Below are 71101 nucleotides of genomic sequence, written 5' to 3' on the forward strand. Positions count from 1 at the left end.
AGGTTTTGTGTCAGACGGGCCCTTTGAGACAAAAGCTTTAATCACAAGCAAAGCTGTTGAGCTCCGTTTCAAAGTGGAAAAAGTCACTCTCCCGCTTGTTCATCCGTCCCACAAGGAATTTTCGAGGAACGCTGTGTATCTGATATACAAAACAACAAAGATCTTCATTTATCCCTGGAGATGGATGAATATTGGATTATATTGATTTACATAAAAGTTCTCAATCTTGACTGGTGATGATTTAAACTACCTGTGGGATCAGGTGTGTGATGTGTGGAGTAGGATTGGGAGTTGAAAGAGATTCGCAGTAGTGTTCAAGAACTGTGTTATTGGAGGGAGACTATTGGAGATTTCTCACATTGTAGGGCTCATTAGGAGAAAACATGGTTGAACATGTGTACACACGCACACACACGTACCTGCATTGGACCAGTGCTTTTTAACAGCTTCTTCCTGTCTGTGTTTGTGTGTGTGTGTGCCGTTGTGCTCATTGTACACTGGATATGCAAATGTTAGTTTCCTGCTTGACATAAATCTGGAAGAAAATTGGTGCCAAAGCGGGCGTCTGCTCAGTGGGATACTACAAGGGAGCAGGGAGAGTTCAATCACACACACACACACACACACACACACACACACACACACACACACACACACAGCATAAATAGTTACACGTCACATTCCAACACTGAGGGCGCTTAAGAGAATTTTCACACACAGAAGAAGAGAAAGGAGACCCCGCAGCTCTCTTACACCTTTTTCATGTTTGACCCAAAGGACAATAGATGAGTTCATGGCGGAATGTCTTCTTTTATGTTTTTAAGGTTTGGTTTTCCTGTCAGTGTCAGAGTCCCCATGTGGCTGTCAGCCAGTCGGCAATACAATAATGTCCAGCGTGTGACCTTTTGACCTTACAAAAAAAAGGTGTGGACATTACTGCATTATTTCTGACCATGACGCATTGTATCCTTTCCCCGGTATGTTGGTTTTTGCAAAAGAACAAGAGGAAAATTTCCAAATCTCACAAGTGTTATTGTTATACCTTTATCTAGATTGTGTTGAAGGTTCTGCTGAATACAGAATTTTCTTTCTGGAAATTTCTTTTTTGATCATTACTGCTTATCGACATACTGTATCAATTAAATGACCAAGTAGTCAGGGGCGGCGCAGCATAGGGGGTAGAGCAATTGTCTTTGGAACCGATCATTCCTGGATCGATTCCCTGCTCCTTGCAGCGTGTCGAAGCGTTGTTGAGCAAAACATAGAACCGCTAACTCAGGGTTGGGCAAACTTTTGGGCCCAGGGGCCGCTTTGACTTTTAAAATTTGATAGACGGGCCTGGTCAGCACAAGATACGATACATAAAAGAAAAAAGAACGCTGAATTAAGATTGCTGAATTAAGATATATGCCTTTTTCAGCTCAACTCCAATGTCATCATGCAGCATCTGCATTTAAGCTAATGCCTGAACTGGTCGTCTCTTTGCCTCACTATCCATTTTTCTAAGTGTCGCCTATGCTGCCCACCCTGCTTCAGGATTGGAGCCAATCCCCGCTGATATTAGAGGCAAGACTCACCCTGGACCAGTTGATAGTCCATCACAGGGTGACATATTGGGACATACAACCATTTGCTGTCTCACTTACACTTGGCCATTTCGATTGAATTACTGCATGTTCTTCGTCCAGACAGTTGGATGAAGCCAGGGGACCTGGAGAAAATCCAAACAGGGACGGAGCAGATATGTAAACTCCACACAAAAAGGCCCTCATCGGAATCGCTCCAGCTGTGAAGCGGAAGTGCTCACAACAGTGCCACTGTTACCCCACCAGTCCGCTTTACCGTTATTCAATGACAAGACCTTTACCAGTGGTGATAACACTCCGACATCTAGGCAGCAGTCCACTAGTTTCCAGAAAAAAAATTCATGGCCTTGCACTGTACCCAGTATTATGGAAAGCAGGAGGGTAATTGCAGACAAAGTGCTGCCCAGCAGTAACGTGTTTGACCTAGTGACCTTAAGAATACAAACAGTTCTTAAAGAGTTTATTTATATATACATACATATGAATCTGATGGAGATTAATAATCATTTCAATGCCTCATACTTCAAAAGAACTAAAAATGATCCACAGCAATACTGCTTAGAATGGATATGCTTACTCCTCACAAATCTTGTAGACTCCCAAAGTCTGGTAAGTAAGTAAGGACCCACCAGTCCATAACTGCTGTCCCCAACCTTTATGAAACACTGGAGAGATGTGTAAGTTGTCACAACAATGGCTCGGGCTTGTAGCTTCTCCAGAGGTATTTTATCAACTTTTGACTACATCAGTGACCTGCATCACTGTTAATGGTAGAGCTTGTCTTTTTTTTCAGGTCCAGATTCTCGAGAAAGTGCATGAAGGGCTGATTTGCTGGTTCCCCAGAGTTTGTTGTGGCACCTGTCAATATCCCCAAAGTCCTACTCTGTGGTCTTGACAAGTTCCTTCCATATCCAGTTTTAAGTTTCTGTGACTATTGATGCTGCAGTTCTTCTACCCCTTCAGTCCAACAGCTATGATGAAGGAGAAACTCTGCTGATTGTGTCAAATAAAGACCATACCGACGGGGTACACAGTTTAAGTTTGCTGTGGCTGTTTGGCAGGACTCCCTTGCACCTGGTTTCCACTGGGCAGTGATCGGCAGACTGCTCCGGTCTTCGCTTCCCAAAGTACCCGAGACAAATCACTACAGACCCAATGATATGACTCTGAAGCCAATCATTGTCTCATGTTTTCTGGCATTACACACAGTTGGAACATCTTTATGAACATGTTAACATTTCAAAGCCCCCCCATTGCAAGGTTGTCCATGGACACGCTCTGGAGCGGCGAAGTAACCAAACAGAAAGATCAAGTCCTCCAGCTGTGTCCCAACCAGGACAGTACCCTGGCAGACCATAAAGGTTGTCACACAACCATGCAAACAGAGTCAGAATTATTTTCCCCTCTTCACCACGGCATTGACACAATGTGACCCCTTCCTTGGAGGGGAAAACCCGAACTCACCGGCACTTAGACATTGATTTGTGAACAGTACCATCCCCCGATCTGTCCCTTTTATCCTGGGTGACTCTGGAGAAGCAAACAATGCCAACACTCTCCTTGAATTTTTTTTGTCTCCGCAAACCAGCACTGCGTGCATGCATGCTCCCCTTCTGCATCCAGGTGACATTTTATGTCCACACTACTAATTTTGAGAGAAAGCAATTCGGCACACACATTGCTCAACGTCTGTTGCCATATAGTAGGAGCTTAATCCGCTTGATTCATTCATTCATTTTGTACACTGCAGACCCTGAACAAAAGGTCAGGGAAGGGGCAGATGCGAAGCTAAGTCATTGGGCGAGAGACAGGATGTACCCTGGAGAGGTCATCAGTCAATCACAAGGCCACATACAGACACACAACAATTCACACACATATCATAGTGGTGGGGTCCTCAATCAACCTGCTGCATGTTTCTGGACTTTTGTGGTTACTTTGAACCCGCAGACTTCTTACTGCAGGGCAGCAGTGGAAAGCTCTGGTAACCACTTTATCTGTGTAATGGTTTGATAAACTTAGTGTGTTCCTCACAAAAATGCTGGAAGATTTATGCAGGGTCTTGTTTGGAAAAAACCTGATGAGGATGTCAAAGGAAGCCACCGATCACTTTCAGCAACCTGGATCAGAAAAGGAGTATCTATTGTTTCTGATTTCTTCTATTTCATCTGTCCGTGACTTTGTTTAAAATCTTTTTTTTGGTCTGTTTTTGCACTTTTTTCATCACCTTTTAAAACACTTCATAAAGCAGGGGCTAGACCAAAGTGCTTTTTTTTTGTCGACAAATTACTAATCTTCTAATTCTAATTAGTGGATATACTGTACATGCATACACAATGCTGAGTTTTTCCAATCCATTTACTTACAGCCATACTGCCTGGTAAGATCATTACATGCACACACACACACACATGCACATGCACACACACACACACACACACACAATATATATATATATATATATATATTGTGTGTGTGTATATATATATATATATATGTGTGTGTGTATATATAAATATATGTATATGTATAAATATATATATACACACACACACACTTATATTTTGCAAGTTTTTTGTTGAGATCTGATCTGATGACCAGGTAATAGATTACAAACACGATGTGCACACACACATGCAACATCAAAAGTTAAGACACACACACACACACACACACACACACACACACACACACACACACACACACACACACACACACACACACACACACACATCCTGGGCGCAGATATTTTCCTTGTGACTCAATTTGAGAACAAAAAACACTTCTTATCCCCACTGACCCTGGAAGCTGGATAAATACAAACATTGCACATATACAAAGCAAAAGGCCTGTTTAAATTTTGAACTTAAATATAATCATCATAATTCATTCATTATCTATGCTGAGTACCCTGCACTCAGGGTTACTGGAGTCTAGCTTAGCTGTCATTAGTGAAGAGAGAGGGTTTAACCCGTACTGGTTGCTAGACTATCACAGGGCCAAATGTAGATTTTTACTCTCCACGCTGGCGACATTGAACTTTTGAACTAGCTATCTATTGTGTTTGCTAACTGATTTATTAAAGATATTTTAATGTTTCTGTCGTTTCTTGAGTCACGTTAAGATTTTTAGGTTAAAAATAAATCTTTGCAATGTCGCAAGTTTTGTGTGAATTCAGACTACTTATTAACTTATTAAGTATTTTTTTAGGGTCTAATGAAGGATAAATTTCCAAAGGCAGCAGTCACTCATCAGAACACTGACACAGGACTTTTTGAAGACTTTTACCAAATGAGAGCAGGAAAAAGTGCGTGATCAAATAGCCTATAACTAAAAACATATAAACAAGAACCCACCGGGAATTAGACTTGGAATGGGGAACAAACATGCAAAATAAATCAATAAGCTCACGTTCCGACAGACAGAGCGGCTCAAAAGAATTAAAACTCAAGCTGAACTAATGACACAACAATGTGGAGGTTAACCTCATGAGGGTGGATTGATTAGACAGGCACACCGGGGACGGAGGGGATGACAAGGACTGACAGGAGAACACGATGAGGAGCGGGGAAGAAAACAAAGGCTGGAACCCGACGAGGTGCAGCGGATCAAAATAACACAGGAAGTCATCACAGAGTTGAAAGACTTGAACGTTAGACAGGGAAACACTACAAAGCGAGGGAAATGAGAAACATGCAGCAAAACTAGTGCTCAAGCCCGAGTCCAAGAATTCAAGTCCAAAAACGTGTCGTTGATTGAGACATTTGGGATAGAGCTTTTTCATAATTAAATATGGCCTTGTGTCTAGATTTTACATCGAGTAAATTTCTTGACAAAAGGAATGTGCAAAAAAAATGGATAAACTAACAATTGTCCAAAACAAGGGAAGGAAGAGAAGGACAGGTTAGCTGGGGTTATTCTTGTTTGCTATGTTTTTTTTTTTTCCAAATAAAAAGGGCAATTTATTTGATGTAAATTATCTTGCATCCCCCTCCATCTGTTGTTCTTGATCGTTTCCAAAAAGAACAAAACAATGAACGATTCCCCCGCCGTCTCGATATTTTTGATGTTAGACGTAAAAGCTTTGTGCTGTGCTCACCATTCAATGGTGATGCTGTGGTTTGAATAGTATACCATCTGCCATGTTGTGTTTGTCACTTTATATACAGTTTAAATGATAAGGCTGATCTGAGATCAGTGGCGGGGCTCGTGGGAGCGGCTCGGCCCGCAGTCCCGACGTAATGCTTGGATTATCAGTACACTTGCTGTTCTGATGTATGTCAGTTTCCTTGCAGCTTTATGAGAAAGGCAAATCAAGCGCTACACAAACACTAACACAGTGAATGGGTGAAGATGCGCAGAGGTGTGATTGCAGAAAACAAAGTGCTTCAACGCTCTCTGAGTTGAAATTGTGGCAGAGATTGGGAAAAACACTGAGCTACAAAAAAAGAAAAAAAAATGCAACAGCACAGAGAAAATCTGATGATCTTGAAACTCACAATTCCTGCACAGTGTCCGTGTACTTAAGTTTCACTTGATAAGAGAAAGACTATATCTAAATTGCCCACTAATGTCTTGGTTTGTCTTATTCCATTATAATATTTGATCTGAGGAATAGATTGATGGAAATGCAATGTCTTCTTTAATCCCATTAAATTTAGATATGTGGCAAAATAAGTGGCAAAATTCACATTGTGTGGGATTTTGACTTCAGCAAATAGTTAATTTCCTCAGGCTGAAGTGTGGTTTCGTTTGAGTGTAAAAAAATACAATGTTAATAATCCCTTCTCGGTTTGAATGTCAAGTGACCATTGCCATACTCAACATTTAAACAATGTTGTGATGTTTTCCTTACCTGAAACAGGTGCTGTGATGCATTAACACAGGCTCCGCCTGTAATTCTGATGCCTTGTGTTTGGACATATTGACGCTTTCAGCTTAGGGACGACCTTGCCTTCATGTCACTGTTCTCACAATGATACATTTTCATCTGTTCGTGTGCACATTGAAATAACACCTGGGGAGAGACACACATGCAGAAATTTAAATCAAAGAAATATAGAAAAAAGGTCCAAAATAACATTAAATCAGGACTTTGACCTCAACCCTATGCTCTTCAATATATGTGCTTAATTTGGACTGACTGGCTGGCTATTTGGTTCTCTTGTCCCAATAAAGTTGTTTGCATAATTCTAAATCGTACATATTCGCATAGTAGTGTAGAAAATATCCATTGTGCTTCTTTTTTTAATGCTGATGTTAGTTTTAGGCACTCCTCCACTGCAACACGACAGTCTTTGACCGTGACAGGGGCACGTTTTCACCCAAAAAATGACATTTCTTAATAGTAACTGCACAACGCCAGATAATAAACATAAATACGCTAAAGAGAAATCAACAATCCAGTGTCAAAGCAGTGCTCAAAAATGTCCTGTCCATACTTCCATCCATTATTTTTCGTTGACTGTTATTCCAAAAGCTCAACATAAGTGGACATTGTGTTGTATCGCTGTGGATGTTTTGGATCTCAGTCCATTCCAGTGAACAGCCGGATTAATGGTGTTTTCCAAACCAAAAGTAAAATAAAGCAAACGGGTACTTGCACACATGATTGAGCTTAACAGACGTAATATACTTCTTTATTAACAACGAACCAAACTGATTGAAATCTAAGAAATGTGTTTGTTTGTGCTCCTGAAAAAAAAAAACATCACCTCATTCCCTCCTTAATGTCTTCGTTCATTTCTGTTTTCCGATCATTTAGCTCAGCTAATGTTGCTGCAATACCACATGCAATGCAGCTATTGGGGGATTATACACAGATATATGGCCCATCTTGTCTAGATTTATGGCATTACATCCTCAGACTTTGATACTTTGATAAAGGTGGCGTTTTCATTATCCTTTGACAGCTTATTGACATGAAGGAGTCTGACTGCAAATATTTATAGAAGTTGTTTTTTGGGAGAATATTCTTGCACAACCGGAAGACAGCAAAACTTAATTTACTTAAAGATATGACTGTTTCTGCTATTCGACTGAAGCTACAGGCTGAGCTATATCAGCATTTGAGTGGCACTATATGTCCATTTGCAACATGCAGAATATAATTGTGGTAAAGATTTTTATTTGTAGCTCTCATTTACATCCAAATGTGTGCGTGTGCATGTTTGTGTATCCAGTCGTCCCACATACCACTGTGATATGCAACGCAAACCATGTCCTGCAGTACCCAATTTTTCCAGCAGAGAGAACTGTGCGCCCATAAATGTACTCAGGCCAGATCCCCCACTCATGTCCTCTCTGGGATTTTCAGTTAAGACATTAATTACATACTTATTGGAATGATAAAAAAACAAATTTTGTTGTGCTAAGTTTTAAAAGGCTAGATACAGAACATAGAACAACCTTTAGGTAAAGGTGTGACTAAATGTGTCTGTTTGTGTGTGTACACTTGTTTGTAACTCACATTCATAGCTCATATTTGCATTGGGTGACCTGTGACACTTCTTGATGGTGTCATGCTGTGGACATTGTTGCCATGGGGATTCCAGTGGAAACTTAGTAACCTGAGCTGTCAGTCAGGTAGGGCAGGTAACTGTGTCGACGTTGAATAATCTAGTTGGTGGGTGTGTGCGGAGGGAGGGCCTAGAGGAGAGAGTAGGGATTGAAAAAAAAAAAAGCTCCTCAAAGAGAGACACAGGAGATCGCAGACACTTGTGATCACACCTGTCAGGTGAAAACAGAAAAAAGACGGTGAGCTGGAGAAAGAGGAGGGAAAACAATCCATGGAGGCCGAGTTGGATGAGGATGACGGGACGTTCACTAACATCTCCCTGGCAGATGACACAGGTAAAACCTCAATGGACACACTGGACTATGGACTACGTTTGTTTATAGGAACACAAAGTGAGTCATGTGATCTGTACGTTTGTTTCTTCTTGAAAGAGCAATTTAAATTAGATGTGAACACAGTTTGGGGTTTATTCCCATTTTCAGTGCCGGACTTACGATTTTCATCGAGTCACTAGTTGAGGTTTGTTAACAGGAAGTAAAAAATAGAGCAAGTGACAATAAGTGAGCAAAAGGGCATGTGGACTGACAGCTTGTAAAACCAGAGCGGTTATCTGTGATGCGCGGTGAAAGGACACAAAGCTGGGTTTAATCTTATTTAGAATATCGGCTTCTGGACCTGAATGTCTTCAATTAGTCCTCTCAGTGAACGTTGCGTGTCATATCCTTTATTTGCACGTTTACGAGTGTCATCCTGCCACTACAGACAACACATCAAGTCACGTCACTGCTTGGCTCACATTGACACAGGGGATATGTCTTGCTATCCACACCACAAAGGATCCACAGATTAATCAAATATTTTGGTAAATTGTGGCACAAGAACAGCTTAACAACGTATACTGAGGGGGACATTTTACATTATTTATTAAATTATACCCCAAAAGATCGTTATTTAAACAAAAAATAGTGTAATAGAAATATCTCTTCCTCAATAACTGAAATTTTGGAATCCTCTTTAGATTTAATCATTAAGTGCATTTGTTTATATATTAGTTTATGTATTAGCACATGAACACAAGTATAAATACGTCAGGTGTACAAATACAGGACAAATACAGAATACAGAAAATTAGAATATTGTGATAAAGTTCTTTATCTTCTGTAATGCAATTAAAAAACAAACATTACTTTTTCATGATATTCTAATATTTTGAGATAGGATTTTTGAGTTTTCTTAAGATGTAAGCCATAATCAGCAATATTAAAATAATGAAAGGCTTGCATTATTTCAGTTCATTTGTAATGAATCCGGAATGTATGACATTTTTATTTTTGTAATTGCATTACAGACGATAAAGAACTCTATCACAACATTCTAATTTTCTGAGACAGTCCTGTACATATACATACAAATTATAGCACAGCATCTGTAAAAGGTTTTCCGTGAAATTTACCTCACACATAATAGTTACTATTTATGATGTAAGACATTGCATGGAAAATATACATAGACTTTTTATACTTGTGGCAATGAAAATATTGCACCCTAAAGACCCCCTTAATTATAATACGTGATTATAGTATTTCTCTCTCTCTCTTTCACACACACACACACACACACACACACACACACACACACACACACAGTGTGTATGTTTGAGGGCAATGATTGCGCCCCCTGTTGGCCGATATGGTGATGTACATGCAATGAGGTCGTGATGACGAGGTAGGTGGGAACAGTATTTTCTTCTTCATCATCACCCTCATCACCAGAGCCACTGTGTTTATCCACAGCGAAACTCTCCGCTTGTTGGAGAAAATATTTTCTTAGTTTTGGTGAGTTTGAGCAAAGATCGACGTTTATGTACTTATTCTTCATGACGTTCAGAGCTCGAGAATCTCGGTCCAGACACCGCTGACAGGTCCAAATGAAGCTAGAGGCGCTAATGGCATCAGTTAGCATGTAGTGTTAGCATCCCGGGCTGGTTGACGATCCATTAAATATTCGAAATGTCAGTTTATGGGACATTAACGTCAAAAGGGAGACTCTGCGTGTGCTTTACGGGGCTACTTACCTCGGTTTAGTTCAATATTCAACGTTATGTCGCTGTCCTTTAGGCGTAGTTCGTCGGGCGCTAGTATGCTAATAAGACTAACACATATACACGTCCATTATCGGACACGTCCCCGCTGCCAACGGATATAAAAGACATGAATCCACGGCGTCATCTCGATTATATTCATTTTTTCTCGACATTTAGTAACCACTCGGGTACATTCATGAGTCTCAGTGTCTTGGCTGCTCAGTACTTTACGCCCTCTAGCCCCTGCCTCGTCTTGGGAAGCTAACGATAGGACGTGCCATTTGTTGTTTTCCTGTCGCTCCCATTAACCCCGGGTGTTTGCAAACCTGCCCACATCACAGTTAATAAGCACATGATGCAGTCTATACGGTGCTTAAAAGCGCCGAATCAGTAGCGATGATGTATTATGGCGTCAACCCCCGCCCCTTCCGATAGCTGGTAACCAGACAGATGTGATAAAAGTTTACGCACACATATTGATTAGCCCGTGACGTGCTAGCAGCAGCCAGGGCGCGGTGTTTGCACCAGCGAGGTCTGCGTGGATTCACCAGCTATCAAAACGTTTCAAAAAATGAAACATGAGAGGGGGTTTGGGATCTCAGGGACTCGTCATCACTCAATACATAACCAGATTGTTGTTGTTGTTGGAGCTGATGTTGATACTTCACTCCGATCACACGTGTGAGGTTATTAGGGGAATAGGATCCTCATGTCAGTCTGTGCTATGTTCTATGTTGATGTCTTTACAGAGGACGGCGGATCTGCAGCCCTGTATACTAAACAGGAGAACGAGCTCTACATCATGAACTGCGATATAGATGGTATGTATGCCCCTATTTGTCTTGACAATTGAAAGAGAAGATTTGTGTGCAGGGGTAAAAGACGAGGTCATCACTGTGTGTCTTGCCAGGGGACATGGAGAACCCGGTGGAGATGGAGGAGAAGACCAGGCTAATCAATCAGGTGTTGGAGCTTCAGCACACGCTGGAAGGTAACACAGAAGCAACATGCACATTCATGTATTTGTCATTCGATGTAAGTGAATTCAGATGAGCCTTAAAACAGATGTCCTCATCAGAATAAACTTCAACACAGGTCCGCGCTGCTGTATCTTCCTATTGTGGAATTATTTTACATCTAAAAATGACCTGTGTAATATTTTTTAGACTTCTCCATGGCGAGTACATAATCCTTTTCAAAGTCACAGGGGATTGGCATGAGTAAATGGGCTGTTATCCAACACTAAATTTATGATGGGGTCTCCCCAGGAGTTTAGCCATCTCATCCAGAGAGCAGTAGAGAGGCAGGTCTTTTCATGTAGCTGAGGGAGTCCTAGTAGCCATGATGTGATGTCATAAACACACTTGAGATACACCATAATAATACTTAATGTATAATCATATGTTCCAAATATTTTACTACTCGTTACCTTTAGAGGCAGCAAACAATACCTGGAAGTAATATATGTATCAGTCCTCAAGTTTTTTTTTCCTTAGGGTTAATGCTGAGAAAAAACAATTTATTTGACAGATAGACCAACCCCTTTTTTTTAATGAGAAAAAAATATGCACAATCTGGTATTTTAATCAAGGATATACATTTGAAAGTTGAAAATTAAGTAAATATTAAACAAACTCATGACAGTGAGGTTTGAGATAGACAGACGTCATGATTGTCCTTAACAAATCAGTCAAGGCTTTAGACAGGTATTGAAACAACTGGATGAAAGTTTCGAGGCATTTTTAAGTTGACCTTCATTAGTCAAACAACGTCCAGCAATCAGAATGCCAATGTATCAGAAGTAAGCCCTGGTCCTGTTAACAGCTGCATCTGAGACGCTTACATGCAAGCAGTCTCCAAAATGCATGCTTTAAAAAAGTCACGAAAGTTAACCTACAAACCCACATATATTTGTATGCAGAAGTTTTTAAAAATCTTATTTGGGTTTAGTTTTAAATATGCGCATGCCTCAAATGTTCTACATTTGTTTACGCAAAAGAGAAGTTTAAATATAGCAGTCTGGAAAGAACAAGATAAACATTTAAGAATTTGGAAGACTCATGGAAATTAGAGTCAGGAATATGTATATAGTTTTTTTTATTTTTGCTCTGTTATTAAGGACACGGTTAAGAATTGGCTGGTCGATCTCAATTTGTGGAGTGGTTGTTTAAAACCACTGACATAACTTGTCTCAAATATTTGGTTCATTTTTGGAAGGATATTTTTTTTTCAATTTTGACCAAATAACTGGTTGTTAAAATTTTGTGGAGAAATCATGGAAATATACTGACAGAATTTTTCCCAAATGAGAAGCAGAAATTGTGATTCTTGGAGCCTGCAGTGAAATCTGTCTGGGCTGCCTGTCGTCTCTTGTTTGTGCTCCAGACCTGTCTGCGCGGGTGGATGCAGTCAAGGAAGAGAACCTGAAATTAAAGTCAGAGAACCAGGTCCTGGGTCAGTACATTGAGAACCTCATGTCTGCCTCCAGCGTCTTTCAGACCACCGACACCAAAAGCAAACGGAAGTGAGGTTGACTTGGGAGAAACCTGAAGTCGCGGGCCGTTTATAGGGGCAGGAAACACCGGAGATGTGGAGGGGGTGGTTTCCGCAGCAAACCTGGATCTTTTAAGCTGGTTTATTCTAGTCAAGGTTAAAAGTTTATACTGACTTGTCACCTGTCCTTATGTGTCAAAAGTAGCTGGTTCATTTCCTTCAATGTTTGTGGCCCCCAGGTCAGTTCAGTAGCAGCTTCCTCTCTACATGACAGACAAGAATTCCCCTCACTCTCAAGAGTCAACATGATACCACAACCCCTGTGTACAAAGCAATAAAGGGCCATTTGTGCCCACATTGTCTTTGTATATGTCTGTAAATGTCTATGCTCTGTAACACTGACTTGGCTTTTGGTTTGCGTTATAATTCAGTTCGTCCGTGCCCCCCTCACTTCCCCAACCCTCTGTTTCTGTCTCTTCTATCGGCTCCTAAGTGGGATCAAGACCAACCCTAATATATGATACAAATACCGTTTGACTAAAAACCTCATTTTCAACTCTAGTTTATTTATTTTATTTTTTGTAAAGTATTTTGTACGTCAACTGCGAGTCGTCAGTCATGTCAATAAGTACAATGACTATCCTCTTGAAAGTTGGCAAACAGAACAGTGTTACTGTAAACAAAATTGTATTAGGATGGCATGAGTTTCCTTTTCATCAGCTTTGCATATCTAATTCATATTAAATCAGTAATAACTGAATTGACCGCCGTATGAAGCTTTTAAGAGTCTTTTAACAATATGAGATGCAGAGGTACCATTGAGAGCTCAGCAACAATAAGAGACACAGAAAGCAGGGGTTAACTTCATGAGAGTCTTAAGATAATCAGTGGCAATAACATCTTCTGAACAATTTTCTCTGATTTGAAAAAGCATCCATGACCTGTAAGCCAAAGCACCACAATTAGAGATAGTTACCGAGGCAACGGTCTAGTTCATCGACGTAGCTTTGCTTGACCACTGATTCAAACAGCTGTGCTGAAGAAACACTTGCCAGTAAGGGAGTGGTCAGAACAGGCTAACTGATGTGACAGAGAAATTGTGAGATGAAAACATGTGGAAGCAAAAGCAGTTAAGAGGCCTTGAGTGATATTGATTAGGCCCATGTTGCCTGATGGAGGAGGGTTATGACCATAAGACTGCTGATGGCTGCATACATCAGAGTGGAGGGTGTTTCCTCTAAGACTGACACTGTTAAGACGGACTGAAGATAGACAAGTGAAAGGATGACACTTGAAATTTAGTTTTGAACTGAAATATCAATTAATAATTACTAATGAAAAACAAAAGCATTGAGTAACCTTGGTGCTGTGTGAAAAGGGATGAAATGATAATTTTACTGGAGGCTCTAAGCTCTGTACATACGCTGTAATCTATTGAATTTATTTTGATATGTTTAAGTTGTACACAAGCATTTCATTTTTTTCTGTCTGGCATGCTAAATATGCCCCCCTACACACTTCCTGGACTCATCTTGTGTGTGTGTGTGTGTAGAACCCTGCACCTTTTAAAATTTTGTTTTAATAAAAACCTAACATGGCTTCCTTCTCTTGGTTATTTTTCAACCATCGGGAGTGCAATCTTCACAAATTGGGACAAATGATCAGAATTCTGGGGGAAAGAAAAAAAATCATTAAATAGTTTTAATTTTTAAGAGCAATGTACAATTTGCAAACAAATGTAAACAGGGATAGCCGCCAATATCCGGCAAGAATGTGAACTACAAAAAGCTCGAGACATTAGTATCAAACAAAAGCGTCTTTGTCTTTCCCAGGCAACAGTGTCAGGCCAGATCTCCAGCTAAACCTCTAATTCTGGATAAAGCACTGCTGTGTGCTGACTGAAATTTAACATCCAGCTGTTTGCTACTGAAACACAATTCTTCTGTATTATTGATAAATAACAGATCAAGGCACTCAAAGTTGGTGCTTTGAGGATGAATTCTACTCACGATGGAGAAACCCACCCGGGCTCAGTAAGCGAGCTCGTAGCATCAAGCGTCATTAAAAACACTGCATTTTTACCTCAGAGAGGTTGGCTCTTCTCAACCACACGTAGTTTTTTTGCTCTACACGGTGCCCTTCTAGTTTAATCATACTGGCATAAAACAAATTTTTAACAAAGCCAATAAATAGTTATCAGTACTAATCCTCTATTCTTAAAAGCATTTAACTTAGGAAAAAGAAACTGATGCACCTTAAAAACTATTTAACATCTAAACATAATATTCATTTTCTTTTAAGAGGTAATATTCAAAACTAAGCTGAGGCGACTTTCAGCAGAAATGTTCCGACGCAGCGGTAACACCTCATGCAGCCTGGAACCCTCTGTGGTCCTTTTCAATGAAACCCCCCTAAATTGTACTCATGACAAAAGGACGCGGGACTCGATAGCAGTGCCGCCTTCGCTCTTGGAGGAGACAGACTGGCAGATCTGTAACGGCTTATATTCAGAGAGAAGACAGTGGAAACAGCGTGGAACAGCAGTGAAAGAGGCAGGGCTCTTCAGACTGACAGGCAACGACAGACACAGGGATGACGACACCTCGAGTTTTCAAGGAAGGGTAAAAACAGCTAAATGCACAAAATCTCCTGGGGATTATTCTGATAGGTGATCGAGAAGACAAGGGAGGGGGGACGAGAAGAGGGAAAGGGGGGCGGACCAGGACCTGTGATTGGTGATGGGTGTAGTGGAAGGGCTGGGGGGTCATGGCTTGGGCAGCCAGGTTGAATGAAGGCTACCAGGTCGTTGGGACACACACACACACACACACACACATGCTGTTCTGCTCAGAGAAGGGAAGCAACAGAGATGGTCCTTCCACCTTGTCCCTGCAGGGATAGAATGGAGAAGGTAGGCTTGGGGTTCACGTCCTCAGTCTTTCCGTACCCTCCTCTTTCTCACAGCTTGTTTATGGGAATCCTCGGTGTCTCCTCCCTCCTTAAGCTGCAACAATCAAAGAGGCAATTTGATGATTTGTAACCGCAGCAGAGGATGACTCATATCGTCAAATTAATTATTGGAGGACTTAAATACACGTCATGTTCTTTAGTGCAATTACCAAAAATGAACACAAGAGGCAGGTACCCTCAAAATGAGCAAGGGGGCTGATACAGATAAATGTTATACATACAATTAGTGTTTCAACAAACAGAGGCGTGAAAGGGTATTCTAAGGAGAAGTTAACAAGCACTTGTGGGAAATGCAAGGTGTCAAATAATAAGAAAACCATTTCTTTGTAGAATTAAAGGCACCTATTAGTAAGATAGCACTCTAGTTTCATAAGGAACTGTTTTCTTGCACCTAACAAACACTCAGCATGATTCTGTCAGTGCAATTGAGTTTTTCAAGAATTAATGATGGCATTTTAAACATTAAAAATAAATAAATAACCTGCATCTCCACTGTGTGATGCAGACGGACAGAATCAGGCACCTATGTAATTCTCAACATTTCTGCAAGGTCAAATCTGAATGATTCAGATGAAAAAGTATCGCAAAACACAGCTTGTGTTTTGCATTTGATGAAAAATAATCTGGATGCTATCAGGGTTACAACATCAGTTTGGAACCGACACATGGAGCTGCGTGGAAATGAAGGTGAGGTGAAAGTGCGGATGATGTGGATGCTGTCTCCTTCAAAATGGTGCTCTTACAGGCAAACTTCAAGGTCCACCCACCTCATCCTCCGCTATTCTTTCTGGAGACTTGCTTTCCTCCTCTTCCTCCTCCTCCTTCTCTTCTTCCTCATCATCCTCCTCATCTTCTAGATTGTCCCCTCCAGCATAAACCCCGTTGTCATTATCTCCACTGTCCTCTGCAGCTTCTTTGAGACCCAGAGAATTCAAAGAGAGCATGCCACAGTGAGGAGTCGCCTGAAGCATTGATCGGGGACTGTGGAAGTGCAGCGTTTGTCTCACCTCCCACTGGTTCTCCTGGTTCTGTTGCTGCTTTCTGCTCCTCATCTGCTGCTGCCGACTCCTCTTCCTCCTCTTCTTCCTCCTCCTCCTCCTCTTCTTCAATATCAGTACGAGGGAGATCAGTCTTCTTGTACACATAGTCATCTGATTTCTGAAATACAAACAAGACAGGAGATGCTGTCCTATAAGCCAGTTTAAGTTTAAGGAAAATAAAATCTGCTGCACGGAAGCTTGACACGGTACCTTTGGCCAACAGAACAGCACGGCGAGTCCTACTGGCAAGCCGACTGTCAGAATGTAGATCACCCACAGCCATGGACGCTCCTCTGCAGCCATCATCAGCTGAGCAAAGATCCCCGGCTGATGAAAAGGACGAGTGAGGTGGACAAGGGCTAACTGAGCCTTTTCTAGCAAAGCATCAAATGGCAGCGCTTTGATGCGGCACAAGCACAGTGTCACAGATGCTCTCGTTAAACATTACACCGACCTCATTAGCACTGGCCACCAGTTTTTTCAGCCCCCAGCTGTCAGATGCCCAGCGGTCGGCCACTTCTTTGTGGGAGGTGATAATGAAATTGTCGAAGTAGATGTCCGAGGTCATGGACCATAATTCCAAGCCCACCGCTTTGAACGGTGTCATCCTGAAAGGCTGCAGATCCTCAAAGTACTCAGGGTTGTTCATCTTGCGTGGCTTCCACACGCCCTGGGGAGAACACCAAGTCTTAGAAAAACCCAACAAGACCACTGATACACAGTTTTTAAGATATCGGATTCTGCTTTGGTAAAACTATCGGGCTGTGAAAGGCCTGCACAGTATTTTTGACTGGAATGCAGTTAATGAAATACTGAATCAGAAAAATAAAGTAATGCATTTGTTGAAAATATTTCAAGCCAAACACCAGTGGGTAAGTAACCAAAAATAACTCTCCAGCAATGCTGGTTTTCCAAATTAAATATCAGATTGCAGTCTTTGGATTTCTTTGTACCGTAATATTACAAACAGATTTTTTTTTACTGTAAATGAGCCAATACCTGATAATTGGGGTTGTCCACAAGGGGAGATTTCCACTTGCCCTTGTACTGTGGGTTGTTGATCATGGGCCGCTTCCACTCGCCACATCCAGGGGCCGTCTCACAGGCTGGGTTGGGAATCTGCGGAGCCTCCCATTCTCCATCCATCTCCTCATCCCTGCGCACAAATGGTCCAGGGAGGAGAAAGGTGAGGCTAGATCTCTTTAAACTCTATATAAAGGCCATGTTTACATGTGGCGCTAAGTTGTGTCTTTACATGCATCACTTGTGTTGACTGATTATTTGCAACAATGTATGTATGTAGTGTTTGGATTATATTTTTAATTTGTGTGTATCGTATCAATGCATACAACTATTCTTCAAAACATGTGGAATATGTAAAAAAATCCATAATATGATTTATTTTACGGTTATATATTAAACACTGGGAGTAAATCATATTTTTCTTCTTGTCTGTATAAAATTCTGAACACTCATAGATCTGCCTCCCACCAAGGCATGTCATTTGGCTCGTGTTTAGCCTTTAGGAGCGTCAATCTGTCAAGACACCATGACACTCTGCTGTCCCTCTAGCTCCGTGGTCTCCAAGTGGGGGTGTTGCAGTTCAGACAATCTCTGTCTCTCTGTTCGGAAAATTACTAGAACCCCCCCAATGCTGCTAGGTGTGGCTACAAGGCTACGGGGAAAAAAAGAAGGGGACTCTCAGCTCCACAGTGTTTTTTCTCTAGAACTGAGTTGAATACTGCAGCGATACAGCAGGGTAAAATGAATCCTGGGTTAGCCCTCTGGAGAGAGCCCGCAGCTGCCCTGGGGGTAGACAGCTCAAGATAAATTGGAACCTCAGATTTTTGTGAGGTTCGAAATGAAAAGAAAACCGCTCTCTGGAGACAAAATATTCCAAAGATACCAAAGTAACTACGACATTGAGGGCAAATAAATATAACAAAAAACACTTCACTGGAGGGGATCTTTAAGAAAACACCATCTTGTTTTACATGACCTGGGTGGAAGTTTACAGACAGCAGTAGTCCTATGAGAAAGCACCATGTTGTTAAAGCTGGGTTATTGTTGTTTGACTATAGGAGTTGATTCAATTGTAACATGTTAACGTAACAATGTTGGCTTTCTGTTTGGTTATGCACATGTTCCGCCTGTTTCTTTTTCCCAGTTGTTGATACTGCACTACAACTACCTCAGATGCTAGATCAAAGGCCAAACAATTTGTCCTGATACTCTGCCTCCTTAATCATTTGCATAGACAACAAGGTATCAGCAGTTTTTTATTCTAGACTATAAAATGCTTTTAAGTGGCAAGAGGCAGAGGGAAAGTGTGACAGAGAGATGGGGTGAAGGTGGATAGGGGATCGAAAGTTGCTCAGGCTAAGTTTACTTTAAAAGAAACACACAGCACAAGTTGAAAAAAACAAAACATGTCACCACGAAGATTCTTATTGAGTCCTTCCCTCTACAAATGCTTTACAAAGGAGAAGGAAATACAAAGTGGCGATCTGTGTAAGACTCACTTGTGATCGAATCATAGAGGGCCTCTAATGAAATGAAATAATACAAATTCTTTTACCAGTCTTCTGGCTTCTCTGCGTTGGGATCAGGGATAAACTCTTGTTCCTCATCCAGCCACCCCTCCGGTTTCACAGCATCAGGGTCCTCAATCTTTGCAGGGGCACCTTCATCCCTGTGACACAAACACACATTCTGGTTGGCGACTATTGTAAAGGTCATGAGAGCAATGACATTAAATATGATGTCAGCGTTTTTAAATCTGTCAACTATTTCTTTACGATTTGTGCAAGCATGGCGGTTGCAGTCACCAGTCATCAGGCCTGCTGGCTTCAGGATCAGGAATCTTCGCCCTCTCGTCCCAGTCTTCAGGTTTGGAGTCATTTGGGTCGTCGATTTCTTTGGGGGGGTTGACTGGGGGGACAACATCCTGCAGCAGGCTGCCTCGGCTCACACTGGACTGGTCAATGAGCATCTCATAGGTATTGTCTGAGTTCAGAACTGACAACAGGGGATACGTTACACAATTAGCTGTGCAAGATAGTAAACATTTAGGAGTGAAAGTAAAATGCGCTGCGGTATGAAAGAAAGCAACCAACAAAATAGCACATCTGAATTGTACCCAAGGTGTAGAGATGAGTCTTCTTGTCTGTGTAGAACTTCTTGAGGTCCACATCTGCCCTTTTGGCATGCTTCTCCTCCATGTCTTTGTTCAGAGGATTCTGGTGGCGGAATATGAAGTGCAGCTTGTAGTCCTCGCCACACTTGTCTGGTCCAAACATTATGGTATAAGGTGTGCGATCGTGGAATTGCTCCTAAAGGGCAGGGGAAAAAAGTACTCCATTGTAAATGTACTCAGCATGAGCTCAGTTCTCATTACACCATGAGCCCCAGCGGCGATGATTAAGACCTCTTGGTTTTGTTAATATCTATATTAAACAAGCTTTATTTGTACTGGCCTGGATTTATCTATCATTTTCACAGTGCTTGTTTGAAGTAGCATGATAACCTGTGCACTCACCAGATTGAGTTTCCCAGTGTCTGAAAGTAGTTTGATATAGGCCCCACCACAGTCAATACCGTCCTGGAAATTCACTTCATACCTAAAAACGCACACAGGTCTCAAAAAGTCATTCTGTTGTAGTATTCTCTAACTGGTAGGATACTAACAAGTACGTTCCCATTCCGAAAGTGTTAGATATGGAATGACAAGGCTGTGTAAGTCTGTGTTTACTCACTGTACAACCAAAGGCTCACTCTGAAAGATGAAGGGTTTGTCAAGCATGGCGGCAATGGCATGATGTTTGGCCCGAGACTTAAGCACCAGGCCTTGGTCTCCTGGAACCTTGTTTTCCTTCAGCTGCTCAACAGCCCACTTCCCTGCGTTTTAACACAGCTGACAGTCATCAAAGTACTTCAAGGTCTAAGCTTTCAGTGCAATGGCTTCAGATAGTGTTTTTTAATAGCTTGCAAGACAAGATGTGTAGAAGCAGACAAAATAGCATCACTAAGGTATTTTTCTATTAACAGAAACAGTCTATCTAAAGTTCTTGTGTTATTTTCATCTGCCAATTAATTTTCTAAATTCTCAAAAATAAACTAGTTTTGAAAATGACAAAAAGGCACATGATGATCTGAAATTTAATATTTAGTGCTGTAGAGTGATTCAAATACTGAATATATTTCCCCTTCCTGCTGTTGTCACAAAAGGTTGCATCAAATGATTACAAATTAAATTCTGGTCAAACTCCGTGAAGGAACTCAAAACTGTTTTGTGCTGCTGGCAGAGACCCTTGCAGCACAGAGTGATGACGAAGTTCTTTTGAAATATGTTACATATTTATAGTGACTGCCATATCCATGAGTTATCACTGATTTCATCACACTCTGAGATAAGGTACATTTCCAAATCTCACTGTTATGTATAAAACATAACTTTATATTGTTTGTGATTTATTGTTTCATAGATTTATGAAAATTTGCAAAAATGTGGAATCAAGCCTGTATAATTCATAATGTTTGTTTCCTCTGTACATCCTCAAGTGCATACATATATATTTGGATATAAAAATATTACAAACCATCGTATTTTGCAATGTCATCATCTGCATCCCCCTTCACAGTTTTTGACAGCTGCCACCTGTAAGGTTTACCAAACCGAAATGCTTCAGATTCAACACAAGAAAAGATGTGCACGAATGCCCGTCTATATGCACATGCACAGCAGCAAGAATATCGTGCACTTCATGAATATGATAATACCTGTCCAGTGATCCATCATCAAATGTCTCTGCAAAGTGCACATCCCCAGTGGGCACAGGAGTCTTGTATGTTACCTGGGAAATAAAATTGTCTTCATTTTTCATTTTTAATTCTGATCAGAGCTTGGTATTTACATAAAATACAACAATCATACTTAAGACCTCTGCTTGTCCTGGGGGGCTTTCCTCACCTGGAAAGAGATATTGGTATCAGCTCCAGCCTTGCCACTCTCTGTCTCTTTGTCATCTGTCTCATCAAATTGCTCTTCATCCATGACTGTTGCCTCCCCCTCCTCCTCCTCTGCCATCAAAACTTTGATTTCCTCTTCGTCCAGGTCCAGATTATCATCTGCATCTGATACATCGACCCTGGGCTGCTTGCGTTGGGCGGCTACTGCTGCCACAGCCAGAAAGGACAGAAGCAATAGGCGCCACATCCAGCACCTGCCCAACTTCATCTTTACAGAGGGATGGGGATCCAAACAGTAGGATGAATAATAGTATGTGACAAAAGAAAGAGAGGAACATGTGGGATAAATGTTATTTATAGAAAGCAAAGTCTGTTTGTGTGTGTGTGTGTGTGTGTGTGTGTGTGCGTGCGTGTGTGTGCAGTGCTATGGGCATAAATGACAGCAATACAGAACACAACTGTGTCAAAGACGAAGGAATTATAGTGCACATCACAAGACAAACAAAAGATTGCATACAGTGTGATTTATCAAACTATTTGTTCAAAACAAATAAATGGCCCTTTACTGTAAGGAATCAGTATCTGATATGTAGTTTAGAAGATTTAGTCAGTTCTCAGGTTTTAACTAACAATGGCAGTCTATTTAGTTTTGGTTTTTCAGCCGATTTATGGCTTCCTTTATTTGGACAGATATTGTTTTGGATGGTAAAATGAGAGTGCCAGTAGGTGTCAAACACTTACAATTTTGACACTTGGAATCAACACTGAACATTGCAGCTACATACCTTGAAGTTTCTAGACCACCAATCAGATGATTGGGTTTAAGCCCCTGAAAATGAGACTACTTGTCAATTGCTTGTAACTGCTAAATGGTAAATGCCATGTTTTTATTGAACAAATTGCATTGACAATGAAAGCTTACAGTTCTGAGATGCTTTATTCCAGGTTTATTGGTAGGCTACTGAAACAAAATGAAATGAAACATTATGTCTTTCCAAATACCGACGGCCCTTGCAGTATATGGAAACTAACTGCCTTGTCTCAGAGGCAAGGAGCAGTGTTTTAAAAAATGCACAGGATTTTCTGCTTTGATCAACAACGGCCCCCTTCCAAACATTGCTCCTAACCCTTGTTTAAAGTAATGTGCAGCTTATGAGAGTTGATGTTCCAGATATATGCGACAAAACCATAGCAAACCTTTGCTGTGTATCAGAAGCAACCAACCCCCTCTTTTTCAATTTATCTCTGCTGTCAGCATCTAATACAAACAATAAAATACCACACATATTGTAGGAAATCATGCATGGGATGGTTATCTTTGCATAAATCCTATAAGCATGAACAGATAAATAATGCCTCATCCTGAACCAGACAACGGCTTCATTGATCTCCTATTGATCGAGCCACACCTGCTCACTCTCTTTCAAAGCAGCAGGAAATGAAAAGCATGATTGGAGCTGCCACAGCAGCACAACTCTCATAGCTGCCTATCAACATTTAGTGCTATAGAGGCGCTGCCCCATTTGTCAACATTGTGGTGGTGGAGCGCCTGAAAAATTTTGAATAAACACCAAACGAACACATCAGCTCTGTCTTTTGATCAGGAGACCTTGCTTGCTAATATTGAAGCCGGTCAGTTCTTTGTGTTCAGTTCAGAGAAGTGGCCACTGTTTTTGTGTCTCATTATTTTAACTTAGGGATTTAGTATCAGACACTTTTATGGCATTAGCACTTGATGGAGGGAAGGGAAGAAATTATATTTCCTGTTTTATATTGTGTTACAAAAATCATTGCTGCACTGACATAATTATTAGCGTTTTGCCCCTTTAAGTCAATAAGCTTTAGGCCACTCTATCATAATACAAGGACGGTTCAGGAAACAATACATTTAAGGTCTACAACTGTTACTACAAGTCAAATCACATATATTTTTCACCCTTTATTATAATCATCTTTTATTAAATATTTTTAATCCGAGTTTCAGTATGCAGAATGGCAAGTGCTGTTTGACATAAGAAGGCTACTTTTATATTCATCTGCTTCAGGGAATGTCAGTGCTCTATTTCCATTTGTTCACCCTAATGTCATCACAATTAGTATGGAGCCAGTCAGGTTCCACTGTTCATCGGCTGCGAGTACAGATGATTTTCATTATTGATTCAGCTTTCAGCTATTTCCCCTATTAATTGGTATGTGAATACACTGAAATAAAAAAAACATTTACAAAAAAGGAGCTAGTTATCATTTGTGACAAGAGACATCTTGACATTCTTGGTTTGTCTATTTAGTTATATAGAGAAGTACATTAATACAAACACTGGGGTTGCCCACCAAATGGTGATAGTTCTTTTAATTGGTTTCCCATCACATCACTCAACTATATTTTATCTTTACATTGTTTCTGCTTAAGTTCTGTTCGACTTCCACGCCTCTGAAATTACTTCTTCTGACCATCATGGATTACTGTAGATGTCAAATCTGAATTATTTGTTAAATAATTTTTTGATAATCAATGATACTTTATAATTATATGAAATTAGATGTCTACTAAGACTCAATTCATCATTTAGGAAACAGGATAGAGTTAACAGAGTCTTATATCTAAGTGGCGTTATTCTTTATGTATTGGCAAACAGAAAACATGTTTCCTGATTAATGACTTATCAATTAAATGTTGTATTCATTTCCAAATTGAGCATTGAGTTACTTGAGTTACTTAACTGATGCAATAAAACTGGTTTCCAATGAAAACAGCAACTGATCGACTCACTTAAACCGTGGAGCCGTGCTTTGGTTGAATAAAACGAAAACAGTTTTCACACTCCCCGTCGGGGAATCGAACCCCGGTCTTCCGCGTGACAGGCGGAGATACTGTCCACTATACTAACGAGGAATTGTGTTGATGCCTCACAACGTTTTTTATTATTCATCCAATCGAAAGAAAATTTCACTTTGGGAACGGACTTAGGCGAACGACTCTACTTGTATGTTGCGTATCGTTGTCAGACACAATAATATTACACGGATTAAGCGTGAGTGAGCATGTGCGGGCGGGGGTTGCTTTTTACGAACTGGCAGTTTTTTGTATTTCAGTTAGTACTTGACATTTAACGTCATTCGTCGATATTTCCAATAAGATGCCATTGCTAGCGAGTCCTCGCTTACAAAGGGGCCGCGTCAAATGCTTATGCCTGCTTTTTCCCAGCTTCCACAATTATTCATCAATTAGTTACTCTTCCTCTACTTCATTGGCTAAAAACACGAACGATTAGTGATGCCCTGAAAGCAGAACACTTCCGATTACAGACTTTCTTCTGAAAACAGATTATATTCTGAGGGTTTCGGGGGGGATTCCAACTTCCACCCCCAGTCAGTGGGTCACAGTTGACGCAGGACATTCATTTTTTGGATGATGCAAGACTAAAAACATTACATTTAATGGGTTATTGAAAGAAAGAAAAAACTTAAATGTCACGGACAGGTCTGCGGAACGAACATGGCTGCATCATGTCATCCCAATGCCTAAACTGTTTTTCTGAGAAAGGCTTTTGCTCGATGCTGCACCTGCCCCCAGTAGCTAACGTCCATGCTAGCTAATCACAAGCAGTTAACGTTAGCACAACAGAAGCTTGTGTCGTGAAGTAACGGACTTACAAAGCAGAAATGAGCCCAATTCAATAAAAGGTCTGGTTATAGACACCTTTAACAACAACAATTCGTTGTTGGAAATGAAATAAAATATTTGACCAGAGGAATTTCCACAAATCATTGCATAGCAAAGGCTAGCTGGCTACATTCGCGGTGATGACAAGCGGGGGGTGGGGGGTGGAGAATGAATGAGCGCACACACACACAAACAAACCTTGCGTCTCCTTGTCGCAGCAGAAATCTTTGATATAAACAGCCTCTCCACAACAACTGACCCAAAAGGGGCGTCTCACACTTGATTTGCAAAATGAAGCACCGAGGAACGCCGTTTATGGCTGGGGAAAACCCGGTGGTCAGCTGCGGATGGACAGTGTGACAGATCACTCGCCCAGGATAGCGGCGCGCGCGCGCGGTTCACGAAAGCTGGCGGGCGCGACTGGGGAAACGTGCATGCGCAGTTCGTGCACGGTGAAAACGGCAACGTTGCCTTCAGGGCTCCAAAAAGAGCGAAAGTGCGTGTAAATATTTCATATTACATAGATTTACGTTTCGGGGATATTAGATTATATCTCTATGATTTTAGATTAGATTCAACTTTATTTTCATCACACATATAAGATAGAAACACTCTTTTGTTTGGTTTATTTTACTAGCAGAAACAATGATGAGCGGTTTGCGCTATGTTTGCGCTATTTTTTTTAGGATCCATTCCTCTTTTTTGTTGGTTCAACACACCGCTATGTCACTGACTCCAATAAAGAACTCCCTAAAACATGTAAAAAAAGACAAAACAAAAAAAGACATGCACATACGTGTATGTGTGTGTATGTGTGCTTTTGGGTCTTTTAACTTGAAATATCCTCAATTACGATATTATAACCGATACTTTGATGCATCTGAAACGCGTTGTTATGATTTCAAAATAAAAGTTTGCTTTATGATTGTTTCCGTCAAAAAAACGCCCAAAGGGCGAAGCACGTACACTTGATTGTGATAAAATCAAGCTGGTATGTTTATTCTTGATGGAAGCCAAGTTTGACAAATACCATTAAAATAAAAAGACTTTTACTTTGAGACATATAATCTACTTCCGGATTAAAGTTCAACCGATGTTGATGGCGGCCACATGCGCGTAGCGGTTAATGGGATAACGAACTCAAAACTACAACTGAAGACCCAGAAAACCCGGCGGAATGAAGGACACGCCGCTTTCTAACTGCGAGCGGGATTTCCTGCTCAGAGCTATTGAACAGAAAAAGGTATGTGGATTCTCGATGCTAGATGTTGTGTTTTTAGTTTCGTGTGTACTGACAGCGCCGATGGGCGAATATGGGGACGGGATGGAGATTATGACTAATACATTACAATCAATAGCCGCGCAATACATTAAGCATTAGACTGTCACAGCGCGAATGGATTACAAAGTTTCTCTACATTTAACTTCCGAGGATTCATCGTACCAGTACTTGATACCTTTTTTGATCTTCTTCTCATTTCTCATATGCTTTTTCTGTACTTCTCTGTTAGCATTCTCAAAGCAAATACTGCATCTGTAGTACTCTTTCTAGGTATGAGGCCATACTGCTGTTCACAAATGCTGACTTCTGCTCTCAGTCTAGTTTCCACTACTCTTTCCCATAACTTCATTGCATGGCTTATCAACTTCATTCCTCTATAGTTGCCGCAGTTCTGTACATCCCCCTTATTCTTAAAATGCGCACCATCGCACTTTGTATCCATTTTTCAGACATCTTCTTACTTTTGAAGATCCTGTTGTATAATATAGTCACTGATCTCTTTCAGGTTACCTCGTCTATACAAGATTTATAGACGTATCAATTTTTTTATCAAATCAAATCAAATCTTTGTAGTTACAGTTAACAGTTAAGACAATTTATATTTCATTGTATTTCTTATTCTTCCTCCTTTCTACTATTATCTATTACTGTTATGCTTTTACTTGAAACTCTGGCACAACAATTTCCTTCGGGATAAATAAAGTTGTTCTCATCTCTCATCTCATCTCATCTCATCTCATATAGTCTACCTGCATGCTCCTACCTCCACTTTAATGAGTTACCCTATGTTCCTGTCTTTTTTGGAAAAAAAGTGTTCACTATACCCATGTCCATCCTTCTTGCAAAGTCTAACGCCACCGGTCTCTATAATCCTATCCTGGATACCAGATATGGCCATCACCTCTTCACCCCCTCTATTGCCGTCACCAACATGTCCATCGAAGTCTGCACCAATTACCATTCTATCGTTTCTGTGGGATATTCTGCATCACTTCATCTAATTCCAGAACTTCTCCTCAAACTCTCATCCCACCTGCAGGGCATAGCCCGAACAACATCGAGCATCACACTTTCAATTTCTAGTTTCAGACTCACAAGTCTATCTAACATTCTTTTCACCTCCAGAACATTCCTAACAAACTCCTGTTTCAAGATAATTCCTACTCCATTTCTCTTCCTGTCAGTACCATAATAGTACAACCTAAAGCCTGCTCCTAAGCTTCTAGCCTTACTACCTTTCCACCTGGTCTCCTGAACACACATTTTTTCCACCTTCCTTCTCTGCATCATGTGCACCAACTCTCTACCTTTTCCTGTCATAGTCCCAATATTCAAAATCCCTTCTCTTAAGTCCCACACTCTTGCCTTTCCTCTTCTCGCTCTGCTTCTGAACAGGCCTTCCTCCTCTCCTCCTTTGACTTACAGTAGCCCAATTTCCACTGGTATCCTGTATGTCATCGGTACCAACTGTGGTCGTTGTTAACCCGGGCTTTGACGATCCGGTATGATCTGGTTATTATGGTTGATTTGCATGTTTGGGTTTGGCAAAAGTTTACGCTGGTTGCCCTTCATGAGGCAACCCACTGCATTTTTCCAGGCTTGGGACTGGCTCAGGGAGACACTGGCCCCTGCAGACCTGAGGCTGCATTTGATACCTTTATAGATATAAATATTTATATACATTTATCCTGACATGCCTTGCAGCGTTTAGATGGAAGACAGACCTACGACTACAGAAAAATAAAGATTACTTTTGGGACCGATTATGGATGCTGCTTTGTGGATCTCGGGAAAACGAGGTAAACCTGTGGTCAAATATCACCCCCTCTCCCCCCCAAAAAAGAATAATAATTTTGAAATATAAATAATATAGATAGAGTTGATACAGGTGTGATTGATTGAGTTGGTCGGACAATGCAAGTTTTTTTTCTATGGCTGAAAATATGGCTTTCTAAATTATCAGAATAAAGATATTAATATTCTGTTAATTATGCATTACCAAATGTGATCAGGCTGGTCACTGATGTTTTGTTGAACATTGATTGTGATTCCATCTGTCAGTAAGATGAGGAATACTGTCGTCTCCGATTTTTTTTTTCCTTGGTTTTCAGTCTAAAATTGATTTTAAGCATCAGACTAAATTATGGAAAAGATACAACAGCATCACTGTAACATGATTGTGAGCATGAATACCGATACAGGTCATTGTTACGTACACATAATTGGTATTAACGCTAGGACTACATGAAAAAATACCACTAAAAACTCACAGAATATCTCTTTAAACTTTGCAAAGTATATCAGCAAATTTATTTATATTGTAATGTTAACCTTGCAAATATTACTGTCAGCAGTGGTCCAAAAAACCAACAGTAATCCACAGCCTGTAAGGTATTGATAAAATTTGTTTTGCAAGTCTTTGCAATTGCAGTAAGTATAAATATTTTGGGGTGTGTGAATGATTGATTCTGCATCCTGTCATGTAATAACAAGCTGAAATCATCAAACATGCTGTGTCAAGAAAACTGAGCTCTATTTGTTGGTGGTAATTTGCCCGGATGTCCAGGGTGATGGCCCAAGTGTCCTGTGAGCTCGTTGTTCCCAAAGAGAATCGACCCAATGAGGGAATCATGTTTTTCAACATAGAGCTTTCACCAATGGCTTCACCAGCATTTGAACAGGGCAGGTGAGTCAAAACATGACTGAAAGGAGCATTTTCATATTACATGATTTCATGTACGGAATTTAGTTTTTATTTTAGTATTCGAGCGAAGGGGAACAAGTGTGAATTAGTGTTTTTTCTTTCTTAAGGCAGTCTGAGTTGTCAGTGAAGCTTAATAGACAACTGGAGAGATGCCTCAGGAACTCCAAGTGCATTGATACAGAGTCACTGTGTGTGGTTTCGGGAGAAAAGGTAACCGCCGCACACTCACACACTTAGGACGACGACCACTAAGTCTGTCCAGATGATGAAAATGTTGTTTGTGTGCTCAGGTGTGGCAGATCAGAGTGGACGTTCACACCCTGAACCATGATGGAAACTTAATGGATGCTGCCAGCATCGCTGCCATCACCTCTCTGTGCCACTTCAGACGCCCTGATGTCGGCATCCAGGGGGAGGAAGTCACTGTGGTGAGTTACCCTGTTCATCTTATTCCTGCTACAGGATTATCAGTGTGGCCTAAATGAGGCCGAAAATTATGACTTAAAATGAATATTCTTTTTAAGCATCTTTTGTACGTCATTAATTTTATGTATCTTTAATCATCCGTTTTTCTGCTTGGACCTCTTGCTACTCAGTGTCATGCTCACTTAATCCAGTACTTGTCTAAAAGCTGTACACAGCTTTTGTTGCAAGTGTAACCTGCTCGGGTTAAGGCTCTCAAGTTAAGATGTTTGCACTAAGATCGCCCTGCTGTCAGATTTACTTAAAGTGAACGGAACATACACTTGGATGAGGCAGAATCCAATTTACTCAGAGTGACAGTTTAATAACAAATACATTGTGTCCTCTGAAACAAAACATTTCAAATTGAATATGCATATCATTTGTGATGAATACTGACTCTGTTTTAAAATTTGTAAATCCATAATAAAGCTCTACACTGTCATTTGTATTGTTAAGGCCATCTGTACATCTAAGTTCCACACATTAAACTTATGGAAGTGACCATGCCGTCGCATACCATCCTGAATTGGCCTTAGTTATTAAATCATCATCTTTTGCAAATCAAAAGATGGGTGCAGAGACCATTCTGTCCTGCTGCTTTCAGTCTGCTGTGGAAACATACACACTTTGGGAGTGACCCTCCCCATTTTGAAACCTCCAAATTCACCCTCCGTTGACTGGAAATTTCTTCATGCTTTAGCAGCATAGCATACCACTGGTGTGAAATAAATGTGACCCCACTGCACACTGCTTTGACCTTGTCAGTTAAATGTGTGGATTTTTATGTGCTCTCTCAGTACAGTCCAGAGGAGAGGGACCCTATTCCTCTCAGTATCTATCACATGCCCATCAGTGTCAGCTTTTCCTTCTTCCAGCAGGGGTAAGCTCAGCCCATCAGCAATGACAGCATAAACTGAATTCCATCTCTTTTGAATGCCAATCTAGATCATGATTCATTATATTACCCCTGAATAGCGGGGACAGCAAAATTAATAAAAAGCAGGATTAATGTGATATCTTTCTGGGAATGCATCACCTTCACCTCTGTTTCTTGTGTGTTGCAGGACATACCTTCTCGTAGACCCCTGCGAGCGTGAAGAGCGCGTGATGGATGGCTTGCTGATGATCGCCATGAACAAACACAGAGAAATTTGCTCCATCCAGTCCAGTGGAGGCATCATGCTGCTCAAAGAGCAGGTCCATACTCCTTTTGTCTTCCAGGGCATAATAGAAATGACTTTCCTGAGGGGAATTAACAAAAATGTTGACAAATGGAAAAGCGGTGCACTGTCTTGATGCCACTGTGTTATAGGTCATGAGATGCAGTAAAGTTGCGAGTGTCAAAGTGACTGAAATCACAGAGCTCATCAGTAAAGCCCTTGAGAACGACAGGAAGGCCAGGTGAGCGGTTGCTTCACCTCCATACACTTCATTATCTTAACTGTCATCTGCAAGTCCAGGTTCTAATTACACGTTTTTTATTTTTATTTATATTTACCCATTTTCCAGGAAAGAAGGCAGCAGATGCGGTTTTGCAGAGTCAATGCCTGAGGAGCGAATCACGGCTCTGAAAATGGACGGGGCTTCAGTGGAGATGAGCGACATAACAGAGAAAGCGGATGACATCGTGCAGAGTGTTAAGACCCCTTCTCAAACGTATCCTGTGCACCAGGGCCCTTCCGAGATAAAAATTCTAATAGTTTTGATAAACATAAAAATTTAGGAATTTGGATGGGCATTTGTGTGTGTGTGTGTGTTAATTGAGTAAAGTGTTGGGTGACTTGACTACATGACTAGATCAACCTCCCCAGTGGTTCCCATGCCAGGTGTGGGTCAGATAGGACAGGGGCTGCAAAATACATGGGGACTGGAGGACAATGACATGGAAGGTGATGGTGATGAAGACCAGGAGGATGAAGTAACAAAGATGGAAGAAGAGCCAAGCAGAGGAGGTTATTCAATTTTTCAAAGCGTTTATCTGATTAATCTTCTCAGGTATTCATTGGGCAGCAAAAGATGAGTGATAATACAGGATCTAACATAAATAATGTGGGTTTTTTTTTCATTATAGATGTGGTTGAAATATCTGACAGTGAAGAAGAGGAAGTGGTGATATTACACCCAGAGGCGACAGACAGTGGTCCTAGGTTGGTGTTCCAGTTGTCTGGACCAAAAGTTGCATTTACCTAAATTCAGGGAATTAAATTATTCTCTTTTTTCTGTTTTCTAGTCAGAAAAATGCTGGATCCAGTTCGCACCAGAAGGGGGCAGCATCAGCTAAGAAACGAATGAAAAAGTGAAGGCGACTAGAAAGACAACATGACTTTATGATTATTTTTTTCAAACCAGCTACTTACCTCTTATTCAGGTCCATTTTGAACTGGTTTGTAAAAGAATTGTATGTAAAGAAACACATCATATACTTTGCTGATGATATGCTGAAATTCTGGTAAACATTCAGAAAACTATTGTCAAGATATTCTGTGGGTTATTTTTTGTTATTAAGGTGTGCATTGCGGGATAACATTTTGTAAATTCATGGTTAAAGAGTGATGAAGAAATGACCCAGGGTTTTGTTCAAGTTATAAATGAAATGTTTCACAAATACAACTTCATTATGGTATTGTGTTTTGTTTTTAAAATGTAGAAAATGCAAGTGATGTTTGCAAAATTGAACTAGGAAAATCCTAGAACTTTCAAGAAGTCTCGAGTTGCGTTTCCTCATAATTGTTGAGTAGTAGGTAGAAGACGATTGCGTTGGATTGCAAAGCTCTTCTATCACTTAAAAGGCAGTGAAAGACGATTTTCTTATTTATTTGGACACCCTGCCTTTGATAATGTAGAAAAGACAGGTTCCACCGAGATTTGAACTCGGATCGCTGGATTCAGAGTCCAGAGTGCTAACCATTACACCATGGAACCCCGTGCTCGAAATCGGCAGAGGGTATCTTTTTATACGGTCAACGTAGGCCGGATTTCGTTATTTATCAAGTCTAACAAAATTCTTCATATATGATTAACAATATGGTTGTGTGATATATTTCATACTTGGAAAAATCGTTGGCCCATACGGGGGTCGAACCCGCGACCTTGGCGTTATTAGCACCACGCTCTAACCAACTGAGCTAACAGGCCAAAGCGAGTCGCGTTTGCGACGCTAATTTTCCTAATATCTCAACGTCGAGAAAAAACGCAAAGAAATATTGCGGTGAGAGAATGCTGGTTCCAAAACTAATGAGGAAGAGGAAGCTTTAAAACCCCTATTATTATGGGCAATATAAGATTGCTGGTCAAGCCAGTATGGAGTCGGTGAGCCTCCTTGAGTTTGTGTTTCGCTAGAGACAGAAAGACAAGTATGTCTGCCGCTTTTATTAACAACAGATGGTGCCAACCTGGTCACATTACAGTGAAGGAATGTTTCTGGAGGCCAGATCTCGACTGTTAGCTCCAAAGCTAAGGTTACATCCATATTACTCACCCATGAAGTCGTAACCATGTGTGACATGATCGACTCTAGACTCTGCACACCAGCACTTTCCTCATGAACTCTGAGACGCCCAGACATGTTAGAGTGGACAATTATTTATTTCCCAACGGCCATTTGAACAATATGGGGCTGACAAAATAATCTCCCTGTGGTAAAGTTATATTTTGAATAAGTGGTTGCTGGCGAACCATTCTGTGTTGTGAGGAGTTTGTGGAGCCACATTTTGATAAATGAGGTATTTTATGTGAACAAACCTGAAGGCCACAGTAGCGTTGCAATGGAGAAATAAGAGACATCCATGCAACGTTCAACTTCGCAGCTAGATGTCAGACGATGCCACACTGTGATTCTATGAAGGTAGCATTTTGAACAAATGATCAAAAGTTTTCAGGTAATACAATCTATATCTATATCTGTCACTCGCCCAGTAAAGACTCAGTATAAAATGATTTACATCTTTAGATTATGTTTCATTTTGCATTTTGACATTTTTTAAGAGCCGTGTTTTTTGCTTAATTTTCTTTGTGCAAGGGTGTGTAAGGGTATGTGAATGTGAGTTTGGGTGTGTTGGAGGAGTGTCTGCATCCTTGTACGGGTGCATATTGTGTATGACTACAGCCATTAGTGTCTTGTCATGGATTTTTTTTTTTTTTTGCCATGATACCTGTCCCCCCCCTCCGGCGCACTCTCACACACACTTGTGTATATAGATTTTAGTGTCAGTCTCACCATATGAATCACACTGTAACAACTTTCACATACCACACAGTTACCTTAAAACAACAGTTGCGTTCTTACAGCAGTATTCTTATAATCACCGGCAGCTATTCCTCATATGGTAAGTGTTACACAATTTTTCAGTTAAACCCTCAAACACATGATGATATTCATCTGGTTGTTTAAGCATTGTCAAGTTGTAATTAGTCTTCTACTGTGTAATCAGCAGATTGTAGTTGCTGCAAGTTACTGTCCAGAAATTCAAGTCCTTTTTTATTATCTACTTGCACATCCAAGTGCACGTTTATTTGGAAAGGTGAGAAGGATTAGATATCAAATGGGTGTAGAGCGCTCATACTTATTCTGCTATTTCTCACAGCAATTTATTTTGTCATCACTGACAAAACAGTTGAAAAAAGAAAGAAAGGCAGCCACAGTTGCAGTAGATGAACAGCTGATTCAAATAAACAATGTATTTTTTTTTTCAGTTTCATTTCATTTTCAGGAATTTCCAGGTTAACTGGTATCCGGCTGTTAAAATGATCCACTCATACTCAAAATACTGTGGAAATTGTCAAGAAGTTTGGTTGAACGGGTCTATGCACTTTTAAGAGAAAATAAATAATTAAATAAACGAAAAGAAATCTGGTTTTAAAAGCACATTTTACGTTGTGAACTTATTTCTTTTCCATCAGGGCTACAAAACTATTCGCGCTGGTCTGGAGAAGCACAGCTCTCAGTATCATTGAGCACTGTATCCTCATACATGGACTGAAAACATGGATGGGTATCAGTGACACTGCGCGACGGGGGTTTAGGACCTCCTCAAAAAGACAGGTGTTTCTGTATTTGTATCGCTGATCAGCTGCAAGTGTCCAGTGTGGGGCTCCCCGACTGTCCGCATTGGGTCCAATACACTTAATAATTTACACACTGCATGGAAACCACCTACTAAATACAAATAATGATTGATTTTTATATAGCCGATACTTATATCTGTTTAAGCAATGACTCAGCATACTACTTTTGCCCAAATGAATTTCACAATCACCACATGTGAATACCACAAATTGTCCTGCAGCTAAATAGTAATAAAACAGAGCAAATAAGTTTGGGTCACTACCATGAAAGTACATACTGTTCAAATAGCCTTTGTTCACTGTCCAGTTCAATAACCCAGTGCTGCAGAGACCTCGGTGGTTAGAAGAACATATTAAACCAGTGGTTAAATCCCGCTCATGAACATTATAATCATTTCTGCGGGAGAAAAATTTAGATTTTAAAAGTTTCATTTTACAGAGAGGGTGCTTGTTGCCTTCTGAATTGTTTTAAGCTGTTTTCGAGAGCTTTTAAAGGGATTAGTTCCAAGTAACTCTTCAGATCTATCACTGTATGTCCTCTCCCCGTTCCCTGAGATCCACAGAAACATGATCACTGTTGTTTCAAGGTCCAGATCAAGACTAAACTTGGCCAAGAATGCCAGGACAGCACACACTCTCTAATACTTTGAATCACTTTTGAAAACTCAACATGAGCTCTTCAATGAATTTGGTTATGGATTTTAGGTTGGTTTTTTTTTTGCAATTTTTGTTATGATTTATTATGTAACTGTTATGCTTCTATTGTGATCGCTTTAAGGTGCTCTATCTATTTATTTTCTTTCTGATTTGGTCTCCATTTCAGGTATATCTGTGGTGAGGACTTGACCTACAAAACCAGAATTGGAACGGTATGCCTCACAAAAAGATGTAATTTGGAGAGTGACAGTGGAAGAAAAACAAGATCCTTGTGATTGCTGGATGAGAAAAACCACTTACAAAGATTAAGATAAGACTACCACTTAAGGAAAAAAATGTCGATTCGACTGTAAGTGCATGTCTGCATGTTTTCATAGAAACACTGCAGATGCCTGTGGCCAAACTCGGGTATAAATCTTGTGAGGGACTGGGCTGTGGTTTTAAAGTTTCATCTTGTGCACGAAGAACATTTCAAAGAGGTGAGATTTTGTAATCTGTGTGGACAGTAATAACTTTTGGCATCACACACAGTTGTTCTCATGCGGGGGGATGAGGGGAGTGTGTGTTGGGGGAGATGTGTGATCTGAGGCTTTTCACAAATCGTAGTGACATACCGGCCACACGAAGCGAAACTCCATCCATATTTGTCTTTTTTTGGATGATCCAACAGAATGTCAAATCACTGTGAGTGATGACTGCCGCATTCAAGTGTTTTCGTCGGGATGTTTGAAAAAAAAAAAAAAAAAAAAAAAGAGTGGTCATCAAGGTGCCACAGTTTTCTGTCAACATAACTTTATGTCTGTTTTGTCATTGAAAAGCTCCAATGATTAGATTAACACGTGGTTAGGGGTGTTTACATACAAAACAAGGTAATGGTATGGCACAACATGCACTAAAGGGAGGTTGTAACATGGGTATTGTGAAATTGCACGAGCTGCTGTTCTGAAGCAGTCAGAGGAAGAAGATCTGAATGTCACTGGCATAAAAAATGTTATTGGATCGTTCCCTACTTTGCTTGTGGAAGGTCATGTAAATTGTTAGTTTATCGATCCCTCTCCGAGTTTCACTGAAAATGATTAATGTGGCTTGCTCCCAAGTGTCCTGAGTGAAGAGGGACTGGCATCCTATGATGATAAATAATTTAAAACTGATTTCATGTTGGTTTTCCGGAATCATTTTCTTTCCAATAGCCCAACTTAAAATGGAAACCATATCATTTATGCTGCTTTTTTGCGGAAATTTTCTGTATCACTTAATATCCCAAGGTCACGTGCATGTGAACAAGCACACCTGCTGAAAACAGGGGAGCAAGCTCATGCTTGCACTGCAGATGCGCGTGAACACAACTCCACAACACTTCTGACATCTGCAGATCTTCTTTGTTTACTGCAGTCTCTGAAGTCCAACATCACACACAGGAGAGACAGATCTGACCTCGCATGGTGACTCGTGACATTTTACTGTTTATTTACCAAAGACTTCAAACCTCGAACATTTTCCATGTCTTCAAACTTGAAGTGGGCGGTTTGGTAAATTTTTATGCCTAGTTAAGGTAAAACATGTGTAAAGGAGGAACAGAGGGCAAAAACCTGGTGTAAATTGAGGAATTTCAAGTCAAATAGAATGATTGACTAGTTATTTTGAACGAATAAAAAGTGTCTGACTGTAAATAGTATTTTTCAAGTTAGAACCACAAATTTCTCAAAGACAAGACCAGTAGATCAATTTGGCACGGTCATGAGATTTTTTTGTAGTCAAGGACGATAGAAAAAGAAGAAAAAAAAAGAAAATCTGTTTTCAGTTTTTGGACCTTTTCGTCTTTCCTTGATTTTTTTTTTATTATTTTTTTTTTCTTTCCTTTGAAAGAGATATGAGGTTATTGGAACATTTATTCAAATAAAACCACAGGGGGAATACGCAGTTGATCGATGGCACTCAACAAATGAGATATTACTCTGTATTGTGACAAATGAGACCTCAAAAAGATGGATTCCACCTGCTCAATGCCTTATAGTTAAAAAAAGGATTTACGTAAACAAGCTTAAATAGTTTTATAATTCTGTCACTGAAAACCACTGTGTATGTGTAAGCCTTTGACAGTGGATTATAACCGTGACACTGCTTTCATACTTGACATGACTGATGAGTCCGAACTACTAATTATCAAGTGAGAGGAAATCAGGGTTGAATCATACTTGTGTAAATACCTGACTATAAGAGAAAAAGCATATGAGTCACTTGAGCCCCACCCTTTTCACAATAGAAATTTCAACAATCTGCCTGCAACTAAGTGCATCACCAGTTAGGTTCGCGGCAGGGTGAAACATCAAAAAAATCTTCCGTCAAAGAGATAATGCACTTGAAACTGGCCTGATAGATGACAAAAGAAGAGGAGAACGTTGGGCAAGTTACAGCACGATGAGAAGGTACGGACTCCATGTCTCATCTCATCATCGCTGGGCCTTCCTGTTGTTGCCAAGCTAATGCTTTTCTGAGAAACGAAGCAAAAAGAAAAAAAAAAGGGTTGTCTATAAAGTGTTTTGAGAGGTGTTGCAATATCTTACATGACAAATAGTACTGGATTTCTATGAAATCTGACATTGTGAAAAAGATATGAGCAAGAGGAACGTGTTTAAAATGTGAGGACCAGAAGTACCCATTAGCTCCACAACTCCCAAGAGGACAGGACAGGACAGATGACAAATATTAGATCTTTTGTTGCTATGGCGTCAGAGCTGAGGCCGCCAGACAGTGAGATCACAAAAAAGGAACAAAGGATTTAGAAAAATACATAGGCACCTGCTGAGAAATAAAGAGACTACAGGATTGAATGGTAGGAACTCGAACTCGCTAATTTTGGGACAAAGCCTTTTATTTAATTCAACGCTCCCGTTCTGACGTCAGGTAAAAAAATTTTATCACGCAGGCTTTTTATAGCTTCAAACATAATTGACAAACACTTAAAGATAGCATTCAATCAGTTGTCTGCTTATCCCGCACTCACGGTTGACTCCTGGCCGTCATCGGCAAGAAAACCGAAAGCCGTTTGCTCTGTCATTCAAACGTCTGGGCAATTTAGGGTCTCCATTGAACCTACTTTATGTTTTTGGAGTTTGGGCGGAAAGGTCAGAATTGAACTGAGGACCTTTGAACAGCGAGGTGAAAACCTTTGGTTTTCTTCTGCTCAGCTTTCCGACGAATTTATTATTTTCTCTATTTATGGCGGCCCTTCTGCTGTTAACCCCTTCCACCCATTTCTCACATCTTTGTGATTTCTTTCTGCACCCAACCCATCCAAACACATTTGCTATTGCAAATCCCTCCATTTTACATTAGTAGTAGATTAATCTAGAATCCGAGCACCTGGTTCAGCACCTCAATCCAAAACTGGTATCCGGCTGTTAAAATGACCCACTCATACTCAAAATACCGAGGAAACTGTCAAGAAGTTTGGTTGAATGGGTCCATGCACTTTGAAAAGAAAATAAGTTAAAAATTGATGAAAGGAATAAAAAGTAAATAAATACTACCTTCAATGGGAGGCTCACATTCCACTCGGGCTCTCATTCAGAGCTTTTGTCTCTATTTTATGAACTCATTGATAATGCGGATGTTTTGTTCCTCGGTTTATTGCCAAGTCGTGTTCTTCCTTCTCACCGACTGCGAGCATGTCTCGTACACCGGCCTCTCATGGGAAAGAGATCTCAATCTCTATGAAACACGCCTGATTACACAAAGATTGAATAAGGCAAGAAACCCCTCTTGAAGTCCGATGTCTGCCGTTATTTGCGTTCTATTGTTATCCTTTTTCAATGAGAAAAATATCAAAGTGGATGGTCTCCAGAATAGATCAGCGGAGCCAAGGGGAGAACAGACTTTAAAGCTGAAGGCGGATGTTTTTATTGACGATCTTTCTCAGACTTCCTAAATCAGTAATCAGTTAGGAAGGAGAGAGAAGAGACAGGGTACCTCGGGATTTCTTCATATCATATTAAACCGGAAAGTTTGGTCAGTCCCCTTCCATGTCGGGCCAAGAGTTTCTTCAATCGGATGCCTTTTCAGTAACGCCCGCCAGTTACTAAAACACCGTTATTCATTCACAACCATATATAAACACGAGCTGCTTATGAGTCAGCGTGGGCTTCGGAGTTAAAAGCTCGGTCAAATTTGTTCTCATTCATTCAGAGAGACGTGGCCAACAATGGAGGAATTTTGGATTGTACCGAATTAGACAACATCTCGGCCGCAATATTCTTTCATTGCAGTGGTTTTAATCTGAGGAGTTCTTGGGGAATTTTATCAACCCTGTCTAGCGGGGCAGTTTTATAATTTTTTGGTATATTTTTGGGCTATTTTAGGTATAAGCTCAATCCCCCTCTGGGAATTCGTCAATATTTCTTTGTAGCCACAATAATGATGTAAAGATAAATGATACTATGATGCTGGACAGAACTTTTCACACAGCCCTATGAAATTCATAAAACTCATGAACCTAAAAAAATGACATAAAAATGAACCAACCTGGTTCTCAAGCATCAGTGATAATTCAGTTTTAAACAACAGATGACAATATGAAACCTCTCTGGTCCCCTTGTTAGTAAGTTTGGCCGTTCCTGAATCTGATGGCTGCATCACTGCTACTTCAGCTGTCAATCAAAGCATCTTATGGCCTTCTGTTTCAAGTCAAACGTGGGATTATTCGTATTTTTGCCATCAGAGTGCTGTTACTTTGTTAAACATGTCCTGTCTTTCTTCCGGTGCTGATTTCTCAGCATCTCAGGATTTCTCAATAGTCGCGCTGGGGTTATGAAACATGGCAGAATTGTGCTGTGGAAACATTTGTGTGGCCCTCCTCCCAATAAACTCTGAGCCTATGGCGTCAAAAAACTTGCAGGTTTAATTTGTTACATTTTTTTGTTGCTGTTCTTTGTCCCAGCCGTTTAATTGCAAATAATCCCCTGGAGATCTGAGAATTGCAGAACCTGCAGAACCTGCAGAACCTTCTTGGCATTGTTTAAACAGGTTTTATTTATATGAGGGATACTGGGAGATCAACAGGCACGATTATTTCTACATTTTTCTGTTCTTATTTATCTTCTGATATGTTCTAGTAGCTGGAGGAGAGGGTTAGAGGTTGGGGTGCTGCCATTTTAGCGTACAGTTTTGTCTTTGCTGAAGTCATGGGTGCAATGACAGAGACTATACCAACTGGTAATGGGGGTGATATCCTTACCATATAATTAAAACTGACTTGCTCTAACAAGCTAAGCTATTTATTCATGTACTTCTGAGAAATTCCAGATCTTATTTTCCCTCCTCCAATCCACCCTAGTCATTCACCGTTATTGATGTCTCCTGGTCTTATGGCTGTGCTGGACAAATTTGTCCGCGTCTTGAAGCTTGAGATTAAGGCTATGGGATGTTTAAAACCAGTCACTTTGGCAGGATTGAAGAGAAAAATAAGTTTGGTCAAGAGAGGCCAACATGAGCGGCTTGCGTAAATAATTAAAATTCTTGCAAGAATATTCATCAATGGAGGAAGTTGTGGAATAAGAGCGTAATTTGTTCTCTGCCGAAACAATTTGTGTCCGATTTTTACACAATCAACATGGATCAGTAAGGCCATAAAGTATAGGAAGATTAGGAACCAGTTTGCTGCATACCTCATGGAAACACGTACAAGAACAAGACGTTCTTGTCACCTGACCCTGAGGTTCTGCAGCATCACCTCCAAACTGATGGCTTCAGTTGCACTTAAAACTGTCAATAGTCCACATGGTTTCCAAGCCTGTTAAAAAAATAACAGGTAAACCAGTTCTGCCCCACCTGCCTATGAGGGCGAGACACGGCTATTTGTTGTAGTCAGCGGCAGGTGACAGACAGGACCTCACGCTGGAATTTCCTCCGTGGAGGAAAACAAAATGAAAATCTTCATGCTAAATTAGTATTTGTCATATGGAGATCGGTGATAGGACTGTCAGCTGTAAAACCACCTGTCATGTTGAAAGTGATTACATCAAAAAAAGACAGAAGCTTTTCAACTATTTCTTGTGCTGGGTGATAAATAATTATGGTTTGAATGATTCCCATGTGTCAGTGACGAGGTGGCCTGGAGGCGCACACTAAGTGACAACAGTTGCCAACAACAATCAAATTGTCTTGCAGCTTGACAATCGGCCTCTTCGGCTTTCTCCCTTTTATTTTTAAACAAGTAAAAACAAATCCTAATCCTGCCTGCTCCACCATGACTTTCAGCTGGTTGTTGTCGATCTATGTTTCACTTCAGTAACCAGACTTGCGTGCTCTCATCGTTCACACCATCACATCAGCTGGATAATCACATGTGTTAAAATAAAACTTAACTTGGGTTTCACAAAATAATGCTTTCACGAAACTTTTGTAGAAATATATGACGAAAGTCACATTTGATTGCGAACCAGTCAAATGAAATCGGATTTCACAAATCACAAAACAGTTGTCTCGTGACACTTTACCTGTAGAGTACATACGGATGACACTTCCAAAATGAATATTGAGAAACCCAATATTCCCTCATGAACAAGCGTTTGGTGACAGTGAGGATTCTTGTGACACGATACAATAATGGCTTCAATTTTCATGAAAGAAATAATGAAATATGGGTATATGGAACAATGGATGCCCAGCAGTAAATCAATTTGAGGCCCCTTGGGAATGTAGGAAATGAGAAAGCCCAAGGACTCCGGAGAAAACGTGGGGCTCCAGCCTCTGCAACACATATGGCGCTGCTTCGGAGTTGCAACAGCCGCTTGCATCTCAGCCTTGTTTGACTAGTTTAGTAAAAGAACCAAAACACAAGACATGGGTGAAGTTGTCGCTATTTGTTTTGACAACATCAGACCTATATTAACATGCACGAGAGTCAAACAAACTGCTATGCTCTCTCTCTCTCTGTAGACGGCCTGGGCGATCACGGTCCGCCACAACTCTGCACTGATCCTGATCCATTTCCATTTCCTTCCTCCTCTCCTTTCCCTTTCAAACCTTCCCGTCAGCGCCAGGTTTTCCAAGCCATCCTTCCTCAGCACAATATCCCAAAGATCCTCGTCTGCTCGATCCTCATCTGGCAGATCAGCTTACTGTCTGTTACGGCTCTTCGTTGCACCTCCTCATTGCTCACTTTATCTGTTTGAGGAACCGTCAATGTTTGCCTTGAGAACACCACTTTGCATATGAGATTCCCTTCTGTGCATCAACACATGATAAACGGCATGCACGCACTGGCCTACAAACTCAGCGCCCAAATTCTGAGAATAAGGTTCACTACTTTCGAGAAACCGGATTTGGCGCCATCCCCTTTCTCCAGGATCCCTCCACAGGATCTTCAGGGTTTCCGATGGGACGTGTCCAGATAGGACTTATCCAAACAGGGACAAGTAAACAAAAAGATAATGAAAAAGTTAAAAAAGAGAGAGAGAACAATCCACAGGTCAGATGGATGTCTACCTTTGAGTCACTTTGATTTTTTATGTTTCACTACAAGGGTTTTATTAATAATAACATGCAAATTATCTATACTACTTTTTTGCATTTAAATTAGAAAAAAAAAATGTATGGAGGGTATGTTATCATAGTTGTCATTAACACAAAATCAACCTGGTCAAACCTTTGTTTAAAAGAGATTATTCTTCTTTATAGCATCATCACTAAGATGTTATCCATAATCTGAATTAAAGCTTTAGAAGCATTTCTATTCTATTCGTGTTATGAAACTACAGTTAAAATATTCTCTTCCGTCTAAGTGGAATCTCCCAGACACGCCCCTATGGTAATCGTTCAGTGTGCATTGGTTCTCCTGACTTATCGGACCACTGTTTGATCAGAGGTTTCTTAAAAATGTGTCTGTGGGTGGAGGAGTGGCATCGCGTCGAATATCCTCGACGTAAAACCTCGTGACTAATGTTTGGGAACGGGCGGAGAGAATATAAAGCGAAAACACAAAACATAACCCTGGATCTCAAATCATTTGGATCTCACCTGTAATTCAAGTGACTTATTCGACAGTCACCGATCCGAACATCTGACGTATCTCCCCATTGACGCAAATACGACGAACACACACACACACACACACGTCACCCCGAATGTATCCAAGTATCTCGATGAGTGAGAGGACAAAGAGACATGCAGGGGTTTGAGTCCTCTCATCAATGCGTCAATCATTGGTGATGAATCAGCGCTCCGGCATGCGCACATGTTTTTTCCTCGAATTTGTTGGCTAACTCAATAAATCGACAAGTTGTCGAAGACAAACAATGCCAACGGTGCTTGACTGGGTTCTCTTGGCCGTTTCGGGGGACCGGCTGACGGTGCAGCGGCGTCTTCATGGGACCGCGCGAAGAGCTGCGCGATTGTGTAACCCGGCACCGAAATTCCTCTCTTCGCAAAGAGTTCAGTACTTCATCAAAGGCTTTTCGCTCTACCTTTTTCTTCTCTCTCCGTCTGATAAGGTACAGCCAGTGCAGCTGTTTTTTTTTTTCTTTCCACACAGGCACACATGACACACACACACACACAGACGCACACACACACACGCACGCACGGTCTCATACAGGCGGGTTGCTCTGTCAGTGGAAAAGTACTGGATAGATCAGACTGTGACTGCACACCAACCTTCATCACTGCCATCTGCAGCAACAAACACAAAGCGACGCCCGCGTCCCAAGTGTATTGAATTGCATGCAGTCATATTGTGAAAGATCACACTTGTTATTTGACCACTCGGAGCAGATTCGGTGACACAGTAAAGGCCATTATACGCAACGGCACGTACTTTGACAGAATTTACAGTGTACGTGCATAGGGCGACATTTATCCCGCGGACACCTTGTCACTTTGGCGTACGTTTGAAATTAAGTATGCGAGCGTTTGAAACATATGACACAATGGAATAGCAGTGTCTGGAACCCGGATAAATCAGAACCAGACCGCTTATTTAATGAAACTGGTTATGATAGTAGTAGTAAATCTGGGGAAAATCATTTCTGGGAAGGGGGCTTGTAGCGATGATCAATGTAGAATTATGAAAAATATAAAATGTATTACAGCAATGCTTATTTACATACATTTTTATGGAAGTTTCCGCAGGACGCTTCATGTGTGTCACCTTTTTATCAATGAAAGCTTGTCACTAAAGGGAAATGCAAACCTGACAAACAGGCTATTTCACAATGACAACCAGCTAAGGTTTAGGCTAATCTGTAGCGGTTTAACTTTTTTCTCCAACAAACCATTATTTCATTTATTTGTGCCAATAACTTCAGCACTCCATTCTTTTCGTGGACTTTTAAGAAAAACATCAACCCCGCAAACAAATGAAGTTATCAATACATTATCGTCAACATTGTCAGTAGTTTATCAAAAAGTGATGACGAAGAAGATTCAGTGATATCGTCTTGATTAGATCATCTTAACGTTAAAATAAGTAACACCATCACCAACGTTGGGTATAATTTACCCAATACAATATCCTGGATAAAATGCAGTTTTCATCAATTTCTAGATGGGCCGATGGGAGGGGGGAAACAAACATACAATTAATAACATCAGTGAGCAGCCTGAAGCTACACAAGGACCCATAAAACTCAATGGCAACACAATGGAAATCACTTGACAAGAATTGACGTTAGTGTTCTAGGGTTAACCTAGAACACTAATATCGCAAAGAACAACATCAAACGGGCCTGGATTGCGTTCGGCCAGTTGTAAATGTCTCGCATCATCTGCGGATCCCACCAGGCTGTAAAGCCCCGTCTTTGGACGCCCGTCTCTAATCGTCTGGTCTTTTACTTAAAAAGAACTACTGAGTTGGTCAGGATGGTTGTTATTCTCCAAGCCTAGGAAGTGTCAATAACAATGACGGTCCAAACTTTTAACTTAGGTTACTCTAGCAATCTTTATAGTTTAGAAACCCAAACCAGAGGTAGGTGACAAGTTTGTCGACTTAGACCATTTGCGGCTTTTCGGATACCTCGACCCAAATAACGATGCACTTGTTTACACAACAGCTCCATTCTGGCTACTTGCTGCAAAACAATTCATTTGTTAATCAGCCTTCTTGAATTGGAGCCGTGCCTGACCCCTGACCCCTGACCCCTACCCTAACCCCAACCCCAGAAACTGTATATTCTAAAAACTCCAACAGCCTTCCAGCCTCTGGGATGAGAAGAGAAATGTCCTGTTGCTATGGCAAGATTCGACAACGATTGACAGTTTGACTAAGAACCTTCCCAGACACCAGGCTATAAATAATACAGTCATATGCAGGTTGTGAAACTTTGAATTTGAGCTGGAAGCAATGTATTTTCAGTGAAAATATGAACAGGTGCTCTGGATTGTAAGAAGAAAAGCAGTTTAGAAATTTTATATGTGGTGACAGGCCAGACACGCTAATCCCATATAACACAGGTATTCAGTATAATAAGGCTTGAGTTGAAGTGATATGTTTAAAAAAAATGAGCCAGTTAAATGTCAAACAGCAGGGTTTTTTTTTTAAGGTTTTTTTTTTTTTTTTTTTTTTTACAAGTTATGGAGTGAAATAACAGAGTAATAAAATTTTTGGCCGCAAAGCTCGCAGTGTGCGGCAGCACGAACTTTCTTCTAATTGAAATAACAGCAGTCAAGCTACGGCAATTTAGGCTAATAAGCGGGGGGACATTTCAAAAGGGATTGGCACGAAAAGCACGAGTGTGTTCCTCTCATCTCCGGGAAGCTGTGGAGACCCTGGCATAATGTTTGGGATGTCAGTTCTCAAATGACCGGGGTGGCTGACATTTCAGACCAGCTGCTGGGAGAGAGGAGCATCACCGGGCCCCTCGGGCTGCTGCCCGAAAAGAAATAATTGGATATACGGTTTTATCCCGACGAGATACGAAAAGATAAGGAAGCCGGTTAAAATGGGAGAGGCGAGGTATTTTCTTCTTGTTTTTTCAGGGGCTGTCGATCAGTAAACTGGCTGGTTTCAGGGGTGAAAAAGAGAGGTGAAAGTGACTAAACAAGTTCAGATGTAACGTTTCAAGGCAAATGCCTTTTACTCCTGTAACTGAGCATACCTGGAGGTGCATGTCTGAATGGCATACCAAAGTTCAACATGGCTATGGAGACCTCCTGTCAAGAATGTGACAGGGTCAATGTCAAATTACGTTGTCCTCTTTTCCAACACCTTTATATATAGTTGGTTTAACCTGTTAATGTTACCCTATTTAGCAAACTGGGTCTTATTTAACAGATTTGGAAAACAGGTTCTGCAGGCCCCCTTCATTTGGGGAAAATCAGCTTCTGCTCCGATTAGGAAATTAGTGAAGGGTGACTTTGTGAAATTGGTTGTCTGAAATTATATTCCTATTCATTTCTTCATCAAGAGGGAGAAGAAATCCACATATTTTGTCACGTTCAGTTTTACGTGCAGCGCAATATCAAAAATCAACTCCTCTGCATTAAAATCCATCATAGAGGAATTTGCAGCCGCATTTGGGGGTTAGGTGTCTCGCTCACCAGCGCCTCCACAGGATATAAGGATCTCAGGAATCGAACCAGGAACCTTCGCTTCAAAGACAATTGCCTGAAATTCGACCGTGGTGCAAGATGACGTTCACAGACGTGCGCGTCATTGAGCACGGAGCGGTAACTTCGAGGCGCACATGCCTGGGTTGTAAATCATAGCGTGCATTAAATACCATTGTCTGCTGGTTATTCCCTTCTGCTTGCGGGGAAGATGGAAGCTGACATCTGAGAACAAGGCTTTAGGGGCTCCTTTTACATGGTGATAATTAGCATTTATAAGTATTCACTGAAAAAATTCAATCCGGATGTAAGTTGGACGTGCGTCACCTAAGTGCCGTCGGTGCAGGAAACTATTTGCAATTTTTCCAAAGTGGCCAAACAACAAAAATAAAAGTAAACACAATGAAAGCTCGAGGTGTTTGCGGAAGATTCCGTTCCAAAGAGCTGATATCTTTGTCTTTTATCACTAATCTTTCGCGTCCTGATATATGTCGGTATTTATTTGGAAGACAGTGAGAACAGAGAAGACATCAGATCTGGGTTCAAGCCTCATGTGTAATTCAAAGTCAGATGTTATCATTGTATCATTAAATTATTATATCTGTAAGAATCTACCATAGAAACGGACAATGAAAACATTAACATCTTACCGACTGCCACGATTCCTCGTGTCCCCGGAGCAGCGGCACAGCGATCACTGCGGTTATCCTCCGCACCTGGAGGCCACGCCGCACCAGAGGGGAATCAACTAATCAGCCTGAGTGTTTAAGGCCGATCCAACATTTCAGCGATTGTCCCGTCTCGTTTGAAAACGCTTGAATAAACCAACCTGCAATTCTACGTACCAGTGTCTGTCCTCCTGGGGGGGGGAACCGTAACACCGACACAGTTGCAATGCAGACCCTACAAGTGAAAAAGGCACTTTAATTTCATTTTTTTTTTTTGTCTTTACATCTTCAAGACATTTTTCAACTCCCGGGCTAGTGAATTTGAAACGCTTGTGGGAGACGTGGGAGGAATGTGGCCAGAAGCCAAAATAATGACAACACATTTTGACGTGATGAAGGTGCTTTAACAAAGGATCTGCTCTACTGGGAACATTGAATTACTTGTGTAGCTCTATGAGGTTTTTCATTTACCAACAGGGAACAAAACCATTCATCTTCTTCTTTAGACTGCTCCCTTTTGGGGGGCCGCCTCAGCCAATCAACTTCCTCCGTCTAACCCTGTTCTCCCACACCGACTAACTTCAAGCCCTCTTTCAGAACCGATCATAATTTACTTTATTTCTCTTTGAGTTGTGAATCTCCTTGCCTATACATGTTCTTTGGAAACAGGCTCTTGCTGTGTTTACTTGGTGGGTCTTGTCAGAATTCCGGTAAAGCGCGAGAGAGTGAAACACGCGGTCGGCTATCTGTTCGCCATACGTCACTTTGTCGGGGCAGATGAACAGACCTCTTGGCAAGTGGCTGAATTCCAGAAGCCAATTGCATGAATCCTCAGACAAAATATAAAAGAACAAACTGTCTTGTTACTCTGAAATGCAATGTTTTGGGATTAAAAGATCGGCTACGGTAATAGATAGCCGATAGATGCTTAGTGTTCTGCAGTTTGCATGTGTGCTGTGCACGTGTTGGACCGACGACGCTCTTTAATCTACCAAACACACTGATTCACCCGCTGGCAAAGCGAGAACTCGAAATTGAAATCAATCGACACCAACACCCCCCACATTGGACTTGAAGACAAACAGCATGGAAACTACAAAAGAAGTAAAAAACATTTGGTTTGGACATTAGTTTTATTGCAACTCACAGACAGCCAGACATACCGCTGGGTGTCTGGATCACAAACTAATCCTTTATTTTATTCGTTTCAGGGAAGCGTTCACACAAACACATTCTCTGACAGAGATGTTTCCTGCGAATGGCTGACAGAGACAAATGAAATCACAAGTTGGTCAGACATCGCTTTTGCTTTTACTCATCAAAATCAGAGATTTGTAGAAACGTGAATAAATGATGATTTACAGGACTGTCTCAGAAAATTAAAATATTGTGATAAAGTTCTTTATCATCTGTAATGCAATTAAAAAAACAAAAATTACTTTTTCATGATATTCTAATATTTTGAGATAGGATTTTTGAGTTTTCTTAAGATGTTAGCCATAATCAGCAACATTAAAATAATAAAATGCTTGCAATATTTCAGTTGATTTGTAATAAATCCAAAATGGATGACATTTTTATTTTTGTAATTGGATTACAGAAGATAAAGAACTTTATCACAATATTCTAATTTTCTGAGACAGTCCTTTATTTTGCCAGATGCTTCAATCAAGCCATTGCTTTCTCTTGCTATGTTATGAAAAACCAAACTGTTGGAATCAAATTCTGAGCTGTTAAAAAAATAAATGAACAAAAAAACCATAAGATAATAACAACAACAATAATAATAATGACGATGATAATTGAATTGAAAGAGACGCAATCATCATTTTTTTAAATCTGTCTAAAAAAGAGCATGTAACACTCTTGACTCATACAAACGGGCATTTGAAACATATCAATAAATGATTGAGATGAAAACAGAGGCAGTGGATTGTTTTTTGTTATGCACCCATGTCGTAACACATCTGTACAACCCGTTGAATTTTAGTGTGCAAATAAAAACCTTTAGTAAAGTCTTTTTTTTTTTTTTGGAAATTTTCCTCCATCCCTACCCAAACCTCAAACATCGCCATACTTTGGGATTCAACGTGACCGTTGTGTGATGTTTGAAACTCGCCGCAGCCATTCACGTCCAAGCTGAAGCAATATCTGCTGCCATGGAACATGAGCTTGTTCCTCTTTACAGAGCAGTTTGTTGATTGCATCCGCCTGTTATAAATAGAGTTCAAGCAAATCAAGAGCAGAGCTTTTTCCTCCAAACGTAGCGGTCAAAGTCAGCTTTAAATAAAACTGCTGCCGGAGTTGCCTTATTCAGTCTCCAGTGTTTATTCTTAGTATTTTGAAATAGAGAGACAGAAGATCCTCTCACATATTTCATCACCTATGATAAACCACATAGCTCTCTTCCACAGAAATATAATGAGAAATATCTAATAATAAGCCACAGGGTTTGAGGGAGACCCCGCAGCACCGAAAGCGTCGGTGGCGGTTCCACTCTGCACTTCTAGATAGCTAAAATATTCCTTGATAAAGTTGGGCCGGCGGTGCAGGGAAAGCCACTCAACATAGCTGGTGGCCGAGGCTCCGGCTCGAATGTTGTCTATGTGGTGAACTCCTTGATGAGTCGTGATAAAATGAAACTCGGGCACGTGAGGATTTCCACTGGAGTGCACGCCGCCGGTGGCCGCGCTTGTTTATAGTGTCTGTTTTTCCACGAGTCCTTGATGATGCTCTGTGTCAGACGGCGCATTTAAAAAAAAAAAAAAAAAAAAAATTCTCGAGACTTCTAGTTTCGAGTGTGACTTGAATTCCTACCAGAGGTCACCACATCTATGTGTGTCTATGCAAATATCAATTATTTTGCAGAGCAGATTAGTTTTTTTACTTTCCCCATATCTGTAAATATCTGTTGAGAAGGCAATGTCTGAACTGATGATATTGGTTCATGATTCAAAATATCAAATTTTATGGCATAGGTTATTTGTTATGAGTGAATCAGTGAACATCCATGCATCGCTTTTAATCATTTTAAAGAATTACTATGATTAGTAAATGTGAGAAATCACAGCGTTTTTGTTGACCTTAAACACAGGACAAGATCTTTGCCTCTTCTCTTAAATTAATGATAAAAAAAGTATGCAGAAATAGGACACATAAGTATTAAAACATGCGCACGGATGAATCTCCAAAAGTCATATGCTAAATTCAATTAAAAGATCGCCCACGAGCCAAAATAGAAGGGCAACTCACGCTGCTGATCAGCTGCTCTGGCGAAAAACAACTACAGGCCCGACGACCGACCCTGAGGGGAAATCGCACCTTGGAAATAAACAACACGAGCAGCTTCACGGTTTTCGCGATCGTTCCTGGTTTATCAAGGAAATTTGTCATCAAATTTTAGTTTCGTATATGGATCCGAAATCAGATTTGAAGAATTAAATAAAAATGCAATCATGTCAAGATTAAGTCAAAAACATCCACCGTCCTTTGTGACTGACATTTGGATTATTACAAATAAAATGCTCCCGTTTTATGCACGATCAGAGCCAGCTCCCACGGATCGGGCTGTCTCATCTCGACTGCTCCAGTATATTGTTTTTTCTAAACACACCGACCGTTCAACTCAATCCCCGACTAAGCCGCTCACTTATCTGCTGTCACACTGAGACCCTTGATGTTTTAGTTGTTAGAAAAACAGATTTCGGAGCTATTCAGCGAACGCCTCGGGCTGCGTGTCGCCCCCTTCCCCGGCCGTTAATTCACCGTGCACGCTTGAAACAATAAGGCTGTCGGAACTACAGTATTCTACGATCGCCGACGACGAGACGTCGGTGGGAGTCACTGGCTCCTCTGTGTCACGGCCGAGCGGAGAAATTTGGAAAAATCCTGTCTGACCGGACGCCGCCTTGTCTTGTCACTGTCATGTCAGGCAATCATGTGATAGGAGGAGAAACACCAGAGACATTCATCATCTTGTGACAGAATGTTGCTCTATGAGGTAATTTGTCAGAGCTGGCATTTGTCTAAAAACACAACATAATTCAGATTCCTTTTTTTTTTTTCCTATGGTAGAGGCGGGACTTCTCTGAGCGGTTATCCTGGACCGGTGCCCGTCGAGACAGACATTCCCATGGGTGCAGGACTTGGCTTCATTCACACGTGCACTGCAGCGTGACCTGTGTCTTATCTGTATATAGAGTTAATGGATGCAGAATGCAAGTGGAATGCAAACAAATGATTGGCCAGGCGGCTCGCTCGGCTGCGAATTCCATTGTCAGTTTTACGTGCAGAGGGGGGCGTCGGGTTTCCATTTCACTTCGGCTAAATTTGAAAATAGGATCGTGACTGGCTTCCCTGCAAGTAAAATCCTGTTTTGACCTGCAGGTATGCATTTTAAATTCAGATTTGGGACAAGCGCAAAAAATAATTCCCCGGCCGCTTCTCACCAAGTGAATCTAAAAGGCAAATTCAGACATCTGGCAGCTTCTCAAGTGGCACAGCTGGATCGAGCCGCGCTGCAAAACAGTGTACACGACTGTCATATCTCCACTTTATCGGTGACACTTTGTTGACTATTAGAAGGCAGGACTTGCATGAGATTAACAAGCCTCCGAGACATACCGACTGTTTAACAGAAACCAAACACCCCCTCAGCCCCCCTTTTCATAATCGATGTTATTTAAATGGCTCATTTGAAGCCACGCAGGTTGCTGGCACTTATCATATGTTTTTACCTCAGAACAATAAAGTATCTACTGCCCAGCAAACACACTTAATCTCACTCACATGCTTCAACTGCATGGCAGCCTTTATTGAAACTGCATGACTGCTTTGGCTCGACTCCTCCAAAAACATTTACTCTGTCCAGCTGAAACAGACCGGGATTCATTGGAGGCTTTGATGGCAACCTGACCGGAATAGATGGGTTCCATTTGTGAACCGAATCTGCCAAGAATCAAACAAAAAAAGTCACAGCTAAAAGATGATAAAAATACCATAATGCGACCTCCAGAGACAAAAGCTACAATAAAACTCTATTAATGATCACTTTTCATTAGCTTTGGAACATATCTTTTTCTTCCTTTTCTTTCTCTCTCTGAATTTACTTCGGCTCAGAATCAAACGATTTACTAATACTACTCTTGAGTACATTTACCGAGCCGCGTGTTCCGTAAAACCCAGAAAAAGTATCCACGGGTACACAAGGGTGTGTTTTTTTGTCTTCTTATGGTACAGCTCGCGTCGTTATCTCTCGGCAGAGAATTCCTCAGATGTTATTCTTTAACAGTTGGGTGTCAGACTGGAAGTATATTTGCATTATGGAAGAAAATGCCAACATAGTTGAACAACTTGTACTCCCTGCGGATTCAAACAATTATATATTTGTTCTTCAGTCATTGTATTCGATGCTTGTTTGCATTGTGATGTAATGGCTTTGACAGCTGACTTTGAAGCGCGACTCCAAACTGTAACACAGTGCGATGCATGTGGAAATACACTGGCATGCACGATCTGCTGATCTACCTTATGGGTTATGTAACGTATAAATAGGTCAGGTTTTCCTTTACCTCCCTTACATACGATAACAAGGGTAATTATTTGGAATTAGAGCGACTCAACGGTCCCCCGTGCCGCAGATGTGATTAAATAGTAATGCACGGACGTGATGTTTCAGATATTGAACCTGTGCTTTCACGGCCAGAAAACTAAAACCCGACTCTCGACTTGGCGGCGGGGCAGACCACAGTTTACTCTTGGCCTGCCACAACAAAATTCTATTCTCAAAATAGAAATAAAATAAAACTCAACACTTTTCTCGGAGCTCTGGCTCCCCCGGGGAGGGCAGTGAAAAAGCAACCTCTCCACCTCTTGTTTTGCCACACACTCGCCTGCTTGGCACAGGGGGGGTCAGGTTTGCCTCGGTGTCGATTTCAAACGAACGTCGCACCGTTGTCGGATCTCTAAGCGCTCCGGAATGCGGCCGTTATTATTTGTGTTTTAGAAATACTTGTATTTTTGAAGCGGTGGGCCTAATCGTCACAACTGGGGGTTCTCGCTGTTTATAAATGGAAAAAAAACAATAGCGCAAAGTTTTACGAACTGGCTCTCGAACGTCTTGTGATAAGACCACAAAGATATGCCGGTAAAAACAGTCGACGGGAGAAAAAGTTATTGCGGCACCGCAGTTGAACATTTGCAGAGCTCCTTTAGCCGACAGGTTAGTCGCTCAAAGCCTTTACGGATAAACCTGGCCTCGGATCAGCAGCGAGGTGCTCTAAACGCTCTTATTTGTCACGGTGGGGAAATTACCCGTACGGTTCACTCGAACGGTCGTCGAGCCTCGGCTCGGTAATGAGGTTTATTTGGAGGTTTACAACATGGATGCTATTTTAAACAGCAAACAGCACTTTGTGTGTCTAAACAAGCAGCCTATCACTTCGGCGGGCCGTCAGAGCGAGCGGGGAAGTAACTCGAGGCAGAGGAGCTCTAAAGGGATTCATTGCTTCACGTCCACTGGTCTTGAAAAGTGTATCCTGACAATCCGCTGCACATTTTAATTTACTGTGTTGTGCTTTTCCATGTATTCATTTTCTTTTTTGGCCAGCCATCTTATTGTTTTTGCTCCCTATGTGGTTGCAGCAGCTCGCCAGCTATTCATAAAGTTGGCTTACTCTGTGGAAAAAATATTTACCACTTAAGAAAAGGGTTCCTGGGAGACTTGTGTGTGTTGCATAACTCATTAAAATGACTTAGACTGCAAACTAATTTAATTTTAGCCTTTATTCTGACAGAACCTCACCCCATGGGGATTTACATTAATCGATTACAAAGTAGGACCTTGCCAAGTGGCAAGAGAGAACAGCCTTCACGAAAGTTCAGTATACAAACAACACAGTTAATGACAATCGACATGCATAATAGTATAAAACCAAATACATATTATGGGGGAAAATACAATATAGAGCTTGCTATCTATTTATATTATAAAAACAAATGTCCATTATTTTCATAGATGTTAGACTAACCCGACACGAAAAGACATTTCTGCTCGAAAAGTGATAAGTGAAATGCACAGATTAACAGCACACGTACGAACACTAAATGATTAAGGCGTTGCCATCCTTCACTGCATTGTGAACAGATTGCTGAAGACTGCTGGCATGTTTCTGAGGTTTTCCGACATTGATTCGAGACGTTATGTAATTATTTGGGGTTGGAGCGTTCTGATAGCACTTTCATGAAGAGACATGATATCTTTTTTTTTTTTTTTTTTTTTTTTTTCTCTCTGCTGTGAAGGACGCACATCTGTTTGGGATCACTGCTGACACAAATCGAGTCCCATCCATAAGGTGATATTCTACATTCATCGTTCTGCAAAACTGAAGGTAAGTTCAATTGATGTTTCCAACTTGAGATAAAAAAAATACACCTTTGTGTTTTTTTTTATTTTTCTTTTGACTTAAACGCACAACGCATAGCAATCATGTAGATTAAAAAAAAAAAAGTGTAAATACACAAATCATGGTTAGGCTGTACAGTACAAGAGTATAATACAGTTAGAAATCACAGTCACGCCTATAAAAAAAGATGCATGCATTGCGTCCTGGTTTGAGACGGTTTGTTCTGTGCGATCAATCTTTGGAAAACAACATTCATACAATTTGCTTTGGATGGAAGTCAGAATCATGGGTTAAAGTTTTGCATACTTCAAGCCAATATTACCAATCCATGAGGTATTTGAACAGTGACTAAAGTATACACCCATTTTACGATGCTCAGCAAAAAAACACCAACAGCGCTGGAGTGAAACCAGTTTCCAGTGATATTTAAGGCAACAGTATAATAGAGGAACTCTCTCCGACTGTCACTCATCTAGCTCCTTGCCTGACAAAATGCTTTTAGGCTCAGTACATAAAAAAGGGTCAAAGAACAATTTGTTCTGTGTGGGAAATTAATGAAAGCTTGAATTTGTGCGGCCCTTAACTGTCTGTGAATTTCGTGAATTCCACTGTAAACGACGGCTTCGCCGAAAGAAAATGGTGAGAGAAAGAACTTACAGTACAAAATTTTCTAACACCGTGTTTCTTTTTCCACAAAAATAAGGGGTGGGGGGGCGGTTGAAAACAGTTAAAATCTGGCATTCTCTCTGCTGCAACTGATGGGGCCTGAGGAAACCGGTGCACGCTCGCAGATTAAGTTAAAAAAAAAGCTAAGAAATGCCTGAAACAGTGTAAGCATCATTTTTTTCTGCCGCAGTTTGAGTTCTATTGTTGTGTTGCTGAGCGATCCAACTCAAAATCAGTCAGACGAGAGTGGGACACTTGAGTCATCCGTACCTGGTGCTTACAGTTAGTTACAGTGTTCGAAGGAGGCGGTTAGTCTTAAAGCCTGCTGCTATGTGTGAATAATATCTGAGATGGAAGGAAAGAGATGCAGATACAATTCAAGCAGCAATAAATTTTCACATTGTAGTCATGAACTTGGAAAATCCTCTCCTCACATACAATTTCTTTTTAAAAGAAAATGACGGATTGTATTCAGGAGTATGGATTATTGCAAAACATACATCTTTGATGGTGAGCAGCCATTTCATGATCAAAAAACAGCAGCACTTTGAGATAAGAATCACTGTGGTGTGCGAGCGCTGATTCCGAGTATGCGCGGTGCGTATGATGTGTAACTAGCTTGTTGTGCTGTTCAGGAGCTGATCAACCGGAGGGGAGGTGCATCATTCGGATACACCGAAAAATAACAAAATGTCTTTCACGAGCGCATCACGGAACAGGCAGAATGTGCAACCATTCGTTCGTTTGTTCCGTGCATGGAATTTCTTTCCTGCGCTGTGAAATCGCCGTCCCTGTCGTGAAGCAAATAGTTTGCGGGGGGGGGGGGGGGGGGGGGGGGGGGTTTGGACATACAGACACTTTGTGCACCTGCGGTCCCGGAGGATAAAGTGAAATATGTTCACTGGAGCTGCACTCCGAGCGTGCGGATTCATTACTTGACACCATGACAACAGATGGAGATGACTCGTTGCATTCCTGTATCCAGAGAGTGACAAGTCAGATGCCCTCTCTTATAAAACCAAAAAGCTTATAAATAATTACACATGTTGTTAAAAGTGAACTGTAAACTATTTTTATCTGATGGACTAAAATTGTCCCTTTGGGGCTCTTTCTTGTGCAGTTGCCTTAAAGTGTTGTCACAGCATGGTAGTCTTGGAACCAAAGTTAGGTAGGCCGAAAATGGAGCAGTATCACAATTTGTCTGTAAAAAGTGTGATAAAATATATATATATATATATTTCTAAAAAAATATGTACAAATCTACAAGCCTATTAATCAAGAAGTATCCATCCAATAAGCTTATATTATTCGATAAATCTCAATTTAACCTCCAATCGTGTTTCTTTTTTTTTTTTTTTTCGTTTTTTTTTTTTTTCTCAAAGGAAATAAAGGTTGGCGCAAATTGGATTCCTTGTGTGTCCATTTCAGTGATGATATATACAGTATAATACAACACAATCACTGACATTTATACTCCTCCCGATTGTTCTAGAGATGGGACTGTATGTTATCCACACTATATGCAATGCTGACTAATGGCTCGCTAACAAACTAGCCAAAGTAGCCCATTTTTACTGTATTCTTTGTAGAAGACAATGAGACAGCTGATGAAGGTTGCCAGAGAGCTCAGATCACATGTTGCTAAATCTGTACAGCATGTCAGTGCTACGAATTCACTGTGATTCTGTACAGAATCTGTACTCAATGTCCAGCCTTTGTCGTTGTTCCCCCTCTGTGACCTCCTGTATAGCGGACAAACGTGTCCACCTCCAGCCACAGCCCATCTTCCCGCCCTCACGGTGAGCCTCCTCAGCAGCTGGTGGTGTCCAGCAGCTGCTTGGACACGGAGGCTTCTTCGTTCTCACTGTTGGTCCTCTTGTCCTCCGTGGCCTTGGGTGTGGGTTTCTGCTTGCGCTTGATCTTGTACACGTCCCACCTCTCGGACAACAGGCCCTTGTTGAAAATGATGGATGCCAGCCAGGAAAAGAGGAGAATGGACACGAGCGAGATGATCATGATCGCGGTGCGGAAGGGGAAGAACTGAGTGAGCTGTCCCTCGGCGTCGAGCCGACAACCGGGGAAGCGGATGGCGGGCGGAAGGCCGATGAGCGGCTCTCCGCTCAGCACCCTCATGATGATTCCCATCAGGTAGCCCACGGTCGCTCCGTAACCGTTGGACACCTTGAAGAACAGGATGCAGACCAGCTGAGGGAACATGATGGTGTAGGACATGTCCACGCCCACGAGCCAGAAGACCAGGACGCTGCTGTCAAGGAAGGTGAGGGCCGTGCCGGCCAGACCCACCACGACCACGGAGATACGGATCACCCACTGCATCTCGCGGTCGGATGCCTGAGAGGGGAAGGACACTAAAGTTTCATTTCCAATCATATTATGAGGGATGAAGATCTAAGGATCTTCTGGTCTTAAGATCCCCTCACAAAGACATGCTTGCCTAAAGCGACGACACTCAAATGCCTTCTTGTATGGGAAATTCCACGGGAATGAAATCATGAAACATAGTCATTGTTACAAGAGAGCAAACATCATAAACAAGCCAAATCTGCGTGGGTAGACTGTGTCGCATGAATAGCAAGTCAATGGCTACTCTGTTTTGTTCGTCCGGCAGCCGTCTATGACCGCTGTCATCCACACGAGACGATTCACGACGGGGGCATTGTAGACATTTAATCGGAGGCGGATTTTTAACCACAAATAATTTGTGACACGACAGTAAAAATATCGCAGGAGACTGGAAAGTGTTGTGTTTGTTTTAGAATGGATCCATTATGGTGATGAGTGCGACGTGACAAAAAAAAAAAAAAAGGCAAATTCAAAGCAGGTGGCCATTTTGTGAATGTGTTAGGTGAGGGACGTTCAGCCGTGGCATGATTCCATATCACTTCTTTGTAAAACAGACGCAACAGTTCCATTAAAAGTCGGAGGTGGAAAAGCATACAAAGAAAGTTTGCAACTTTTTGTTCTTCTTTCTTTTGGCTCTAGATCAGGTCAGAAGGAAGATCAGCTAATAATCCCACTAATATGGAGACATGATAGAGAATATTCCCTGCGGTTTTGCTTTGATTAAGAAGGCTTAAGTTGACATTTTGAAAGACAAACATTCGGTGCATTTGGTTATTTAATACTAGAACCGAGTTTGCTGACATCTTTAGAAATTTGCTATTACATGACCTGCTCACTGCAGCATATGCAAAAGCTTAACCTCTCCATATCGACACATTTACTGTAGATATTGGCATGCAAAATCAGTCAATCAAACCAGCCCAACCAAAACCTTAATTAAAGAAGTGATGGAACCAGGAAGACAAGGTACAAAGTCACAAACCAATGAAGAAAAATATATAACTTTTGCTGAAATGGACAAGAAAAGCTAAAGATGACTAAAGTGACATTGAACTGTGTGATGTTTAAAGAGTTTGTTTAATTTTATACCTTTAATTATTAGCTCTCTTGTTTTTTTTTTTTGTCTGTTGCAACAAATTTGAGAACTTTGGCGGTTTTAAAGATTATGGAATAAAGGGATGTATATTGTTGAGATACAAACCTGCTTCCTGATGATGTTTTTGTAGATGTTTGAGGAGAACAATGAGGCGGAGGACAACAGGGCCGAGTCCATGGAGGACATCACAGCGGCAGCTACGGCTCCGATGCCAATAACTGAGATGTAGGCGGGTGTGAGGAACTGCAGGGCAATGGGCAGGATGGAGCCTGCTTGGTCTCGCTCGTAAGGGGTGGGCAATCCATAACTGGTCGAGTTCCAGTCTAGAAGTATTGACAAATAAGATAGCGACGTTACGTTGATCACGAGGTAAGGAAAAGAATCAAAACAAGTGAAAATATTCCAGTGATCCGGTTTTGGGAATCAATGAACACATTTAGCTGACTAACCAAATCAGCGAATGTGAAATTGCTTATTTGTAGTTTGTGTACCAGTAGATGCAGCCACTGCTCCAACCAGCACGGACGGGATACCCAGCACCAGGCAGAAGGCTGAAGACGCAAAGCACGTCACCTGAGCCTGGGTGTAAGATGAGGCGGAGAGGATTCTTTGGTAGAAAGCCTGATAGGCCAAACCACCGAGAGCCTGGTGCAAACATACAGCACATAAAGAATGGCAGGAGTCAGTTTGGACAGCAGGGCAAGACGGAACAACCATGGCGTCTATTTGTTTTGCTTCTCGATTAATGAAATAATCCACATCATTTCACTGGTTGGTTTGATTTACTTTTGAATGATTGTAAGATAAGGGTTACATACTGTAACTGCTTGTTTTGCATTACGGAGCATTTTGCTGACACATGTATGTGTGTATACATAATATACCTATGCACACACAAATATATATATGTTTTGACTCACCAACAGCATGAAGTCGTCGAACCATTTTCCGGCTTCGTCTAATTCTACCGTGCCGATCCAGGGAGCCTGGAAGGTCTGGTTGTAAGCCGTGAGCGAGATGTCCAAAGAGTGAGGGTTTGTCAACAGGAAAGGAACACACACCCACTGCAAACACAAACACAAAAGTCTTTGCTAATCCGATTATGGGCCCAGCGGGGGACGTTTTCGGTCTGACACTGGAAATTAGAAATTAAAGCTGTAGGAGCCGAAGTTTCTCAGCGGTGCGCAGGTCTCCTGGCTGCCCTGTTTGTGGTTAAGTTGTTTGCTCAACAAGTTTAAAAGCCAGCCCTGTTTTTTTTTTTTTTTTTACCGCCGAGGACTAAGTGGCACTATGTGAAATATTCCGTTAATTATAGTCGGAATGTCTTATAAACTTATTTGTTTCGCTGTCCTTTGAAAGGGGGGAAAGACCATCGGCATCAAACAAGTTAATGAAATTGGAGGACTACTTCTGTCAGGTAATCTAATCATCTCACTCTATTGACCTGCAGCAGGGATCCTCTGCTCTACTCTAAAGGGAAAAATCGTCGCTCTGTTTTTCAAGCATCAGTTCGCTGAATATTTAACCGTCAATCTTTAATCCAGTCAAAGCCACCCACCAGACTGACGAAGATGAGGATGAGCTGGATGACATCTGTGTAGGCCACAGAGTAGAGCCCCCCCAGCAGTGTGTAGATTATGGCCACCACTGAGGAGATGATGATGGAGTACACGTAGGACAGGTCCAGGATCACACTCATAGTTCCACCTGGAACAACACAGCAGAGCAATGAGCACTGAGGACTGACAAAGCCAGAGAGAGAGAAATAAAACAAAATAAAAAATGAAAGTCTCAACAACAGGTTCTCTAATGCACAGATGTTGACTGCTACAGACACATGCAACTGTGTACTCTGATGAGTTTATTAAAGTGATTTAGTAGATTCTCGGACTCTCTTTTGCTTCTAAACCTTTTCTCTCACACGCAGACACACACATAGACATGCACCCACTCTTATGTACTTTTATCGACTAAACAGGCTAGGAAATGACATTTTCATGTTATAAAGATGTATGTCATAATGCAGTATTACCCCGAAACGATGACAGACACATTACGGAAGCATACAATTTGTAATCATCTAGGTCAGATAGTTACACTTAAGCATTTGTAGATTTGGTTTAAACATTTAAAATGCATCCAAGGGCTTAAATTATGCAACAAGTTTGCCATAAAAGATAATAAAAATTAAAAGAAACAGAACCATATATAAACAAAATAAAAAAAAAACAAAACAAAACAAAAAAAGAACACAGAACAGAAGCAGCCTATTGATTGTGAGACTCCAAAACACGTTTTTCACTGTCTTGGGTGAATTATCACCCCTTTTAAGCGGTTCTAAATTAAGTTGTTTTTTTTTTTTCGATAAAGCAAGAAGTGTCTTCAAATAATGAAACAACTGAAAGTGTTAAAAAATATAAAATAGAACAAGTAAATAAACAAGTGAACTGAAAAAAAAAGACATCTTGTTACTCAAACAAGGCAAGCAAAACGTCACTACCTTCACAGTCTCTTCTCCCACATTGCCAGGGTCCCCCCAGCCGCAGCCTGCAGCCACACCACAACAATGCCCTTAAACAGAGAAGTGTCAGATCGGCACCATCGATCGCCACTCACCACCCTTCTGACCTGCCACCCTCCTACTGACCCCCGCCCCCTTGTAAACCACCAAATTTCTGCCCCTTCTGTCCCCTTGGGTACAGATGATGCGTACGCAACTCGTGAGCTTCCACCTTCAAATTTAATGAGCGATCTCTTGCGGCGGAAGCTTAGGGTGTTTGCCTTGAAAAATAAAACCAACAAAAAAAAAAAAACAAAAAAAACAAACAACTAACCCTTCAGTCTCTTATTGACTTAACACTATTGTGTTACTGCTGTCATCCACTGTGTGTTCACACTTGGCAGTTGAAAGCACTAGGTTATGCTCTAAATACAGGTGTGAATGGAATCCACTGTCACTGTGGCAACCATCACCGAGACCTGAATATGCATGATAGTGGAAAATAACCATACTGGCAGCTAGCTTAGGTGTGACTCAGAGACTCGGTTACGCAAGACAAGACGTAGTTGAAAACAAAAATCAAGCTGTCATTACAGTGACGTTTGTCTGACGCCTACGCTCGATGATGGTTAACAATTAATTATTAAATGATGAATTTAATTATAAACCGTGACCGATAAAATCCTAAAAGCAAACAAGATGCCAGTATCAGCTTTGATTGGGATTATAGTATAAACTGGTGTCATTTTTATTTGAGAATGTCCTGACAACATACTGTCACCGACATAAACAGTTAAATATTTCGCTTGGTCAATTAAAAAAAAAATCATACAAACTTCTTGTGTGTAGTTTTGCCGCTTTCTGATGCCAGGTGTGAACTAGATCGTCTCTGAATACATCTTTCCTGTTGTTTCTCGTCCCATAACCTACCATATGGGGTGGGGGTGGGTATAAGAACTCATATTGTGAATAAATTATGCATCATAAAAAAAGGGTGGTGTGTTCTCAAGATATAGTGCTAGATCACTCATCTGTTCTGCGCTGAGCTGTGCTGTTCCCCCCCTGAACTAAATTTAGGAAGAAGAAGGGTGGAATGAGATTTAGGGGCTTCATGGGCAGCACCAGGGATGGACAGAGGGAAAAGAGCTGCCTAAATCCCCTCCCTCCCCATGTTGTTTTTAGATCCTTGTCCCACTTTCAAAAACCCATGCACATTCAGACACAAACACACACGCACAAACACACACACATACACGGACACACACTCGCTCACACAACCTGTCTGTCGCCGATTCCTTCCCGAAAGTAGTATAGCCATGGGACTCTGATGTTGCTACTACATCCATGGAACTTTCGTTTTAGAGGTTAGATCCTATTTGAAATTGAATCAACACACATACACACACACACACGCAGTCACGCACACACACAATGAAGCTCATTTTATACATGTCACACACCCAGCCGTTTCCAAGCAACAACGCCCCTGGAGTCTAACATTGAGCACACTCTCTAGAGTGTCAAATGTTTCTCTGCCTGTGTGTGTGTGTGTGTGTGTGTGTGTGTGTGTCATGCCAAGCACTCATCGGGGATGTATTACCGTCCTAGAAACAACGACGGGGGGTTTAGTCTGGAGCATGGGGTCCCCTGGTTCTAAATTGGTTTAATAGGTTTGGACAGAAACGTCACAGTTACATTCCTGCCTCCCTACCAGTCCTTTTGTGGAGCGTCAGCACAGCTTACAGTGCTACCTTGGTGAATCAAACTCCGTTTCCCGTTGGGAGCTTTTAGACATGATTTCACACACAAGCTGTAACATTGAACCCTGTCAGTTACTCAGAGTCTTGGCACAAACAATGGAAAAAAGTTCTCTAATGACAATCTAGTTTGAATAATTGATCACCTTTCACAATCAACAGGCTGCTCGATGTTTAACCCCCTTTTTCAAATACCACTGGAAAAGAAAACAGCGTTAAAACACACTCAAGAAAACATCATTTACACACACACACACACGCGCGCTCACACACACACACAAACACACACACCTTCCCCCACACATTTTCTTCTTCACAAACTTCAAATTTGCAGTCACATTGGAGGGCACATGCACGCCTTCTTGCACAGTCAAAACCAACACACATACATACAAAACACGTACAATTAAGTTATTACATACAAGGAATAACTTGGAAACAAGCACAACTTGTACAGATACGGTATTTATAGCACAGGAGCTAATTTGATCTAAAAAAATAGAATGATACATGTGATTTAGAATAACAATCCACTGCCAGACTTGGTTCCTGGTTTCAAAGTGCTCAGCATGAGGGTTTAGGATTTATTACTGTACAGTCTATACCTTCTGGCTATGCTTACTGTTCTTAATAATGGTTCAGTGAGGACACAAATGGCAAATTGATGCATAGTTTTTTTAATTTAAAATGCAACAGGAAAGCATAGCGTTATGTCCGATTTGTTTTTTATTGAGAATTTAGTAAAGGGGGCATAACCCTTACAATAAATTTCAAATGTAAAGGTTGTAATTCGGTTGGACACATCATTTAATGTTCGATATGTGGTCACATGATTATGACTCTCAAATGATTTTCTCATGTGTCCACAAGCAGCGGTATGTCTCCACGTGGGATATTTGTGTGGTTTTTCCTGTAAAGGTAGATGTGATATCCCGCTAGAAAATTGAGGATAGGGTTGACAGCTCTCTGGCTGAAGCTCAATATCCTCACTTTCTCGCCAGTTTATGGCTCATGCTATAGAAACTGAAACAAAGTTCTTGTTCATGTTCAGCATGCTTTTTGTTTCAAACCCTGTTTGGCAGCATGACTGATGTACACGTAAGAGCGTGGTATGTTTCCTGTTGTTTCACTAGTAAAGGTTTCTGAAGTCATCTTCAATGTCCAGAGATCCAAAGCGTGACAGAGCTTGTCGCCTGTTCACATTTGCCCATATAACTCATGGCAACATAAATATTATCCGTTGTAACAGAATGTCAAAAGAGCATTCATTTGTTATTATTTGTTTTTACGACACTCTTCTTTTAGTTAGCCATAACATTGACACATAACATCACTGCCCATGTGCAGTTTCTTCTCATGTGCCCGTGCACATTGTGTACTCGTATATAGGGTCGCCTACATGATTGCACAATATTGTGTGTGTGCAGGCGTGTGTGTGTGTGTGTGTGTGTGTGTGTGTGTTTGTGCAAAAGTCATTGCAAACGCGTTGACAATGTGAAGTAACTTACCCAGGCTGACAAGTGTGCGTGCCACCCAAAGTACATCGGCCACCAGTGCAGGAAAGATCAGTGCACTGCTCAGGAAGTTCCCATACTTCTGTTGGAAAGGGTCCATCATTGTCACATACTTGTTCTCTCTCATGGGCTTTGCAAAGAAAAAGCCACCTGGGGTGAAAGGGAAGGGATTTGTGTAAAATTAATCATCTTTGGAAATGATAGCATCACATAGTTTACAACTTGCCTATAATTTTGCCAAATGAAAACCCAAATGAGAGGGAAAGGAAAGAGGAAGGAGGAGGCGTCGGGGGCGGACGGCCGATGGAACGGTGTATGCGAGCAGAGAGGAAAACAAGTGTTCCCTTCAGATAATACAACAAACACCTTTAGGTGAACTCATGGGTCTACTTGGCCAACAATGGACAAGAGCAGAGGGGGGAACGTTATATTTCCTGATCTGGGGCTTTGGAGTTTCCACTTCCCATTACTCTCACACCATGTGTGCCATTGTGACAAAGAGACAAAGTGCTTGTGATCTCACCTGTTGCAGATATTTACTGATGAATGACCGAGTATCGCTTAGGTAATTGCATGCCTCCTCAGTTCAAGTCTCTGGTTGAACTCATCCTGTTGCACCTGTTGCCTCGAGTTACAATCCTAAACTGATATCTCATGTCCTATTTTTAACATGAGCAACACTTTTATTGACGTGCAGAGCCAGATGGGGGTTGGGGATATTGGAGCCGCATATGTGGTCAACAACATGTCAACTTCGAGCAGAACAACAATGAAGTCCTTCTTGATTTTCTATGAAAACCTACCTATACAGCAGATTCTGTTTGTTGGTGAAACATTGAAAATAACATTGGCTAACGCAAGCTATTTGGTGTGGATTTCAAATTTACTCGAGTGTCATTATCCCACATGATTTTCATTAGCAAGTCAGGGGTAAAACAGGGTATGTATTGTTGTCAACATTTTACATTTCAATTTCTTGCAGCGACAACCATGTGAAAAAAGATCAAATTATGTATTTACATAAGTGAGATTTCCCAGTATGTGTTACGTAATAGGCAGCAGGATCCCCTCCTGTCAACATCTAATTTTATTGACATTTACTGCTGCTTGCCAGTGTTCATTTTAGACCGCTGATGGATGAGTGCTATGCCTCATGCGTGCAACTATGTTAGGCTTCATTAGCTCAGTGAAGACTTCTGTTGATCCTCAGCACACTCAGATTACGAATTAAAAAAGAGGATAAGACGTAAAAGTTTGCAGCTCAGTTTAGGACTTCAGCTCAGGGGTTACTCACCTAAAAAGAAGGTGAGCACATACGGGACAGGCATAAGGGCCCACACCGCTCCGAGTGTTGGGTTGTAAGTTGCTTCGGCGATACCCAGGATGAAGCCTCCGCCCACCCACGTTGCTACGAAATGAGAAGCATGTTTTAAAGGACTAAAATGATGCAGACAACAGATCTCATTTTTACCTTTCCATGGATTATCTTATGCATACCAAAAAGCTATTTTATTGCAAATGGGCCTTTCTTTTTCTTTCTTGATCAAATCCCAGATTGCAAATTTAATCCATCACATACATGACCCACATATTTGTTTCTGGGGTCTGGTACACACCCAGTTCTACAGCCCAAGTCATTATGTCATTTTGTAGCACAGTGCTGGAACCAAATGATCTGTTCATAGGAAAGCCCCCATCACTAAATCCAGACTGGAAATATTCGCATATTTTAATTCTATATTTGATAAAAGCCGGTTCTTATTCATGTTCTTCTCCCTTTATTTATCATTTAGAATTTTACATTTATATATTAAATGCTATTCAACTCCACGTTTTTTACAAATGGATAATCTGAACTCCTACTTTGATTTTCCTGCTTTTTATGATCCTAGTGTTCCATCAAAAATAAAATTAACACTTCTGGTGTCCACTCTTCACTGGCACTCCAAATGATTTACATTCCTCATTTGAATCAATTAATGTCCAAACTTTGCCCTCATTTTTCTTAGTACCTTACCAGTTAAAGTGAAGACACCAACTAGGAGGTTGATGTTGCGCCCAGCCAGTAGTGTTATTTCCATGCCGTCTCCTGTGCATTTCTTCTCTTCCCTCTTGGAGCGCATCGATGCCCAAATGCCTGTTCCCAGGATCAGCAGGTAGAACACCGCCATCACCACCAGACCCGGCACATTCAGAGCCATAATGGATCACTTATGAGTGTTTCCTGTTGGAAAAGTAAGAATAAAGAAGCGTGACGATTGTAGGCTCAAAACAACTAGCAGATTTCACAATATGAAAATATTGTACAAGAAGTACAATCAGATTTCAATTCATAGTTGCTTTTTACTTTTTGTGCAAAAATGTACGTAGGTCAGGAGAGCAAGGTGGCAGGGGGAGGCGGGTTTGCACAAATTCTATGATCATTCTGGCGAACGAAAGGTACATTTATCATGTGCAGAAAGCTATTAAGTGTGAATGATAAAAAAATGATGAAGAGAAAACAGGTCGTCATCTAATCAATGGAGAGAAAGTTGAGTGGAGTGAAAGAGAAACTCTATAGGTCCTCTTGAAGAAACAGTGAAAGGCAGAAAGGCTGCAGTGAAAAAAAAAAAAAAAAGTGGGGGGCAGAAGGCTCTCAGATGACCAGGGTCTACTAGCTTGGCAGATGGGAGGATGGGGTGGTAGAGCAAGGAGGAAAGTACAGTGGAGGAAAAAAAAAAACAGCAGGAGGGTGTGAGGGATGAAAGATGAGGGACAAGTTGAGAGGCGAAAGGGGTCTCACCGTGTATACGGCAGCACTGACAAGATGGCGGACACTTGATGTCCCCTCTCTTCAGTGGTTGGATGGCCCGAATTGCGACCCCAAACAACAGGAAGTGAACACAACTAAGAGCCATGTTAGTGTGAATGTGTGTATTTATGGGCATGTCTTTACGGTGATTGAGTTGACGGCAATTGCAGTTCTCAGAAAGAAATTGAAAATGGGAAAAACCTCAAGGGCATTTTTTCCAAATGCCGGTAGCACCTAGTTTTCAGCTTGCTGTGGCAGAATGTTGACTGTAAACAAATGTGTTGCTGCCGTCCAGAATACTGAGGGTTTGAAAGGGTTTTCTAAGTAAAATATCACAGTAGGGCAGTTTGTTCGGAAAACGTTGTTTATTTTATGAAAAAAAAAAAGAAAAAAAAAAAAAAACATTCATCATAAACAGCCATGGTTCTCATCGATCAAAACAAGAACTTGCTACTGCCCATTGTAAGAACATTACTGTACATAAAGCTTTGGCTGGAATTAAAACTGGAGTAAGAATGTAAAAACACTCTGGAGAATAGGGAGAGGAGAAAAGGAAATGTTTGTGAAAGGAAGGGTCCGAAAAATACGAGCCGAGCGCATGTATGTTTATGTGCAGGCGTGAAAGGAATGGATGAGGGTCTGGGGAGGCAACTCTTTGCCAAAGTCAACAAAAGCTTGAAAAGCACACTCACGTGGCCCATGTGTCTTCTGTATTCTGCATATACTAAATGTACGTGTTTATGTCCTCATGACATACCAGACGCTGCCTATGTATGAATTAGTCCGCTGGTTAAGCGAAGTTCCAGAGAGACAAGTACAGAACTCCGATAAAAGACATTGGAATATACAAGCAGTAGTACTTGTAGTTTTGCTACATGAAATTTTAGGCATGTCACCCCTTCATATTGTTGTTGCAAGAAAAGGCTTTGGCCACTTTGCAGGGAACCAATAAAAGCACGTAGTACAAACAGCATTTTGATATTCACTCTCATACTGAAATCTGCTCATATTTGAGGAGCAGGCAAACTGGGGTCAAAAAAGGGATTGCCGCAGCCTTGACGAGGGTGGGCAAATTAGATCGTACCCGCTCGGTCTCGTAGTGCTGACGTTGTCACGAACCCTCGGCATCTGGTACTGACGTACAAGCGGCTTGATTTGCGTTATTGAGATGTAGTGGACTGTTGGCTAAAAGGCGTGTAAAGCGAATGCTTTGGATGCCATGTGAGTGCATGTGCTTATATAATGTTAATCCTGTCAATGATCCCTCTCGAACCATTTTTTAAGGTAAATAAATCTAAAAAGACTAAATATTAACAGAGCCTCTCGAAACAAGCATTTACGCTGAAGTGAGAGGACATGTCTCTGTCTCTTATGCAGACACCGAGAGTCAGAAAAGATCTCGATAAGACGTGACCAATGAGAAGTTACAAGGTGGGAACATCTTGGCCCGATATTGTGAAATAAAAGATATTAGAAGTGCAGATCCCTCAGTATCTGGCTAATGTAACTGAACTGTCAGCATTAACCAGTGAAACTAATGTCTGGATTCATTCCAGGGACTCGTAAAAGTTTATGAGGCCTTTACGTAACTGCAATAGTGGCTGAATCCCCCATGGGCTGCTGGTATTTTTTTGCCCACGAGTAAATCAGTAAGAACATCTGAGACGAATGTTGAAGACTCCGTGTCCCGGCCTCATGATTTTCTGCGACATTGGTCTCTGTGATGTTTGCAAAATAACTTTTGCACAACGTTAGCCGATTTGAGATGAATGCAATGGCCAAAAAAACAAAAGCTGTTTTGGCGAGTGTGTCAATGAAGATTAAAGATCTAAAAAACACAAGTCAGATTTTGAGATACAAGAGATGGAAAATCAAAGTTTCTTGTCTCCGATATTCTTTTCTTTTTTTTAAATAATCGTGGGTCAAAAACACAGACCCTTTGCTTTGATTAGGTTGGTGACTGCTATAGGGTGTAAAGCTTTAACACAAGGCAATAAAAAAGGGATAAAATGCAGTTCAGTACTTCCAAGATTGGACTATTTGGCAAACAAGCCAATTGGATCATATTAAGTGCTTATTTATTTTTGGCTTAAGGCCTTTAATGCATGTTATTTAAACTGCCAGGTATAATTTTTATAGCCCAAAGGATTTCCTTACATTTCTCCGTTTTGCAAGTATGGCATGCGTTCTTGTGCTCCGGCCCTCGGCACTGCTGGAATATGGATTGACCTATTTTAAAGTACGGCATAAGTTCCATACATCCCTCTCTCCCGACACGCAACATTCAAAAGATGCCATAAACCTGGCCTGTGATGGTTCATCTTCCATTCCTTTGTCAGGATGAACTCAAGTTACCTCCTTCTGCTTTATAAAAAATATCTCCAAGATGCTTTATCTGCTTTTGTCAAACTTAATTAGCATTAATACACATCAGCATTCCCCCTGTGTCTACAACTGTCCAGCACCTGGATAAAAAGTGAGTTTTTCTCCGTATATCTCTCCCCTGAGAAAAAGCAAGAGCATGTTGAGATAATATTTAACTTATGTGTACAGTGTGTAACTCTGTGCCAGGGGTAGCCAAACACAGTATTATAAAAAGAATTGACAAAACTTAATGCTGCACTTCACTAACCCCCCCAAATAACAAGAGCCTTTTATTCTGTTTTTACAGATGTTTCCACTTCTGCTAGTTGATAAGGCCTTTGCTCGAATAAACCAAATAAACAAGGTTCGAAACTGCACTCTTAGAAGCTGATAAGTCTATTATTTCTTCTGTCATCTTAGGTAAGAAAACCTGAGGACAGACAAATAAAAACTAAGTTTAATACTTTACTGAAATGCCTATATACAAACCCAGAAAATGTAATGTGCACAGAATAACTGTTGCTGTGTCTGGGGTAGTATAAACTTTATTTGTCTGAGTGATACTTTGATATAGTTTTCTTTGATGGCATACGTATGTGGCCATCATTTCTTGCAACGCTTGCAATCACAATACTAACGTTTAAATTCCTATTGTCTGTGGATTCTCAGTCATCCAGGTCAAGGTGAATTCTAGTCAAAATCTTCTTGTCATGGCAAATGGACCTGAATTTCTCTACTCGAAGATGTTTCACCCCTCGTCCGAGATGCTGCTTCACTTCAGAAGAACTCAAGAAGAACCAAAGAAGAAAAGGAACTGAAGAAGCATCTCGGATGAAGGTTGAAACATCTTCAAGTGGAGAAATTCAAGTCCAGTTGCCACGATGAGAAGATTTTGACAATTATTAAAGTCCTATTGTCTTGTCAGACTCTCCCAGTGGCAAGGA

At 41.0% G+C, this 71101-nt stretch overlaps 4 protein-coding genes, 1 long non-coding RNA gene and 3 other non-coding genes across 9 annotated transcripts in view; 2 read left to right on the plus strand and 6 right to left on the minus strand.

The window, feature by feature from the left end:
• Positions 1-6441: 6441 nt before the first annotated feature.
• LOC147214037 (uncharacterized) lies at positions 6442-10434 on the minus strand. Its single transcript, XR_015104467.1, has 3 exons — positions 10178-10434; positions 8056-8234; positions 6442-6603 (listed from the first exon to the last, which is right to left on the minus strand). It is a non-coding gene; the product is annotated as an uncharacterized LOC147214037 (long non-coding RNA).
• scoca (short coiled-coil protein a) lies at positions 8294-14278 on the plus strand. Its single transcript, XM_086142771.1, has 4 exons — positions 8294-8438; positions 10936-11007; positions 11097-11177; positions 12572-14278. The coding sequence occupies exons 1-4, from the start codon at positions 8375-8377 to the stop codon at positions 12712-12714; spliced, it is 360 nt and encodes a 119-aa protein (XP_085998897.1). The 5' UTR covers positions 8294-8374; the 3' UTR covers positions 12715-14278.
• Positions 14279-14346: 68 nt separating this feature from the next.
• Positions 14347-25657, minus strand: clgn (calmegin). Its single transcript, XM_086142770.1, has 15 exons — positions 25520-25657; positions 21659-21925; positions 21469-21542; positions 21288-21346; positions 20445-20586; positions 20228-20309; positions 19829-20021; positions 19518-19707; positions 19268-19381; positions 17689-17845; positions 17144-17359; positions 16900-17016; positions 16657-16807; positions 16417-16562; positions 14347-15683 (listed from the first exon to the last, which is right to left on the minus strand). The coding sequence occupies exons 2-15, from the start codon at positions 21923-21925 to the stop codon at positions 15612-15614; spliced, it is 1980 nt and encodes a 659-aa protein (XP_085998896.1). The 5' UTR covers positions 25520-25657; the 3' UTR covers positions 14347-15611.
• Positions 24479-24550, minus strand: trnad-guc (transfer RNA aspartic acid (anticodon GUC)). The gene has a single exon. It is a non-coding gene; the product is annotated as a tRNA-Asp (tRNA).
• A 760-nt stretch (positions 25658-26417) lies between the features above and the next one.
• Positions 26418-32380, plus strand: exosc9 (exosome component 9). The gene is made up of 12 exons (XM_086142626.1): positions 26418-26564; positions 28308-28402; positions 29170-29289; positions 29415-29517; positions 29598-29735; positions 30570-30652; positions 30837-30969; positions 31085-31173; positions 31282-31428; positions 31570-31724; positions 31844-31919; positions 32003-32380. The coding sequence occupies exons 1-12, from the start codon at positions 26499-26501 to the stop codon at positions 32070-32072; spliced, it is 1275 nt and encodes a 424-aa protein (XP_085998752.1). The 5' UTR covers positions 26418-26498; the 3' UTR covers positions 32073-32380.
• A 242-nt stretch (positions 32381-32622) lies between these two features.
• Positions 32623-32694, minus strand: trnaq-cug (transfer RNA glutamine (anticodon CUG)). The gene has a single exon. It is a non-coding gene; the product is annotated as a tRNA-Gln (tRNA).
• Positions 32695-32833: 139 nt separating this feature from the next.
• Positions 32834-32907, minus strand: trnai-aau (transfer RNA isoleucine (anticodon AAU)). The gene has a single exon. It is a non-coding gene; the product is annotated as a tRNA-Ile (tRNA).
• Positions 32908-55699: 22792 nt separating this feature from the next.
• Positions 55700-71101, minus strand: part of LOC147214044 (high affinity choline transporter 1-like) — a 20499-nt gene continuing 5097 nt past the window's right edge. The window contains exons 2-9 of one of the 2 annotated variants that reach the window (XM_086142616.1): positions 67020-67226; positions 66297-66410; positions 64997-65152; positions 60790-60938; positions 60152-60295; positions 59723-59876; positions 59337-59554; positions 55700-58123 (exon numbers count right to left, since the gene is read on the minus strand). In XM_086142616.1, the coding sequence (XP_085998742.1) occupies positions 57581-58123; positions 59337-59554; positions 59723-59876; positions 60152-60295; positions 60790-60938; positions 64997-65152; positions 66297-66410; positions 67020-67203 (1662 nt within the window). In that variant the 5' untranslated portion in view covers positions 67204-67226 and the 3' untranslated portion in view covers positions 55700-57580. Of the gene's footprint in view, positions 58124-59336; positions 59555-59722; positions 59877-60151; positions 60296-60789; positions 60939-64996; positions 65153-66296; positions 66411-67019; positions 68198-71101 lie in introns of those variants that run through there. The other variant, XM_086142617.1, reaches the window with a different exon arrangement.

The sequence above is a fragment of the Fistularia commersonii genome, chromosome 35 (genome assembly GCF_037954325.1).
Source record: "Fistularia commersonii isolate RoL2024-O1a breed Wild chromosome 35, RoL_Fcom_v1.0, whole genome shotgun sequence".
NCBI classification, from domain to species: Eukaryota; Metazoa; Chordata; class Actinopteri; order Syngnathiformes; family Fistulariidae; genus Fistularia; species Fistularia commersonii.

What these genes read in the sequence shown, in the direction of transcription:
- scoca (XM_086142771.1), top strand. Translation starts at nt 8,375, where the DNA reads ATGGAGGCCGAGTTGGATGAGGATGACGGGACGTTCACTAACATCTCC. An exon ending in CATGAACTGCGATATAGATG is followed by an intron (nt 11,008 to 11,096) that starts GTATGTATGCCC and finishes GTGTCTTGCCAG; the next exon opens with GGGACATGGAGAACCCGGTG. An exon ending in GCTTCAGCACACGCTGGAAG is followed by an intron (nt 11,178 to 12,571) that starts GTAACACAGAAG and finishes TTTGTGCTCCAG; the next exon opens with ACCTGTCTGCGCGGGTGGAT.
- clgn (XM_086142770.1), bottom strand. Translation starts at nt 21,925, where the DNA reads ATGAAGTTGGGCAGGTGCTGGATGTGGCGCCTATTGCTTCTGTCCTTT. An exon ending in ATACCAATATCTCTTTCCAG is followed by an intron (nt 21,543 to 21,658) that starts GTGAGGAAAGCC and finishes TTTATTTCCCAG; the next exon opens with GTAACATACAAGACTCCTGT. An exon ending in ACACTGGGAAACTCAATCTG is followed by an intron (nt 20,022 to 20,227) that starts GTGAGTGCACAG and finishes CCTGCCCTTTAG; the next exon opens with GAGCAATTCCACGATCGCAC.
- exosc9 (XM_086142626.1), top strand. Translation starts at nt 26,499, where the DNA reads ATGAAGGACACGCCGCTTTCTAACTGCGAGCGGGATTTCCTGCTCAGA. An exon ending in GTGTGGTTTCGGGAGAAAAG is followed by an intron (nt 29,518 to 29,597) that starts GTAACCGCCGCA and finishes TTGTGTGCTCAG; the next exon opens with GTGTGGCAGATCAGAGTGGA. An exon ending in AGGGGGAGGAAGTCACTGTG is followed by an intron (nt 29,736 to 30,569) that starts GTGAGTTACCCT and finishes GTGCTCTCTCAG; the next exon opens with TACAGTCCAGAGGAGAGGGA.